Raw genomic sequence first — 71,699 nt, forward strand, 5'->3', positions numbered from 1 at the left:
ATCATGGTTCATCCAATGAGATCATCGAGGAGCATGTGGGAGCCAACATGGGTATCCAGATCCCGCTGTTGGTTATTGACCGGAGAGTCGTCTCGGTCATGTATGCGTGTATCCCGAACCCGTAGGGACTACACACTTAAGGTTCGGTGACGCTAGGGTTGTTGAGATATTAGTATATGGTAACCCGAAAGTTGTTCGGAGTCCCGGATGAGATCCCGGACGTCACGAGGAGTTTTGGAATGGTCCGGAGGTGAAGATTTATATATAGGAAGTCAAGTTTCGGCCATCAGGAAAGTTTCGGGGGTAATCGGTATTGTACCGGGACCACCGGAAGGGTCCCGGGGGTCCACCGGGTGGGGCCACCTATCCCGGAGGGCCCCATGGGCTGAAGTGTGAGGGGAACCAGCCCCTAGTGGGCTAGTGCGCCCCCCATGGGACTCCCCTGCGCCTAGGGTTGGAAACCCTAGGGGTGGGGGGCGCCCCATTTGCCTTGGGGGGCAAGCCACCCCCTTGGCCGCCCGCCCCCTTGGAGATGGCATCTCCTAGGGCCGGCGCCCCCCTAGGGGTCCTATAAATAGTGGGGGGGAGGGAGGGCAGCCGCACCCTAGCCCTTGGCCTCTCCCTCTCCCTCCCGTGACACTCCTCCGTCTCCCTGTGCATGGCGAAGCCCTGCCGAGATCACCGTTGCTTCCACCACCACACCGTCGTGCTGTTGGATCTTCATCAACCTCTCCTTCCCCCTTGCTGGATCAAGTTGGAGGAGACGTCTTCCCAACCGTACGTGTGTTGAACATGGAGGTGCCGTCCGTTCAGCGCTAGGTCATCGGTGATTTGGATCACGACGAGTACGACTCCATCAACCCCGTTCTCTTGAACGCTTCCGCGCGCGATCTACAAGGGTATGTAGATGCACTCCTTTCTCCCTAGTTGCTAGATGACTCCATAGATTGATCTTGGTGATGCGTAGAAAATTTTAAAATTCTGCTACGTTCCCCAACGGTGGTATCATAGCTAGGTCTATGCGTAGTTTCTATGTACGAGTAGAACACAAAGCAGTTGTGGGCGTGTATATTGTCAATTTGCTTGCCGTTACTAGTCTTATCTTGATTCGGTGGCATCGTGGGATGAAGCGGCCTGGACCGACCTTACACGTACGCTTACGTGAGACTGGTTCCACCGATTGACATCCACTAGTTGCATAAGGTGGCTGGCGGGTGTCTGTCTCTCCCACTTTAGTCGGATCGGATTCGATGAAAAGGGTCCTTATGAAGGGTAAATAGAAATTGGCGTATCATGTTGTGGTTTTGGCGTAGGTAAGAAACGTTCTTGCTAGAAACCTATAGCAGCCATGTAAAAACTTGCAACAGCAATTAGAGGACATCTAACTTGTTTTTGCAGCATGTGTCGTGTGATGTGATATGGCCAAAAGGATGTGATGAATGATATATGTGATGTATGAGATTGATCATGTTCTTGTAATAGGAATCACGACTTGCATGTCGATGAGTATGACAACCGGCAGGAGCCATAGGAGTTGTCTTTATTTATTTATGACCTGCGTGTCAACATAAACGTCATGTAATTACTTTACTTTATTGCTAAAGCGTTAGCCCTAGTAGTAGAAGTAATAGATGACGAGACAACTTCAAGAAGACACGATGATGGAGATCATGATGATGGAGATCATGGTGTCATGCCGGTGACATCGATGATCATGAAGGCCTGAAGATGGAGATCAAAAGGAGCAAATGATATTGGCCATATCATGTCACTATTTGATTGCATGTGATGTTTATCATGTTTTACATCTTATTTGCTTAGAACGACGGTAGCTTAAATAAGATGATCCCTCGTAACAATTTCAAGAAAGTGTTCCCCCTAACTGTGCACCGTTGCGAAGGTTCGTTGTTTCGAAGCACCACGTGATGATCGGGTGTGATAGATTCTAACGTTCGAATACAACGGGTGTAAGCCAGATTTACACACACAATACACTTAGGTTGACTTGACGAGCCTAGCATGTACAGACATGGCCTCGGAACGCGGAAGACCGAAAGGTCGAGCATGAGTCGTATAGAAGATACGGTCAAGATGAAGATGTTCACCGATGTTGACTAGTCCGTCTCACGTGATGATCGGACACGGCCTAGTTGACTCGGATCATGTTTCACTTAGATGACTAGAGGGATGTCTATCTGAGTGGGAGTTCATTGAGTAATTTGATTAGATGAACTTAATTATCATGAACTTAGTCTAAAATCTTTACAATATGTCTTGTAGATCAAATGGCCCACATTGTCCTCAACTTCAACACGTTCCTAGAGAAAACCAAGCTGAAAGATGATGGCAGCAACTATACAGACTGGGTCCGGAACCTGAGGATCATCCTCATAGCTGCCAGGAAAGATTATGTCCTAGAAGCACCGCTAGGTGACGCACCCATCCCAGAGAACCAAGACGTTATGAACGCTTGGCAGTCACGTGCTGATGATTACTCCCTCGTTCAGTGCGGCATGCTTTACAGCTTTGAACCGGGGCTCCAAAAGCGTTTTGAGAGACACAGAGCATATTAGATGTTCGAAGAGCTGAAAATGGTTTTCCAAGCTCATGCCCGGGTCGAGAGATATGAAGTCTCCGACAAGTTATTCAGTTGTAAGATGGAGGAAAATAGTTCTGTCAGTGAGCACATACTCAAAATGTCTGGGTTGCATAACCGCTTGACTCAGCTAGGAGTTTATCTCCTAGATGACGCAGTCATTGACAGACCTTCAGTCGCTTCCACCAAGCTACAAGAGCTTTGTGATGAACTTCAATATGCAGGGGATGGAAAAGACCATTCCTGAGGTATATTCAATGCTGAAATCAGTAGAGGTGGAAATCAAAAAGGAACATCAAGTGTTGATGGTGAATAAAACCACTAAGTTCAAGAAAGGCAAGGGTAAGAAGAACTTCAAGAAGGACGGCAAGGGAGTTGCCACGCCCGGTAAGCAAGCTGCCGGGAAGAAGCCAAAGAATGGACCCAAGCCTGAGACTGAGTGTTTTTATTGCAAGGGAAGTGGTCACTGGAAGCGCCAAATACTTAGCGGACAAGAAGGCCGGCAACACTAAAGGTATATGTGATATACATGTAATTGATGTGAACCTTACCAGTACTCGTAGTAGCTCCTGGGTATTTGATACCGGTGCAGTTGCTCACATTTGTAACTCAAAGCAGGAGCTGCAGAATAAACGGAGACTGGCGAAGGACGAGGTGACGATGCGCGTCGGGAATGGTTCCAAGGTCGATGTGATCGCCGTCGGCACGCTGCCTCTACATTTACCTACAGGATTAGTTTTAAACCTCAATAATTGTTATTTAGTGCCAGCTTTGAGCATGAACATTGTATCAGGATCTCGTTTAATTCGAGATGGCTACTCATTTAAATCCGAGAATAATGGTTGTTCTATTTATATGAGAGATATGTTTTATGGTCATGCTCCGTTGGTGAATGGTTTATTCTTAATGAATCTCGAGCATAATGTTACACATATTCACAGTGTGAATACCAAAAGATGTAGGGTTGATAATGATAGTCCCACATACTTGTGGCACTGCCGCCTTGGTCACATAGGTGTCAAACGCATGAAGAAGCTCCATGCAGATGGACTTTTGGAGTCTCTTGATTACGAATCATTTGACACGTGCGAGCCATGCCTCATGGGTAAAATGAACAAGACTCCGTTCTCAGGAACAATGGAGCGAGCAACCAACTTATTGGAAATCATACATACTGATGTGTGCGGTCCAATGAGTGTTGAGGCTCGCGGTGGCTATCGTTATGTTCTCACCCTCACTGATGACTTGAGTAGATATGGGTATGTCCACTTAATGAAACACAAGTCTGAGACCTTTGAAAAGTTCAAGGAATTTCAGGGTGAGGTTGAGAATCAACGTGACAGAAAAATCAAGTTCTTGCGATCAGATCGTGGGGGAGAATACTTGAGTCACGAATTTGGCACACACTTAAGAAAATGTGGAATAGTTTCACAACTCACGCCGCCTGGAACACTTCAGCGTAATGGTGTGTCTGAACATTGTAATCGCACTCTATTGGATATGGTGCGATCTATGATGTTTCTTACCGATTTACCGCTGTCATTTTGGGGCTATGCTTTAGAGACTGCCGCATTCACTTTAAATAGGGCTCCGTCGAAATCCGTTGAGACGACACCGTATGAATTATGGTTTGGGAAGAAACCTAAGTTGTCGTTTCTAAAAGTTTGGGGATGCGATGCTTATGTCAAGAAATTCAACCTGAAAAGCTCGAACCCAAATCGGAAAAATGCGTCTTCATAGGATACCCTAAAGAAACTATTGGGTATACCTTCTACCTTAGATCCGAAGGCAAGATATTTGTTGCCAAGAATGGGTCCTTTCTAGAGAAAGAGTTTCTCTCGAAAGAAATAAGTGGGAGGAAAGTAGAACTTGATGAAGTATTACCTCTTGAACCGGTAAGTGGCGCAGCTCAAGAAAATGTTCCTGAGGTGCCTACACCGACTAGAGAGGAAGTTAATGATGATGATCATGAAACTTTAGATCAAGTTGCTACTGAACTTCGTAGGTCCATGAGGACACGTTCCGCGCCAGAGTGGTACGGCAACCCTGTCTTGGAAATCATGTTGTTAGACAATGGTGAACCTTTGAACTATGAAGAAGCGATGGCGGGCCTGGATTCCGACAAATGGCTGGAAGCCATGAAATCCGAGATAGGATCCATGTATGAAAACAAAGTATGGACTATGACTGACTTGCCCGATGATCGGCGAGCCATAGAAAATAAATGGATCTTTAAGAAGAAGACAGACGCAGATGGTAACGTAACCATCTATAAAGCTCGGCTTGTCGCTAAGGGTTATCAACAAGTTCAAGGGGTTGACTACGATGAGACTTTCTCACCCGTAGCGAAGCTGAAGTTCGTCCGAATCATGTTAGCAATTGCCGCATTCTATGATTATGAGATATGGCAAATGGACGTCAAAACGGCATTCCTTAATGGTTTCCTTAAGGAAGAATTGTATATGATGCAGCTGGAAGGTTTTGTCTATCCTAAGAATGCTGACAAGGTGTGCAAGCTCCAACGCTCGATTTATGGGCTGGTGTAAGCATCTCGGAGTTGGAACATTTGTTTTGATGAGATGATCAAAGCGTTTGGGTTTACGCAGACTTATGGAGAAGCCTGCATTTACAAGAAAGTGAGTGGGAGCTCTGTAGCATTTCTCATATTGTATGTGGATGGCATACTGTTGATGGGAAATGATATAGAATTCTTGGAAACAATAAAGGCCTACTTGAACAAGTGTTTTTCAATGAAGGACCTTGGAGAAGATGCTTATATATTAGGCATCAAGATCTATAGAGATAGATCGAGACGCCTCATTGGTCTTTCATAGAGTACGTACCTTGACAAGATATTGAAGAAGATCAAAATGGATCAGTCAAAGAAGGGGTTCTTGCCTGTATTGCAAGGTACGAGATTGAGCACGGCTCAATGCCCGACCACGGCAGAAGATAGACAAAAGATGAGTGTCGTCCCCTATGCCTCGGCCATAAGGTCTATCATGTATGCTATGATGTGTACCATACCTGATGTAAACCTTGCTGTAAGTTTGGTAGGAAGGTACCAAAGTAATCCCGGCATGGAACACTGGACAGCGGTCAAGAATATCCTGAAGTACCTGAAAAGGACTAAGGATATGTTTCTCGTTTATGGAGGTGACGAAGAGCTCGTTGTAAAGGGTTATGTCGATGCTAGCTTCGACACAGATCTCGATGACTCTAAGTCACAAACCGGATACGTGTATATTTTGAATGGTGGGGCAGTAAGCTGGTGCAGTTGTAAGCAGAGCGTTGTGGCGGGATCTACATGTGAAGCGGAGTACATGGCAGCCTCAGAGGCAGCACAAGAAGCAGTCTGGGTGAAGGAGTTCATTACCGACCTAGGAGTCATACCCAATCCGTCGGGCCCGATGACTCTCTTCTGTGACAACACTGGAGCTATTGCCCTTGCCAAGGAGCCCAGGTTTCACAGGAAGACCAGGCATATCAAGCGTCGCTTCAACTCCATTCGTGAAAGTGTTCAAAATGGAGACATAGAGATTTGTAAACTACATACGGACCTGAATGTGGCAGATCCGTTGACTAAACCTTTCCCTAGAGCAAAACATGATCAACACCAGAACTGCATGGGTGTTCGATTCATCACAATGTAACTAGACTATTGACTCTAGTGCAAGTGGGAGACTGTTGGAAATATGCCCTAGAGGCAATAATAAAATGGTTATTATTATATTTCTTTGTTCATGATAATTGTTTATTATTCATGCTATAATTGTGTTATCCGGAAATCGTAATACATGTGTGAATACATAGACCACAACACGTCCCTAGTGAGCCTCTAGTTGACTAGCTCGTTGAAAGATAGTCATGGTTTCCTGACTATGGACATTGGATGGCATTGATAACGGGATCACATCATTAGGAGAATGATGTGATGGACAAGACCCAACCCTAAGCATAGCTCAAAGATCGTGTAGTTCGTTTGCTGTAGTTTTTCTGAATGTCAAGTATCATTTCCTTAGACCATGAGATTGTGCAACTCCCGGATACCGTAGGAGTGCTTTGGGTGTGCCAAACGTCACAACGTAACTGGGTGACTATAAAGGTACACTACAGGTATCTCCAAAAGTGTCTGTTGGGTTGGCACGAATCGAGACTGGGATTTGGCACTCCGTATGACGGAGAGGTATCTCTGGGCCCATTCGGTAATGCATCATCATAATGAGCTCAATGTGACCAAGTGGTTGATCATGGGATCATGCATTACGGCACGAGTAAAGTGACTTGCCGGTAACGAGATTGAAGGAGGTATTGGGATACCGACGATCGAGTCTCGGGCAAGTAACGTACCATTGACAAAGGGAATTGTATATGGATTAATTGAATCCTCGACGTCGTGGTTCATCCGATGAGATCATCGAGGAGCATGTGGGAGCCAACATGGGTATCCAGATCCTGTTGTTGGTTATTGACCGGAGAGTCGTCTCGGTCATGTCTGCATGTCTCCCGAACCCGTAGGGTCTTCACACTTAAGGTTCGGTGACGCTAGGGTTGTTGAGATATTAGTATACGGTAAACCGAAAGTTGTTCGGAGTCCCAGATGAGATCCTGGACGTCACGAGGAGTTCCGAAATGGTCCGGAGGTGAAGATTTATATATAGAAAGTCAAGTTTCGGCCATCGGGAAAGTTTCGGGGGTAATCGGTATTGTACCGGGACCACCGAAAGGGTCCCGGGGGTCCACCGGGTGGGGCCACCTATCCCGGAGGGCCCCATGGGCTAAAGTGGGAGGGGAACCAGTCCCTAGTGGGCTGGTGCGCCCCCCCATGGGCCTCCCCTGCGCCTAGGGTTGGAAACCCTAGGGGTGGCGGGCGCCCCACTTGCCTTGGGGGGCAAGCCACCTCCTTGGCCGCCCCCCCCCCATGGAGATGGCATCTCCTAGGGCCGGCGCCCCCCTAGGGGTCCTATAAATAGTGGGGGGAGGGAGGGCAGCCGCACCCTAGCCCCTGGCCTCTCCCTCTCCCTCCCGTGACACTCCTCCGTCTCCCTGTACTTGGCGCAGCCCTGCCGAGATCAACGTTGCTTCCACCACCACGTCGTCGTGCTATTGGATCTTCATCAACCTCTCCTTCCCCCTTGCTGGATCAAGTTGGAGGAGACGTCTTCCCAACCGTACGTGTGTTGAATGCGGAGGTGCCGTCCGTTCGGCGCTAGGTCATCGGTGATTTGGATCACGACGAGTACGACTCCATCAACCCCGTTCTCTTGAACGCTTCCGCGCGCGATCTACAAGGGTATGTTGATGCACTCCTTTCTCCCTCGTTGCTAGATGACTCCATAGATTGATCTTGGTGATGCGTAGAAAATTTTAAAATTCTGCTACGTTCCCCAACAGTGGTATTAGAGCTAGGTCTATGCGTAGTTTCTATGCACGAGTAGAACACAAAGCAGTTGTGGGCGTGGATATTGTCAATTGCTTGCCGTTACTAGTCTTATCTTGAGTCGGCGGCATCGTGGGATGAAGCGGCCCGGACCGACCTTACACGTACGCTTACGTGAGACTGGTTCCACCGATTGACATGCACTATTTGCATAAGGTGGCTGGCAGGTGTCTGTCTCTCCCACTTTAGTCGGATCGGATTCGATGAAAAGGGTCCTTATGAAGGGTAAATAGAAATTGGCATATCACGTTGTGGTTTTGGCGTAGGTAAGAAACGTTCTTGCTAGAAACCTATAGCAGCCATGTAAATACTTGCAACAACAATTAGAGGACGTCTAACTTGTTTTTGCAGCATGTGTCGTGCGATGTGATATGGCCAAAAGGATGTGATGAATGATATATGTGATGTATGAGATTGATCATGTTCTTGTAATAGGAATCACGACTTGCATGTCGATGAGTATGACAACCGGCAGGAGCCATAGGAGTTGTCTTTATTTATTTATGACCTGCGTGTCAACATAAACGTCATGTAATTACTTTACTTTATTGCTAAAGCATTAGCCCTAGTAGTAGAAGTAATAGATGACGAGACAACTTCAAGAAGACGCCGTCGGAGGTGGAGGCGGGGGAAGGGGTGGCAGGGTCTTTACCCTTGCCTTTGCCGGAGAAGAAACCCATCCTTGCAGGGGGAGGTGGGGGAGAGGGATGGCTAGGGTTGCTACCGACTAGGGAGCAGAGGGTGGCGAGATCGAGACGGGGAGGAGGGCTTCTGGAGCGGATGAGGACGGCCCCGCCGCATGCTCGGATTAAAAAAGGCCGGCCGTCGTTGCGGACACATGGGCCTAAGTTGGACGGCCGTAATAAATTAAGCTGACCGTGCTAGTTGGACGGCCGCCAGATGGGGACGCGGTGGACATCGAAAAGGCGCGTGAGGTGTCCGCTTTGCGTCCGTGCCGATGGATTTCTGCTGCAAATTTGGGCCGCAAATTGGTCGGCACAGACACGAAGCGGATGGATTTTGTGAATCGGTCGGCACGTTGGGCCTTAATTTTTGTCTGCGCTTATCCAAACGGACGACCACGGACGAAATGGATACCTCTAAGTTCGAGTTGCTCTAATACTACTCCCCACCGCCCCTCAAATATCTTTGGTCACTTCCCCACCTACCATGGTAGTCAGCTCCCTAACAATACTACACCCTCACAATTCTCCCCCATTCCGCATCCTGCCATGGTCGTCAGCTCCCTCTCTCCATCGCCGACTCTCCCCGCCACTCCCCTTCGTCCCCACTGCCGGCGCGAGGTCCGCAGCCCCTGCTCTTTCTCCTCTTCATGTTGAATTGCGGAAGTAGACGAGGAGGCCCTCGAGCTCGGCATGCTCGCGCGAGCAATCCAACGGTAGGTGCCGTCAGAGGCGGACGCGGAGGCACGGGGCTCGTACGCCCCTGCTCTACCCTGCTCTCTCTTCGAATCTGGTCGCCGAAGTGCTCGAGGAGGCGCTAGAGCTCGGCATGCTCGCTGGCGAAGCCGGCCGCTTCTCTCCTGATGCGAGGGAGGTCCCGCATCGCCTCCATAGACGACAAAGGTGCGGATGGAGGCGTACCAGAAAGTGCAGGAGTTCGACTTGTCCAGCGGTGCTGATTGGAAGACGACCGCCAACGTCGTCTTCACGGTGGCCCCCAAGCAAAAGGAGTTCGGGTGAGCATTAGGCAGTAAACTAATTTCTAGGGGACATGCGCCGGGACAGTCATTGTTCAGGGAAAGCTGAAGCGAATAGCACATCTCGTTGCAAATTTGATTGATATATGATATGTAATGGGATAGGAATAGACACTGCTTGAATGTTAAAATTCATAGGTAATCCTTTTTCTGTCACTGATGTTTCACTGGTAGAATCTATCAGTTGAGTTTGACATGGAACCCTGTTCGTGGAGCACAGATCATGGAAAATTATGGCGCGTTTTGTTCTATATTTTATTTGCCTAAGAACCATACCCTTCTGCCAGGAATTACCCACTAATTCTGTGAGAATCCTACTCCGCTAATTCCAATCCCTGAGAGGATTTTCTTTTCTCATACTGAGATATCAATAGCAGTTGATTTAAATCTTAGATGGGTGACTCTTATTTTGTTCATGTTCAACAAATCATGTCTGGACTGGAGCTAGGAAAGTTCCCCGTGTGTTCTAATAATAAGGTCATGGAAATACAAATGGCATATTTCCTCAGGATGAGAAGGCGAGACTAAGATCAATATCTGCTCGGGGGCCATGGCGTGTTCTGCACGGCGCTGCCTTCGCCGCCGCCGCCACCCGGCAGTGAGGGCATCGAGTTGTGTCTCATGCGTTGGTACCTGACGTCCACTCTAGGAGCCGGGCTTGGCGGCCAATGGGGCCGGGAAGGTCCAAGATTGGAGGTCCCTGCTTGCCAACTTGCAGTTAGTTTGCATGATACAGTTAGTGGAAGTTGTTCCTTAAGTAGAATGCGATTAATCACGTATGGCCATTAATACAATCAGATCGTTGGGGCATGCATAAATATACTTGAATTTTGAATTAGCGTGTCAAGAGGTTTAGTTAGTGCCGCTCCTTACTGTAATTATAGCTGGATATGTCGTTCCTGTACTTAAAACTTATCAATCAGATGTACAGAAATTTGGTAGATAAGCTGACGTTTGAAGTGGCAGTAAACATTAAACATTTCAGATGGTGATTGGGAATATCTGATATGTCCTCATTATGTGTTTCCTGTTGTAGATAAATCTGCTTGCAAGGCTCTCGATGATATATCCACTTTCATCAATTGCTAAAGGGTGTGGTCAGTTGGAGAAGACATTACTATGATTGTTTTTTTAGGTGATGAATTGTAACCTTATATCCTTTATTACTTGAAATTCAAAAACATTGGAAACAGTCCGTAATTACTTTGGAGATAATCCTTTATTATTTTCTGTCTTGTTCATTCTCAGCATAGGTTGTATATCATTAAAACCATCATGGTATATTATTGTTCATGTTCAGCATAGGATGTGCTTTATTATATGTTAGACAATTGCTGCCTATATGTTATTAGTATATAGACTGGAAATATTTTTCTAGATCGAAACTGCATGCCTGGATCGAAAAGAAGCTATTTATGGTATAGTTACCCAAGTATAACAGTTACAGTACTGAATCTCACCCTGAGATCAATCAGCAAAAGTTCCTAATTGCTGATATATTAGACGGACTGCTATTTCATAGAACTGGAAAAGAATATGTGTCCACTGTTCTCTCAAAGTTTCTCTTTGGCCAAGATCAATTGATATGTCTAAAGTTCCAAGTGAGATATGAAATAAATGCACATGAACAAATCTAGGGGGGTATTTTTAGCTGGGGGTGCTTTTTTCATGGGTAGGTATAAACTGAAATTTGTGCACTTAAAAATCCAGCATATGATCATTCTATTCACAACATAGTCTATTTGAACATTGATTTAGATAGAGGCATGAAGCGCACCATGTAACCATTATTGTCCGTGCTAATTAGGAGAACAAGAAGAAGAGATATCTACTACTACGTATTAAAATCTTGCCTGATGTTTTAGAGGATGTCGAAGGAGGTGCAGGGAGCCGACTGATAAGAAAATAGGCAGTTTTTCGATTAAATTAATCCATGAATAAATCATGAGCATGACATTGACAGCATTGATAACACACTGGTTACGATTTAACAGAGCATGTACTACGCATATAGTAGAAACATCTACGCATATCGCTAGTACTGCTACAACAGAAAGAAACATGAGAGGGATAAACGATGTATACCCTCCAATCGGCCATGTGGCGGCGGTGGCGGCAGCAGTAGCCGCGGCATCCTCGGCGGCCTTCTTGTCGGCCTCGGCCTTCTCAACGGCGGCACGGTCGGCATCGGTCGACATGGTGATGACGAAGGTGATGTGGACGTAGATAAACAGAAGCGAGCAGTCGCGTAGTCGCTACCCAAAAACATAATCGCCCCTCTCCCGTACAGGATCCGGAGAGGCGGGATTTCGGAGGCCTGCTCTCCCGTCAACCGTGTACGCGGTGAACGGGACGGAGTCGCCGGCGGCAGCAGCAGCAGAGGAACGACGCGGGCGTGGAGGCGGAGATGCGTTCTGTTTCGTGGCGGCTAGGGTTGGCAGCGCCCCACATATATATGTGCGGCTGCGCGTGGAGAGACGTGGGCTAAACCCACGTCCAAGTCGGTAGCCCACGATCCGACGTCTCAGATCGTGGCCCCACCTGTCAAAGACTCTCCGTTCCTGACCGGCAAAAAGAAGCACATAGGAGTGAGCTCGGCTCGGCTCAATCCCGCAACCCGCGGCGCGTCGTGACGAGGCGTGGCGAGTGGAGGAGGAGTGCGCGAGGGCCTCATCTCTTCTCAAGCTCCAATAGCATGAGGAAGAGAATCCCTTATAAACCACTCCAACTCTCCTTCCACTTCCGGGGTGAGACTAAACTTCCCACCACCTTGTCATGCCACCTACATGGGCCCTTAGAGATCAAATCTAAAATTGTCATATGGGCTCTAGGCCCATCTCATATTTCAACAATCCCCCACCAGATCTCAGGGGCCCAGTTTGTCCTTTGTTCCAAACGCTGCTTTGATATACCAGCATCTCAGTGGAGACCGATTAAGGTTGAGCTCCACCTAGACCAAGTAGTTACACTCCTTCACAACTGAACAATGGACTATACCTTGAATTGTCAGTTTGGCGTCAAGAAGTTTCACCACAAGTCTCACTGATACGAGGCTGCCGAAGGCCGACCCCTCGGGTGGAGCATATTAGTCACACTCCTGGCCTGTTCATGAGCTTGCTAGAGATCACCCTAATCTCATAGACTGTGACCAGCAGTCGGGCTCATATAGGTGTGTTCCTCCAAAGATCGCTATGTAGGATAGCATCTTGCTTATGCATATAAGCCTTGGAACACATTAAGACAGTAGTCATCCTTCCATACAGTTTCCGAGAGTATTGCATCTCCAACGGAGTGGGTTAGTAAAGTTACTCTCCTCAGTTCACCACTGGCTTGTTTTCCGAGGTCCTACTTCACGGGATCTCCGATCACATAGGTTGGGTTACTACCATGGCAACTCATGTGGGTCTCATACCCATCTCCCTTGATGTGTTATCTATCACAACACGTGATAGCCCTTTAGTAAAGGGATCTGCCAGATTCTTAGCCGTTTGAATATAATCCAACGCTATCACTCCGGAGTTCCTCAATTTTCTGACAGCTTTCAATCTCATTCTTATGTGTTTGTTGGACTTCATGTTGTCCTTTGAACTCTTCACCTTGACAATAACTGTTTGATTGTCACAGTTCATAAGGATGGCCGGAACCGGCTTCTCAACCACTGGCAAGTCCATCAACAGATCTCGAAGCCATTCTGCTTCGCCACCCGATGTGTCTAATGTTGTTAATTCTGCTTCCATTGTCGATCTTGTTAAGATCATTTGCTTGCAAGACTTCCAGGAAACAGCACCACCTCCAAGAGTAAATATATACCCAGTTGTGGCCTTCATCTCATCAGCATCAGAGATCCAATTTGCATCACTATACCCTTCAAGTACCGACGGGTATCCGGTATAGTGAAGTCCATAGTTCATAGTACCTTTCAGATAGCGCATAACTCTCTCAAGAGCACGCCAATGTACATCACCCGGTTTGGAAACAAATTGGCTCAGTTTGCTAATAGAAAATGCGATGTCAGGCCTCGTTGCGCTCGCTAGATACTGTAGTGAACCAACAATCTGAGAGTATCTCGATTGATCTATAGTTGTGCCTTTAGACTTTCGAATCAGCACACTAGAATCATATGGTGTTTGAGATGGTTTGCAGTCCGAATATCCAAAATGACTCAACACCTTCTCAACATAATGGGATTGCAAAAGTGTAATCCCACCCTCATCATCTCTCAATAGCTTGATGTTCAAGATAACATCAGCCACTCCAAGGTCCTTCATCTCAAAGTTCTGAGATAGGAAAGACTTAACCTCCTCGATCAACTTGAGATTAGTCCCAAATATCAGTATGTCATCAACATACAAACACAGTATAACTCCTTCGCCCCCACCATAGCGATAGTATACACATTTGTCAGCCTCATTAACAACAAAGCCAACAGATGTCAACGTTTCATTAAACTTGTCATGCCATTGCATAGGCTCTTGTCTCAGGCCATACAAAGATTTCACCAACTTACACACCTTTCCTTCCTGACCATCCATCACAAAGCCATCAGGCTGTTGCATATAGATTTCCTCCTTTAGCTCTCCGTTCAGGAAAGCCGTCTTAACATCCATCTGATGAATGAGAAGACCATGCGAGGCCTCCAACGAGAGTAATACTCGAATGGTGGTCAGTCTGGCCACAGGTGAATAAGTGTCGAAGAAATCTTCTTCTTCTTTCTGGGCATAGCCCTTGGCTAGAAGTCTAGCCTTGTACTTTTCTATCGTACCATCGGGCCTAAGCTTCTTCTTGAACACCCACTTGCATCCCAATGGTTTGCAACCATAAGGACGTTCAGTAAGCTCCCAAGTCCCGTTAGCCATGATGGAATCCATCTCGCTACGGACCGCATCCTTCCAGTAGTCAGCTTCTGGAGATGCATACGCTTCTGAAATAGAAGTGGGATTATCCTCCACGAGGTATATGAAGAAATCATCACCAAAGGTCTTTACAGTCCTTTGTCTCTTGCCCCTACCAAGGGATTCCTCATTATCCTCCTCAGGATTTCCATCATGTGTTTGATTATAATATTCCATCGGAATGGCAGGTTCAGGAGTCTCCTCAGATTCCTGTCTAGAAGTGCTTTGTACATCTCTCATGGGAAAAAAGTCCTCAAAGAATGTAGCATCTTTAGACTCCATAATTGTACCGACTTTCATGTCAGGTACCTTAGATTTCACTACTAGAAATCTATAGCCAACACTATTCATAGCGTAGCCCAAATTAATGCAGTCCACAGTGTTTGGTCCAAGCTTACGCTTTTTGGGGATCGGCACATTAACTTTCGCCAAGCAGCCCCAGGTACGTAAGTATGAGAGTGTTGTCCTTCTCTTGGTCCACTTCCCGTAAGGAGTGATCTCGTTATCCTTTGTCGGAACTTTATTCAGGACATGACAGGATGTCATTATAGCCTCCCCCCACCATGCCTTGGATAAACCCGACGTATCTAACATGGCGTTAACCAAATCAGTTAGAGTACGGTTTTTCCGCTCGGCAACCCCGTTTGACTGGGGTGAGTAGGGAGGCGTCCTCTCGTGAATAATGCCGTGTTCCGCACAAAAGGCATCAAACTCTTTCGAGAAGTACTCTCCACCACGATCTGACCGGACTCGTTTAATTTTCTTTTCAAATTGATTCTCAACTTCTGCCTTATAGATTTTGAAGTAGTGTAGAGCCTCATCTTTAGTATTTAACAGATACACATAGCAATATCTAGTGGAATCATCTATCAAAGTCATGAAATATTTCTTTCCACCTTTAGTCAACACACCATTCATCTCACAAAGATCAGAATGTATGAGTTCCAGTGGCGCCAAGTGTCTCTCCTCTGCTACCTTGTGAGGCTTGCGAGGTTGCTTAGATTGCACACACGAATGGCACTTAGAACCTTTGGCTAAAGTGAAACTCGGGATTAAATTCGATTTTGCTAGCCGCGTCATAACACCGAAACTAATGTGACAAAGACGTGAATGCCATACTTCAGATTCATTAACACTCAAATGAATATTGTTCACGACTTTATTACATAGATCTGCAAGAGAAAGGCGGAACATGCCTCCGCATTCATAACCCTTTCCAACAAATAGTCCATATTTCGTAACAACTAATTTATTAGACTCGAATACCAACTTAAACCCTTCTCTACATAGAAGGGAGCCACTGATGAGGTTCTTCTTGATGGCGGGGACATGTTGTACGTTCTTCAGCTGCACGATCCTTCCCGAAGTAAACTTCAGATCGACCGTGCCAACACCAAGAACAGAAGCACTCGCGCCATTCCCCATCAGTACGGACCCGTGACCTATGACCTGGTAAGAAGAAAACAATGAAATGTCAGCACACACATGAACACCTACACCTGTGTCGACCCACCAATCGGTGGACGGCCAAACTGAAAATACAGCAAATAAATTACCGTACCCAGATGCACCACCCTCATTGTTGCTCACAATCATATTGACAGACTTGGAGTCCTGCCCTTGCTTCTTATACTTGTTTGGGCACTTGTTGGCCCAATGTTCAATCGAACCACAAGTAAAGCAGCCCTCATCCTTCTTGTTCTTCTTGAAGGTCTTCTTACCCTTCTTCTTAAAGTCGGCACTCTGTTGGACACCGTTCTTTCCCTTGGGCTTGTGGGAATTGGAGTTCTTCTGATGCACCATGTTGGCCACAGAAGTTCCTTCGACCCCTTTTCCGTGCGAGTCCTTTGCCCTTGAATTCTGCTCAACACTCAGATGGCCAATGACATCCTCCACAGAAAATTCACGCCTCTGATGTTTCTGAGTGGTGGCAAAGTTCCTCCAGGAATTGGGAAGCTTAGCGATTATGCAGCCCGCGACAAACTTGCCCGGTAACTCGCACTTAAGAAGCTCAAGCTCCTTAACAATGCATATTATCTCATGAGCCTGCTCCAATACAGGACGGTTTTCAACCATCTTGTAATCATGGAACTGCTCTATAATATATATCTCGCTCCCTGCATCGGCAGCCCCGAACTTAGATTCGAGCGCCTCCCACAAGTCCTTGGCAGACCGCACATGCAGATATGCGTCAACCAGCTTATCTCTAATCACGCTCAGAACTGCCCCGAGGAACACGACAATGGCCTCCTTGAACGCCTTCTCCTGATCAGGAGCGATCGTTCCTGTGGGAGTCACACCGGCGACCCAGAACACGTTCATGGCAGTGATCCATAAGGTGGTTTTAGTCTGCCAACGCTTAAAGTACGTCCCCGTAAACGGCGACGGTTTCAGTGTAGCAGCAAAACCAGAATTCGAAAAACTCCTACACATATTAGGTTTTTGGATTGATAAGAAAATAGGCAGTTTTCCGATTAAATTAATCCATGAATAAATCATGAGCATGACATTGACAGCATTGATAACACACTGGTTATGATCTAACAGAGCATGTACTACGCATATAGTAGAAACATCTACGTATATCGCTAGTACTGCTACAACAGAAAGAAACATGAGAGGGATAAACGATGTATACCCTCCAATCGGCCATGCGGCGGCGGTGGCGGCAGCAGTAGCCGCGGCATCCTCGGCGGCCTTCTTGTCGGCCTCGGCCTTCTCAGCGGCGGCACGGTCGGCGTCGGTCGACATGGTGATGACGAAGGTGATGTGGACGTAGATGAACAGAAGCGAGCAGTCGCGTAATCGCTACCCAAAAATCTAATCGCCCCTCTCCCGTACAGGATCCGAAGAGGCGGGGTTTCAGAGGCCTGCCCTCCCACCCGCGTCGCGTCGTGACGAGGCGTGGCGAGCGGATGAGGAGGAGTGCGCGAGGGCCTCATCTCTTCTCAAGCTCCAATAGCATGAGGAAGAGAATCCCTTATAAACCACTCCAACTCTCCTTCCACTTCCGGGGTGGGACTGAACTTCCCACCACCTTGTCATGCCACCTACATGGGCCCTTAGAGATCAAATCTGAAATTGTCATATGGGCTCTAGGCCCATCTCATATTTCAACACGGACGGCATGTCCACGGTGAGTGGTGATGGAGGAACAGCTGCACACTTGATGGCTTGGTGCAGGGCGGTGAGGGCGCCGACCAGGAAGGCGATGCCGTTGCCAGGCGTCAAGGTCGTCGTCCCGAAAGCCGACGATGTTTCCATGCGGCGAGGGGATAAGCCTGGGGATTTGTTCCCTTTTTATGGGATATATGTTACGTTTTTTTTTGCATGGCCTGCATGGTGCGTGATTGTAGGGATTTTGGTCGCGTGGAGTCTGTATGATACGGTGGAGCGGTGAAGCATCGTCAGTCAACCTTAATTGTTAGGTGCACACAAGAGACATATGAGATAAAGGCTATCCGTTGGATTGAGATTAGTAGGTCTAATCATGTGATGGTAATGGGTCTGTACGGGGTGCGCTTAGTGAAATTCTTGTTGGATTGTTTAATAGTAGTGAAGATAAAATCGAAAACAAGCAGGCTATTTCAAGATAGCCAAAAATATCTCAAATCACACACATAAATTAGCCAAGGATGATGTTACCAATCAAAACATCCACTTGACAAATAACAATTCAGTTTCAGAAGTAATTGGTAGGTTTTTTCTTGCATAATACGAAGTCTAAAAAAAGACTAATACTAAGCAGTAATTCAATGAAACAGTGCCTAGCTAGATGCTTGTCATCTCTACTCAAAAGCTCACTGGTTCTCCCTGCGGATCTCAGCCTCCTCCTCAGGTGTGAAGTCATTCTTGATGTTGAAAGTCTTGCGGATCTCCTCAGGAGTCTTTCCCTTGATCATGTCGGCAACAGTCTGGCAAGTAAGGTCGAGCAATCCCTTGATGTTGAGGTAGTTTGCAGCGAGGATGAGGTCGAACAGGGTGGCCTGGTCGACCTTGACGAACTCGGTGTCAAAGCTCTTGAGGTCCTCGGCGGGGGTGGGGGGTGGGGGCTGCAGTAGAGGTGGAGGAGCTGGCGTCGGCCGGTTTGGGGTTGGCCTGGACGTGCTTCTTGCAGTACTCAATGACCTTGGAGAGGATCTTGGACTCGACGTTGGGGAGCGGGATGCCGTTGTCGGCGCAGTCGTCCTCGATCATGTGGCGGATGGTCTGCGACTCCATGGCGACCGCCTCCTCGACCTGAAATTCCTCACCGTCCGAGCTCTTGAGTGTGATCATCTTCTTCTCGCCTTCCTCGGCCGCCATCGATCGATCGGGGTATTGGGAGGCGAAACGAAACCCTAGTTAGTAGCAAAAAGACGCGGCGGCGGAAGACACAGGAGCTTCTTTGCGTACGTGTTGGGGTAGGGTGGGAAGGGAACCGGGGGATTTATTGGGTGAGGCGGTGCCTAGGGTGGACTCGGGGTCGTACTCGTGTTGTATTCATCTTCGCTAGGGAGTAATCACTCGAGTTGGGCCCGGTCTCCTCTTGTAGTTTCCGTTTCCATCTTGGCTAGGGAGTATATCACGGAGTCAGCCCGTCGGACGGAGCTGCGTGGTCACGGTCACGGCCAAGTGCCGCCGCGCGTCATACTCATGTCTGGAGCGCATCGCGGATGCCCGCTCCGTCCCCCCGCGTGTGGAGGAGGCGAGGCAGTCCGCGGCAGCCGTACGAGGAGGACCTTATTCTTCTTTGATTTCTTCCTTTTCCTCTTGTTGAAGAGAAGAAGCAGTTTTTATGCACCTACTTCTTGTCTACTGTATTTCTGTAGAGGAACTGTCAACCGTCACAACAGTTTAATAAGCTCCAATTCTACTGACCTTGCAGGCTAGCTAACGACCAGCTGCTGCGGACGAATATCACAGGAACTTACACTAGTGCAGTCAGTTGCGGATGCCAAACTGATCATATTAAAGGAACAATATGAGTGATTGCACTCTCTCTGTGTTTTGTTCCTCAGGTAATCGTCTTGGAGGTTTGTGAGAGAGTTTTCCACCAAAATCCCACATGATCACGTTGTGTGAACATGAGGAAGGACACATACATTCGCAAGGTTCAGCTGCTTTGCCACAAACTGCAAACATCTGGTTGCTCCAGGATGCATCAGAGTTAAACACGCTATCTCTCTCTGTTTCCTTCTAATTATGAATGGAGCTCCACGTTACAATTCAGACAAAACCACTGGAGCAAACGGTACTAGAGAATTTTCCATGGAGTAATAAATGAAATTGTGATCCATTACAGAGTAGGGCGTCAGGTGGCAATGCTGCTCGCAGCGACGGCCAGTCGGATGGCGTGCACCTGCCACGCTCTCTGTTTCTTCTGAATCTGAAATCTGAATTATGCTCGACGTTACAATTCAGATAGAAGTTATGAAGTTAATCTTATCCGAGAGAGTAAATTCTCAGAATAGCCCTTCCAGATTCCAGTCATGAGTTCTCCCTTTTTTTCCACCCAAATCCCTCACTCTTATATCTAAATGTAAATCCAATTTCGAACTTAAGTCGTATTTATACTCTGCCTCCAGTAGAGTAAAGAAGTCCAACTGCAATACTTTGAACTGTGCTTTGGTACTTGAAGTTAGAAGATCTACTTTTCCGAGGGTAAATAACACATCAGATGATCGGTAAAGCACTCAAGTCTGACATCACCCCAGAATACGGGCGATGCCATGTTGGCTAGTTAAAGCAAAGAGTGAATTCCAGTTTTTACCCCTAAGTTTAACATTTTTGACGCTAATTACCCCATTTAAGAGAATTTCATCCGGCATACCCCATTTAACAAAAGTGTTGCCACAAATTACCCTTTTCTATTTTTGTGAGTGTTCTGATCTATGGGCCCCGATTACCAGGTCCACGTGGCGTGCCACGTCGTCGGTTTTTTCCTTGGCGACTTTTCTACAGACTGAACCGATTCGCCAGCTTCTGCCGACCGGACCGGGCCGATGGCAAGCACACGCAGAGGCGGGTCCTCACCGATTTACAGGTCGCTTGAGTCTGATGCACCAGGATCCCATCCAATCCCGCCACACATATCTCGCTTGAGTCTGTTGCGCCACGATTGCCTCCAATCGCGGCACACATCGCTCACCTTCCTATCGCATGCACGATCGCCCAAGTCTAGCCCAGTCCGCTCGTCCTTCGTTCAGAGAGGGCAGGCCGAACGTAGGCAAGGAGCGGCAGGCGACACTTGTAGTTGATGTTGGTGATCGTCGGAGCAGGAAGCTACAACTGGTACGGTGATCTCCTCCCCTCTCATGCATGCTTGAATTCTCTGTTTTTCACACCCCGGTGGTTAGGCTTTTAGTTCTCTTGCAGTCCGTGATGCATCTTAGATGGGTTCGGGTCAGCTGTTTCTTGTTTTGAAGATCTGCGATGAGATGGCTGCACTTGACCACTGTGGCATATTATCACTGTGGAGAAGGTTTTCTGGATAAAATCCTGAAACCTGTATGTTTTTTCTTCAGTACTATCATAAAGCGACCTTAACTTTTTTCTTCAGTATTATCATAAACCGACAGTAAATTATGTATGCCTAGACGGATCGGATTAAAACATATGTATATATACGACTATGTGCTGAACTTGCAAACTCTGCATATGAGCATCTTCTTGTTGTGTGGCTTGTAAGACTGGATGCTATGGTTGCTATGCTGTAGTTAAGCTGAACATGCTGAACTGCTATGTTCTCTTCTGTGACAATGAGTCTTTTGTAAATTCTGAATTTGAATGTATATATAGTCTATACTGAACATAATGAGCTTCATGTTACACATTCTTAGAGTATGTTGATGCATCGCTAATTCATGATTTCATTTTCTTGCGCAAATCAGATGGCAACTGAGATGTGGAATGTTAGGTACATTTGTCATGTCCGTGGATACAGCAATCCAGAGCCAGAGATGATTGACAGGGATTTCATCAGTTATTTTGATATAAAGGAGAGGACAAAGGAGTTGGGTTTCAACAATTGGGACAACATTTATTATCAGAAGAAAGGGCCCAATGGAAACTCCATGGTTGAGTTAACAGACGATACAAGTGTTCTGAAGATGCTTGAGGAGGTTGAAGCTTATAAGGAGATTGATTTGCATGTTTTCAGGACCAAAACTCCATCTACACTTCCAGTTTCCAATAATGGTGCAGATTCTTACAAGCCAATAGTTGTGGTGCCCATTGAAGAGAATACTGAAGAGGAGGGTCAAAATGTGGAGTTACTTTCAGATGTGGAGTACAATGATCCAGCGGAATATTGGAAGGAGTTGAATGGGCAAGATTATGGAACTGACTCCAGTGATGAAGATTTTGATGTTGTTGCTGAAACAAACAAGTTGAGAGCCATGTATGCTAAGAAGAAGGAGAAGGAATTGGCAGAAAAAGGTGTATATTCAGAGGACGAATTTGAAGATTTATTTGATGTCACAGAAGGCTTAGATGGCATTGATCTTGATGCAATTGCTCTTCCTCAAACACAAATGGAGAAAGAGATGATTTTTGCAAAGGAAGAGGAAGCAAGAGAGAAAAAGGAAAAGGCAGATAAGAAGATGGCATTGGCAAAGAGAATGGAGCAGAAGAAAAAATTAGTTGATGATGACTTTGAGCTTTCAGATCCTCCGAGTTCAGATGGTGGAAATGATCCTTTAGGAGAAGATACTGATGAAAATGAAGATTCACGTTCGATGGTTTTATTACAAGGGAGAAAAAGGAGAAGGCCCAAGAGGTTGTTAGACCCGAGAATGCAATTTGATGATACTTACCTTAATGATGCTGACAAGATGCCGGAACAACTTGTCAAAGGGATGTGTTTCAAAGATGTCAAAGAGTTTAGGGCAGCACTTAAGTCATTTCATATATTGCAAGGAAGAAGCTTTGCTTTTCTGAAGAACAAGATGGAAAAGGTGAAGGTGCGTTGCACAGAGCCAAATTGCACCTTTTATCTTTTTGCATCAAGGATAGCTGGTGATCCCACTTTTATGATCAGAGAGGATGTCGAGCCACACTCATGTGGAATTAATAGAGAGGACGCTAGGCTGAATTCCAGATGGATAGCTTCTCATTATGAGGCTCAGTTCAGAGTTGATCCCAATTGGAAGCTTGATGCTTTCATGGGAGCTGTTAAGAGAGATTTTAATTTTGAAATAACAAAGAGGATGGCATATAGGGCTAAATCTTATGCCCAAAAGAAGGTTCTTGGGGATGAAGACAAGCAGTATCTTAGAATTAGAGACTACTTGCAGACATTGTTGAACAAAAATCCTGGAAGCGTCGCTATAGTTACCACTGAGCCAAATCTCGAGCCACATATCAATCCTAATCCTATGTTCAGTGGGCTGTTTGTGAGCTTTCATGCACAGATTCAAGGGTTTCTCTCCGGTTGTAGGCCATTTATTGGATTAGATGGTTGTTTTGTCAAGCTAGCTAATGGTGCGCAAGTTTTAGCTGCTTCTGCAAGAGATGGCAACAACAACATGTTTCCTCTAGCTTTTGGAGTGGTTAACATAGAGGACACTGACAATTGGACATGGTTTTTGCAAACACTGGAGTCAGCAATTGGACAGGGCGAGCAACATGGTGGATGGACAATCATGTCAGATAGGCAGAAGGTAATAACATATTTCTTATCTTTGTCATTTATATGTTAAATTTAGTTTGCGTGTTGTAACTGACAACTCTGCCATTTATTTGTCATAGGGATTACTTTCAGCAGTCACAAAGAATTTTCCACATTGCGAACATAGATTTTGCAAAAAACATGTCCTTGCAAACTTCTCCAGAGCTGGATTCAGAGATGAAATCTACAAGGAATACTTTGATAAGGTTGTTTATGCATGCACTTTGAGCGAATACAATATTTCCATGGACAACTTGAAGGCTTATGATGTAGAAGCTTGGAAGTGGGTTAGAGCAATACCCAAGGAGCACATTAGTAGGCATGCATTCAGAATAAGATCCAAGACTGATCTTGTTGTGAACAACCTCAGTGAGGTTTTCAACAAATACATCCTTGACTATAGAGACAAGCCAATTCGTACCATGATGGAGCTCATCAGGACTAGAGTTATGACTAGATTTTGTTTGAAAAGAAAAGGATGTGAGTCAGTGGGCTGGGATATCACACCTGTCATGAGTGAGAAATTAGAATCAGCTAAGAGCAAAGCAAGGTATTGCACAGCTCATCAATTTGGTGTTGGGCTTTGGCAAGTAAACTACACCGACAAGACCTATGAAATAAACCTGCTTAACAAGACTTGTGGTTGTTTCAGATTTCAGTTGTGTGGTGTTCCTTGTGAACATGCTTGTGCAGCTATATTTAGGGCTAAGGAAAGGCCTGAGAATTATGTTGATGATTTCTTCAAGTTGGAAACTTACGAGAAAGCATATGAACACATGATATACCCTGTTCCACATGAATCTGAGTGGATTAAGACATCAAGTCCAGACATTGAACCACCAGGTTACACTGTTCAACCAGGAAGGCCAAAGAAAAATAGAATAAAAGGGCCTGAGGAGAGTGGTCCTGCTTATGCAAGAGCAAGAAAAGGAACAGTGCAGTGCGGAAATTGCAAGGAACTTGGTCACAATGTCAAGGGCTGCGACAAGCCACTAAGAGCATATCTTGCTCTTAGGGTTAGAAAACATGTGGTAAGCGCTCTCCCTTCCTTTGGAAGCAATTACGCCGCCGGTACTAGATGCAATTATGTTACTAAATTGATGCAATATGTTACCAAATAACCGCCTTTTTTACTGTCTACAACGCAAGCCTTTGGCAACAAGAACACAGGGGAGCAATGCCTATCCACCACCTGCACCTAATCCAGAACCTAGAGGTACTCCAACAGCGGGTGCAACAACAACTAGTAGCGTGAGAGGAAAAGTAGCTGCAAAGAAGCCTAGAAGTTCAGCACCGGCAGCACGTACGACTACTCCCACTGCTGCTCCAACAGAATCTAGTAGGGGGAGAGGAAGAGGAGCATCCAAAGCATCTAAAGGTACTCCTAAAACATCAACTGGTAAGGGGAGAGGAAGAGGAGCACCTAAAGCATCTGCAGCTAAATTCCAGGTAAAATAATCACTTCTGGAATAAATGTAGCTAGCAGTAATTTTATTGTTATTTACATCACCTCATAATTTTCAGGTCCAAGAATCACAGGCATCATCATCAAGTGTTGCTGCAGTTGGGAGAGGAAGAGGGTCGGCTGGAAGTGGAAGGGCGGCTGCAGTTCAACCTGGTTATGTACAAAACAGAGCTTACGGAAGAAGTTCAAGTGGCAGAATGCACTCCTAGTTCACCATTGGTGCTAGTGCAGCTGCTAGAGATGATGGTGCTAGAGAGGAATAGCAATTATCTCATTTTCTAGCTTATATAGTTGAAAACTCATGTCTCATGTTTTGCTTTTGAACTCCCGCCATGTTTTGCTTTTTATCTCTGTGTCGTGTTGAACTCATGTGTCATGTTATCATGTTCCAAGAACTCATGTGTCATGGTGAACTCATATGCAGAGTTGAAATTGATGATGTTTACCTTTGTGTAATGGATCAGGAAAATGAATGTGGACAAAAGGCGTGGGTTCTGACAAAAATATTCTTCCTATTTATGCACAAGATCATGCTTTCAAAACTGATTATTTTATATGGTAGCTTACATCAGACTTATGCACATCGTTATGTCAAAACGGATTGCTATACATTGCTATTAAAACTGTCATTACAATGTACAGAAATACTAGTGAGGAAGCTCTCACTTCCTGCAGCTCTTACATACATGGTTTGACGAACAGAGGAATACATAAGCAACAGTACTAGTTTGAATTTCTTTCATCACATTGATATTTGTTCAATTTTTTTACATACTAGCATCACTAGGTCAATACAAACATCACTGGTTCCCTACTTTACATGTAACCACACTCCAGGCTCCGCCATCACCAACAGACTCGAAAGGCGCATAAAGTGGATGTAGCTACATTCAGTCATGCACTTGTTGTCGAAGTACGTCGCATCAGCAGCAACAGTTGCAAACAGAAGCACGGCAACTAAAATGGCAAGCTCATTTTCCTTATGCACCAAGCTGAGCAACTTCAGAGTGCGCACCTCCTGCTCTGCTTGCAGCTCATCATTCTTTACGGCACTGGCTTCTATGTGATACATCAAACCAACCATCACAGAATCACTAGAGGAGTTAACTGCACCCTGCATCAAGCGAGAACTATTCACACATACAGTAGGCCAACCATGTATGTACAGGGAGTCTAGTTCCATGGAGAAACAATTCAGAGGAAGGAAGAAATACCTGAACTTGCTGACAGTGACGGCCGGAGCAGGATAACGCGCCAGCATGGGACTACACGCTCGAGGCACGGCAGCCGCAAGCCGTTGTCGTCGCCGCCCTTCAACACCCTCCGCCACCGTTGCGGCCCTTCAGCACCGTCGCCACCGTCGCGGCCCTTAGGCACCCGTTGTCTCCGTCGCCGCCATTGAGCACCCCCAGTTGCCGTCGATGTCATTCAGCACCTGCAGCTGCCGTCGTTTCCCTTCAGCACCCGCTGCCGCCGTCGCCGCCGCCGCCGCCGCCGCCGTAATTGAATCCCTAACCCTAGGCGCGAGCGAGAGCGGTGCGTGCGGTAAGAAGCAGGCCGACCGGTGCGTGCGCTAGGCTAGACGTGAACGCGGTGCGGCCCTGGTCGAGGCGTCGAGCGTCGGTCGCGACGGTGCGTGCGGTTCAGCAATCCGGTCGAGCTCAGCAGCGCGGACTGGTTTCACATGAGGAAAAAACCCAGAAAACCGACGACATGGCATGCCACGTGGACCTGGTAATCGGGACCCATGAATCAAAATGCTCACAAAAAATAGAAGAGGGTAAACCCTGGCAACACTTTTGTTAAATGGGGTATGCCGGATGAAATTCTTTTAAATGGGGTAATTAGCGTCAAAAATGTTAAACTTAGGGGTAAAAACTGGAATTCACTCTAAAGCAAATGCCAACTGGTTCTTGTAGGACAAATAAAAAAAATGAAGTGATTTCTTTGAATATCCTATAGATCAAGAACGTAGGACAAACAGATGAAACATCATGGGGTTTCAATTATTCTTTCAGAGCTTTCTCGATTCCTTTTTTTTCTAGAATACTTCTGAATTTATATTTGAAGGATTTCATATTTCTAACATTCCCATGTTCTGTAGAAGGTACACGAGTTCAAAGGACACTGCTACCACTGTTCACCTTGGGTTTGTTTCACCTTAATTATTGTAGTCAAGCGGGATTATCTTGTCCACATTTCTTTTGATAGATATAAGCAGGGGGACAAGACTTACGTGGTAAAATTTCAATTCCCGCAACACGAAGCTATAATTGTTTTATGGCTCCTAAGTTCCTTTATGATTCATCTCTTTATTATGCAGCTCTTATCTAGCTATGTTTTCCAACTTGTATTACGAATGAAAATGAGCTCATAAAGCAAGTGTTTGTTGTTATATATCTCAAATTCCATTGAAGTGAATATTATAGATATGGAACTATGGCTAGAATCCTGAATATAGTTTTTAGGGTTAATGTCGCTGCTTTATTTAACTAGCTAACAAAGCTAGGAATGTAATCCGATATTACATCGAACAAAAAATCCAAGGGAACCCCCAACCAAACCTTACAAAGTTCATCCCCTACTCCTACCTTCGCAAATTTATGCACGGCAACATTAGCAGACCTACGAATCCAATCCACTCTGAAATCTGAGAAAGAACTCAACAAAGACTTAATCTCCTGAATCCAGGGGCCAACTGCATGAAAGCACTTTTATAAATCAAGAATTTGCAAAACTAAAAAAGCTAAAGATAAATTATTGAGAAATCCATTAAATCAACAATTTTGAACAAACACGATCAAACATCATGATAACTATCTATGAGCTTTCTCAGTTCCTTAGTTTTTCTAGAATACTTATCAATTATTTTTTCTTGATTTCTCATTTTTCCCATCTTTAGCATTCACGTGATTATTAAATATTCTATTAATATTTTTATTTTTATTGGTTTTTCTCCAATAGTTTTACTGTTCTATTTTTAAAATAAGTAACGTGTGTCTAATATTATTTGTTTGTACATAAACATCTTATGGTAATGGATTTATCCATTTTTAATGATTTTTGTACTGACTAGCTTAGTGCATGGGGATATTTTTTTATTCGAAAAGAGGGAATGACCTCGACTTGTTCTTGGTCCAACCGCGTTAAGTGGGGTGAGGGACCAAATCAATTCACTTCATAAGGCTAAGGTGTTTGTCCGGTTTTGAGTTTACGTTCAAATTTGTACTCGGCCAATGGTCCAATTATATGAATTAATGGTTTATGTAACTTACTGTAATTTCATGATATGTCATTTTCCTTTGCTCCAAAATGAAAGAAGAATAGGTGTGTGGTTAAGCAAAAGTTTGCTAGTGCAATGAGACTCGCATCGATCATGTGCAGTGATGATTCCAGTATGCCCCTTGTACATAAAAAGAGTGTGGTTTAGTTTGTGAAGATGATTATTAGCCAAACAGAATGCAACAACATTGTTCTGGTCCCATCGGTTTTGTGACTTCACATTCATTGCATTAGTTTCATAAAATATTTGGAATAGGAATAAAATTTTGTTGACTTACACAAGATTTTTGGTATAACATCCGAGTGGGAAATCAATCGCCACCAATATGTTTTGGATTTCACACAAGTGTAACTTCTTATAATAAACAGTAGGACACGTTCCTGTATTTTTTTTAATAAAAGCAAGAAATGTTTGTTGTTGCTCCACTATGCTTTGACTGCTTTGTCCTGCTTTGATAACAATATTTGGTGTATGGTTCCTCATAAGGCAGATGAGTGATTCACATAAGAACATCATCACTCACTGTTGAAATAAACGGCACCCACCGTAGAAATAAATGGCCACAATATTTGGCATGTGAAGTTCAGAAGAGGAATAGTCACACTGACTCACACAGTACGTGCATTCACTGGCCATCTATAGTAACTAGTTTGACGTGCATCAGTCATGTGTAGTTGCTAGAGGGAGAATGGCCAAGTGTTGGAGCAGAGCAAAAATGATGAGGACAATGGGTGTCTCCGGTGGTCCGATGGTGCGACATCCGAGGAATGAGATGCATTGGGAATTCGATTCGGAGAAACAATCAGGGTTCATGTGTAGAGTCATGCTCTAGAGGTAGAATGAGCGTGTACACCGGCTCCATGCATTTGAGTTGGTGCGACTTGTTCTAGAGAGTGTCGAGTTAGAGATTCTCTACATGTGGCGGTTTATGACTTCAACCAAGTATATTCCTGGTGAGCGGTGCCTTGCTCGCTCTTTCCTCCGGGTGCACATCACACAGACGTTCTGCCAAAGAGCATAAATGTTGAAGGAGTCCTTGAAAACTGTCCAACATGCATACCTCTTTATCTAACCCTTCCATGGGATACACTACAGCAAAATCTCTCTCGCCAAGAAGCTGACTCCTTTGCCCAACGAGGAGCCCTTTAATAATGTCGCTCCTCCTGTTGTCACATCCCCAGTCTCCATGCGGCCACGCCGTACTAAACTTCCACTTCCATGCAACAATCTCATCTAATGAAACGATGCAACCAGCCTGTTTCCGTTTGGCCAAATTTGGTGTTTTGACTTCCACTTCCACTTCAAATTTCTTCGCCATACTCCGTCCATGGACGCCGAACATCTTTCTCAGGATGGCCCACCAGCAACCACTCCCATATCCAAATAAAGAGGATCCAGAAAAATCCACACATGTCGAACTTCTCTTTCATCCTTTGCGTTGCACCGTCTGGCTACAAACAACAATTGATGATCAGATACACAATTTAAAGCAGCATACATACGTTTCTAAATGAATATTGAGATATTTCTGTTACCGAACGGTATAGGTACGCGAGTCCGGCGGACCTTTAGTTGTACATGGCATCCCAGTCAGTCAGAAAGTCAAAATACATTCATAGGTCAGTATCCCCTGGCATCCCAGTCAGTCAGGAAGTCGAGATACGTTCTGCGGATCGGCATCTTTCGGGCATATGCACCGGTTGTTCTGGATCCAGATGATTGGTACACTGATTGTTCGGTTGTCCTTCATGGGAGGGTAGTCGCCATTGAGAGCCATAACGCTCTCCCCAGTTGTTCCTCTCCTGTCATCCAGATTCATCGATGGAGTATCATCATGCGCATTTAGATTCATCGATGGACCACATGAGAAGACATCAAAGATCAACACACCGTCCTACGGGCCATTGTTAATTCATCTTCCTCACTCGGAGATGTACGCAAAGCCCCCGCAAACGCATTTAGATACATTGTAGTGTAGCTACATCTTGTGGATTCGCTGTTGCTTGTCAACAATTTACCCTACAATTCAAGACAGTATTTTAGGCAGGGAAAGGCATCTTTGGCTCTTTGCACTCAACGGTAATAATGGTATAATTGCATACTTGTATCCCAAGATGAAAGTGCAAAAGTCACCGCGCCTCCGCGAACGATTTCCTGCGTAATTTTTCCTATTAACATTCAATCTGCTCTTTGCGAAACAAATACCGGACCATGTCTTCCATGAGTACAGGTTGTAGAAGTATTTTTTATCCGCAATCACACATTTTTTTTTTGAGAAACAAATCACACGGAGTAAGGTTTACGTGGATATTCATAAAAAAAGGTTTACGTGGATAGATGGGCTTTGGATTGGGGACTCCGCTGTTTTATTCTTAAAAAGAAATTGACAGTGGGCCGGGCTTGTCCAGGCCAGGATTATAGGGTAGGCCTCACTGCACGCCTGCAGTTTGCTCCGCTCTGTCGTCCCTCCGCAGTCTCTCTCCACTGCAGTGGGAGGACGGAGGAGCGGCGGCGGCGCCGACCTCAATCGGCTCCGTCGGCGGCAGCCACCCTCGAATCGAGGTCAGTCCGCCCCTTCTCCTTGCTCCCCTTTTCCATCTCGTACTGATTTCTTCTGTTTTCTCCTCTTCCCTAGCTCGTCGGCGGCGGTGTCCGATCGGAAGGAGACGGGAACAACCTGCCGCCATCTCCCTCTGCAGCGGGTCACCGGCCAGGTAATGGCCGCCCTCCTCCCTCCCGCCCGCCCCCGCGCTGGTCACGGGCCGAACCAATCTCCCTTCTCTTCATAATTCCCTTCTCAGTTCCCCCCTTTTCGTAGTTCCTCATCTCAATTTCGTCATATCCGAACAAGGTTGCCAAGTTAGCTTTACATTTGCAGTGCCTGTCATTAAGTTTGTTGCAGATTGATTATAAGTAAGACCAGATGTGGATTTGAAATTGGCAATACCTTCCACATTGCCTTGTGTTGTAGCACTACACTTCCTCTCGGTCAACAATTGATGCCTACTATCTTTTTATTTGTCGTTTGAGTTGCAGAACCGTCAAGCTCAGACAAGAAAAGTAGGAACTAAAGTTACATGCATGCCTAATCTGCATATAGGTATAGGCCAATTCTCTTGTGTTTATGTGTAATACGAGGGAAATTATTAGTGGACCAGTCTAATATGGGGGAAATGATTAAAGGCAAGGTAATACGGGACAAAAGATAAATAGATCAATCTAATATGTGGAAATTGATCAATAGACCAAATGTAATATTGGGGCAAACGATTAATAGATACAAAGTAATATGGCAAATGATCAAGTGTCCAAGTAATAAGTGTTAATATATGATCACAGCCACTGAAGATTTGAGGTCGGGTCACCCCTTCTCCTTCCTCTCCTACTCCATCTCCTTGTAATTTTTTTGATTTCTCTTCTTTCTGAGTGAAAAACTTAGCTTGATTCCCACTCATAAGCCTTAACGTTTCATTGTTTCGACAGCTGAGAGAAAGAGACGAGAGGTTGCTCTGACAGATAGGATGGATCCTGTGGAGATTGCCCAAGGGTAGGAGCTCTAGTTTCTCCCTTCACTTTGTATATTGGGCTGGTCTGCCACATGTATGTAAAATTCTATATGCGTCCGCGTTGATTGAAGAATCGGCCCACTGATTCGATTTGTTGTGGCTGTTGCTGCATTTCAGGGTTGATGCCAGGCCCGAGTGTTCTTTGACACCAACTGACCCTGTGTCCAAGGTGCTCAATGATGATGACCTCGTAATCGAGATCCTCCTCCGCCTCACTCCGAAGCCATCCTCCCTCCGCAACGTCTCCCTCGTCTACAAGCGATGGCGCCGCATCCTCTTCGACCCTCAATTCCTCGGGCGCTTCCGCAAGCACCATTGGAAGCTCCTCGGCTTCTTCTACCAACAGTTTAATGAAGCCCCCAACTTCACTCCAATTTCGGACCAGTTGGACCTCATTGCAGCAGCGTTGCCGGAGAACCTGTTTCATCCTTATTCTGGAGGAGGCGTCTTCCTTGGCTGCTGTGATGGCATCGCCCTCGTCCTCCACCGTGCGCGCCATGAAGCCATCATTTGGGAACCCACCACCGGGGGCAAAAACCACTTGGCTTTTCCACCGGCCGTGAGTGATGGCTTCGAAACCTCTGTTATGAGCGCGGCGGTGATGTGCTCTGCCCGCGACATTCATCAGCACTTGCACAACGAGAACTGCTTGAGCACATTCAAACTGGTACTGGTGTGCCAGGAAGATTTCGCTAACCAAAAAAAGGTATCTGTTTGCCTCTACGACTCCAAGTCTAATACATGGGGAGATATTATATCCATAACGGATACATGCAAGATTGCTAATGTGGCAAGGCCCAGCGTCATGGTTGGGAATGCACTTTACTGGTTGCTCTCTGGAGCCAACATCCTTGAGTTTGATTTTGAAAGGCAGACCCATGTTGTGATTGAGAAGCCGACAACATATGCCCATGTTACTGGTTCTAGCGTCGACACGTTCTTTCAGATCTTACGAGGAGAGGATAATTGCCCTGGCCTTGCGGTTCTTTCAAAGTTAAAACTGAGCATTGAGTTATGGGGGAGGAAGTCAAACGGTGATGGTATTGTCTCATGGGTGCTGCAGAAATGTGTTCAACTTGACGAGCTCTTTTCAAGACCCGCGCGCAGGAAAAATGTCATCCTGTTGGCGGGGTATGATGAGGACACAAATGCGATATTTCTGTCTTCGGATTCTCATGATTTCATCCTCCAGCTTGAGTCGGTGCAGTTCAGATATATTGGAAGGAGAGAATGCACACACTTCAGAATGTATTATCCGTATACAAATTTCTACATTGCAGGTAATACATCGTTGAGTAATTTCTTCTGTTGAATTCATTACATTACTTATGGTACATGTTTGATGTGATATCATTGGCTCATTGGTCTGCTTAAAGGCTGACAAGATATTTGTGAGTAAATTGATTTAGGCATACCAGAACAAGGTTACCAACTTTGCTTTACATTTGCAGTCCCAGATTTGTCATTATATTAAGTTTGGTGCAGTTTGATTATAAGTAAGACCAGATTTGGATTTGAAATTGGCACTACCACAGTGCCTTGTTGTAGCACTACACTTACTCTCGGTCAACAATTGATGCCTACTGTTTTATAATTGTCGTTTGGGTTGCAGAACCATGAGTTTGATCCTTTTGCTAAGGATCAATCAGAGACAAGAAAAGTAGGAATTAAGTTATATGCATACCTAATCTGCATATAGGTGTAGGCCAATTCTCTTGTGTGTATGTGCAATATGAGGCAAATGATCAGTAGAATAGTCTAATATTGGGGAAATGATTAAAGACAAGGTAATACGGTACAAAAGATCAATAGATCAATCTAATATGTGGAAATTGATTAATGGGGTAGGGGGGTAATATAGGGCAAATGATCAATCGACCAATCTAATATTGGGGCAAATGATTAATAGATACAAAGTAATATGGCAAATGATCAAGTATGCAAGTAATAAGGGTTATCTATATATGATCACAGACACTGAACATTTGAGGTCAGGACACCCCTTCTCCATCTCCTCGTAACTTTTTCGTTTTCTGTTTTGTCCTAGTGGAAAACCTAGCTTGATTCCCGCTCATAAGCCTTACATTTCATTGTTTTGACAGCTGTGGGAAAGAGAGGAGAGGGTGCTGCGACAGATAGGATGGAACCTGTTGAGATTCCCCAAGGGTAAGACCTCTAATTTCTCCCTTCACTTTCTGTATATTAGGCTGGTCCGCCAGATGCATGTAAAGTTATATATGCATCCGTATTTATTGATTTGTTGTGGCTGTTGCTGCATTTCAGGGTTGATGCCAGGCCCGAGTGTTCTTTGACACCAACTGACTCTGTGTCCAAGGTGCTCAGTGATGATGACCTCCTAATTGAGATCCTCCTCCGCCTCACTCCGAAGCCATCCTCCCTCCGCAACACCTCCCTCATCTACAAGCGATGGCGCCGCATCCTCTTCGACCCCCAATTCCTCGGGCGCTTCCGCAAACACCATTGGAAGCTCCTCGGCTTCTTCTACCAACAATTTAATGAAGCCCCCATCTTCACTCCAATTTCGGACCAGTTGGACCTCATTGCAGCAGCGTTGCCGGAGAACCTGTCTGATCCTTATTCTCTAGGTGGCGTCTTCCTTGGCTGCCGCAATGGCATCACCCTCGTCCTCGACTGCGCGCGCCATAAGGCCATCATTTGGGAACCCACCACCGGGGGCAAAAACCACGTGGCTTTTCCACCAGCAGTCAGTCATGGCTTTGAAACCTCTGTTGTGAGCGCAGCGGTGATGTGCTCTGCCCGCGACGTTCATCAGCACTTGCACAACGAGAACTGCTTGAGCACATTCGAACTGGTACTGGTGTGCCAGGAAGATTTCGCTAACCAAACAAAGGTATCTGTTTGCCTCTACGACTCCAAGTCTAATACATGGGGAGATATTATATCCATGACGGATACATGCAAGATTGCTAATGCGGCAAGGCCCAGCGTCATGGTTGGGAATGCACTTTACTGGTTGCTCTCTGGAGCCAACATCCTTGAGTTTGATTTTGAAAGGCAAACCCTTGTTGTGATTGAGAAGCCGACAACATATGCCCATGTTACTGGTTCTAGCGTCGACATGTCCTTTCAGATCTTACGAGGAGAGGATAATTGCCTTGGCCTTGCGGTTCTTTCAAAGTTAAAACTGAGCATTGAGTTATGGGGGAGGAAGTCAAACGGTGATGGTATTGTCTCATGGGTGCTGCAGAAATGTGTTCAACTGGACGAGCTCTTTTCAAAACCCGCGCGCAGGAAAAATGTCATCCTGTTGGCGGGGTATGATGAGGACACAAATGCGATATTTCTATCTTCGGATTCTCATGATTTCATCCTCCAGCTCGAGTCGGCGCAGTTCAGATATATTGGAAGGCGAGAATGCACACACTTCAGAATGTATTATCCATATACAAATTTCTACATTGCAGGTAATACATCGTAGAGTAATTTCTTCCGTTGAATTCATTACATTTACTTATGGTAAATGCTTGATTTGATATCATTGGTGTGCTTCAAGGTTGGCAAGATATTTGTCAGAATGGTCAGAATTGATATGCTCGAGTCGGTGTCAGAGTAAATTGAGTTTTTCTGTTTTGTCAGAATGGTCATGTTAGGGCAATGCAAGTCGAGGGGGGTTCCATTTCCATTCCTTGGCCACTACCCTTATGAGAGCTTAAACTATATCATTATTTATTATTGAAATAGACTGAATCTATATCAGAAGTATAATAAAAGTTATTGCTGCTTGGTAATCACTATGTGTGTAAACAAAATGCTATCAGTCTGTGCTTGTATCGATCTAAATGGATCGATGCATACTCTACCGAGATATCAAGTGCAAGGTGCTGTTTAAAGTGTATGAGTTGACAGGAAATGAGCCACGCATCTATAATAGTATCTGCCAATTTAGGATGATCTGGCCTCCCAGATTTCCCGCACTCAAGGATGATCCTGGAAAGTTTGCCTTTTGTCTCTGGTTGATGCAGCAATGGATAAGAGAAATTAGAACGACAGGGGATATCCTTTGAACCATGATCCTCAAGATATGATGCCTTGGATTGTTAATCATTAGTGTTTCCTGAATGTTTGTATACAACGGAATCAACTTCCATGTCTGTATGTTGAAGTATGTTATCTCTCACATGGATTTCAATTATGAATATGTGACAATACATTTTTCCTGTACTTATGAAAAGTGCAAAGTGCAACCTAGCTAAAAACATGTAGGGTAGTTGGGTGATGTTCATCTTGCCTTCTTCTATGACCAATTGGTATGTTTTAGTGGGTGAACTGTAAATAAATCTGTTTGGGTGTCAATATTTGTATCATATTGACTTAGTACCGGCTAATATTTGATTTCCATTGTACAGCTGATTGGCTTCTAAATTGTCCAGATCTTGTTATGCTTAATTACATCTCTGTCCTGATCTATGTTCTGTTTTTCTTGGAGCAGAGAGGCCACCTCAGTCTTGGATCAAAGAAGAGTGAGCTGCATTTCTCTCGTGGCAACTGGGTCCGTCGACATAAAATCTGTCTTAGAGAAGCAAGTGTAGTGGTATCCACAAGCTGTGTTTTCAGTCGGTTGTTTATTGCGTACTGAATTAGGATGTTCTATTTAACTGGATCAGGTGCTCCTATATTTGCTAGGAAATCCTAACTGTTTCCAAGAATCTTTGTACCGTTATGTTTGGAAATACCTGCTACCAACCTGTATTGCATGCCAACACAGTCCAGTATGTGCCTATTTGTTATGTTGTTTGTACCTGCAAACTGTGTTCTAATTAGCAGTGTGTAGTCTAGCAAGTTTAATTTTGAGGACCTATCAGGTGGTGAGATAAGAGCTTTGAATTTCTGCTACTGCTATTGAGTCTTGAATTTGGATCAGGCAGGTTCTGAGTATCCTAGCACTGTATAGATTGTAATCGTCATTGCATAACTAACAAGTACTTGAGGCAGATTTTTTTTACTCATTTAGTTATTTATCTTTCTTCTGATGTATAATATGTTTCTTCTTAGAGAAGTGAGTACAGTATCCTTTAGCTGTGTTTTGAGCTGGTCACAGGTTAACTTGGCGCTTGATTTGGATGCTATATACTCCCTCCGTAAAGAAATATTAGAGCGTTTAGATCACTAAAGTAGTGATTTAAAAGCTCCTACATTTGTTTACAGAGGGAGTATCTGTAACTGGATCAGGTGCTCATTTATACTCCTTTGATGTTATATCTAGAAATACTAGATATGGATGCCCTTTATTGCTGTTGTTTTTAATTAGTGTACTTGTGTCCCAGTGTTAACACTGGATTTTCCAGTGATAAAGGTAGCTAGTGATCTGACTGCAGTGCGAGGACTACAAGAACCTGATGAGCCTGCAGGCTGGAACAATTGTAGCATTTGACTTTGAGTGCCGCGTAATATTTGACCTTCATCACGCAACTACTTTTCAGTTGTCTAACTCTTGAGATGCTTAATTACCTCCACTGCTGTCTACACCATGGAATCGGGATACCGACATGTCCCGTGGTGTCAACAAACAACATAGTTTCACGCCGCGCCCTCATGGAGCCGCGTAGGCTGATATGAACGTGCATGACCGGATTTTATCTAATCCAGATATCCTTATGCAAGATCTCTGGCAGCAGTTCCGGAACACGTCAACGGCCAGATCGAGGACGACCGATCATACAGATCGTTGTCGTGATGCAAGAAGAGTACTAGGATTGCTACCACACCGCTGCCTCCACCATGCCGACGCCATCATCGCCACGGCGGAGGACACCGGTCTGTGCTGCCCACAGCCGTGTCTGATCGGAAGGAGAGGGGACAGACGCCCCGTACGCCTGTTACCTTGGATTGGTCTTTCATTATTGGGATGGTTCCTTTCAACTTGCGGCACTGCCTCATTAGCTCCTGACAGTTGCCAAAGCGGACATCTAACCTTTGTAGGGAATTTGGGAGGCCACCATCGGGCAGTGATTTCAGAGCATGACAATGTGACATCGTCAAGTCTTGCAGCGAACTTGGGAGGCCACCACCGGGCAGTGATTTCAGAGCACATTGAGATATCGTCAAGTCGTGCAGCAAACTTGGGAGGCCACCATCAGGCAGTGATTTCAGGGTATCACAAAGACCAATGCTTGAGAACTGCAGTGAATTGGGAGGCTATCCTTGGGCAGCAATTCCGAGGAAGGGCAGGTAGAGATCGATAATAATTGAAGAGAACTTGGGAGGCTGTCATTGGACAGCGATTTGAAGGCACCATAAACGTTGATTGAAATGTCGCAGAGAAGTTGGGACGCCGTCCTTGCGCGGTGATTGGAAGGCTGGGAAGTCTTTGTAGCCCTGCAGGGAGGCACTGCAGCTTGTCGCAATCATGAAATTCGAACATCTGGAGGGAGGTCAGGAGCTGAAGGGCATCCTCGAGCTCCTTACTGAAGCACTCGAACTCATGAACGCCAGAAAAGCGCAAGCTACTGATGGAGGAGGACAGGAGGCTGCAAACGGGCATAAAAAAGCATAAGCTGGTGATGGTGGAGGAAGGTGGCCAAAGTTGCTGCCCAGAACCATACCAGGAGACCCTGGTAACCTAAAATTTCGATTTGGATTTGGAGTAGGAGGTGGAGGAGTAGGACCTGCAGAACCATGTGCATTCGACAGTGTCATCCCATTTGCATGACAAACCTGGTTTCCGCTACCAGGTGTGACTGCATCTCGAGGCTCGGATTTGTTGCATCACAAAGATCAAGTGGCCTGTAACAGATAGACAACACCACAAAGATAAAATAAAAAATTAAATAGCATATCAGATAGAAAAATCTTTGCCAATTTCCTACAAGTGAGATCAAACAAGAGTTCAGTGTGAGAATCACATACATCAAAATACCCCCAGATGAGTTGTTTGGGCATGCTTGTGGAAGTGCAACAACATGAGAACTATGTGGTAGTACGATCGGCTTCAGCTCTCGGCTATTAACCTAAGGCACAAGAAAAGCATGAAGATAAGCAACACTGACAAATAACAGTATGATAAGAGCAGCAAAGCAAAGGTATGAGAATGTATTTCACAGATCAAAAAGATTATTCAAACTATTGTAAAAATACTAGTGCATTGAAAGAGCCGGTGAAAATTGGGCCCTTGGGGGCGTGACTGGGACGATTTTTTGGCGCCGGCGGCCGAAAAGTCGCCTGGGGGGCCTTGTTGGGGGCGCGGCTGGAGATGCTCTTAGCTTCAGAGCTGGCATAATGTCATAGTTGCCAGTTTGTAACTCCCATTCTTTACTCTCCAGAACTCTTGTCCAATGGTAGAATGTAAGCCGGCTTCGTAGTAATCGACTTACAATTTTTGCTGCAAGAGGGAAACCCTTCAATTTGACCACTATTTCTCTTCCAACGTCAAGCAATTCAGGATAATCTTTCCATGACCATTGGTGACCAAATACATATGCTTCAAATAAATATGGAAGGATGCTTTTATGAATGCTTTCCTTGGCTCCAGCATTCATAAAAGATTGAAGTCGTTTACCCAATGCAAACACTTGTATCTCTGTCGTTTTCTTAGGAGCATCAAACTACTCCACACTCACAGTACATAATTTGACGTGTATCTAAATAACCTAAACTGGAATCTATCCCACAAAAATCACGAACCCGAAACTATCAACTCACAACTAATTTTCAATAGCAATTGGATTTCCTACCCGAGAAATCGACAACTAAATATCGAATTGAGAAACAGATTCAGCCAACCAACATTAACGGTGGTGGCATACTTACTTGATAGTTGCTGATCGGCAGGCACATTTCCATCCACTGTTAGACAATATCACTAGTAGAAAAAGGGTAAAATGTTTAGCTCATTAATCCCGGTTTGTATTTAAGCTGGCACTAATGTGACCAATAGTGCCGGTTCCAACGACTAGGCGGGCGGCGCTCATTAGTACCAGTTTGTGATGAACCTTTAGTACCGGTTCGTACCACGAACCGGTACTAAAGATGTGGTGGCCTTTAGTACGGGTTGGTGGCTCCAACCGATACTAAAGAACCCCCCCCCCCTTTAGTACCGGTTGGAGCCACCAACCGGTACTAAAGTTGGCAGCCTTTAGTACGGGTTGGTGGCTCCAACCGGTGCTAAAGACCCTCCCCCCCTTTAGTACCGGTTGGAGCCACCAACCGGTATTAAAGGTGGTGCGCTGCCACCCGCAGTGCATAATGTTTAGTCCCACCTCGCTAGTTGAGAGGAGCTCGCATCGGTTTATAAGCCCCGCCGCGGCTACCGTGTCGAGCTCCTCTCTAAGCAGGCCTTTGTGGGCCTATTGCAAGTCTTCTGCCCTGTGGGGCCTACTGGGCCGTACGGAGCTGCATCTTGGCCCAACTAGAGGTTGGGTTTCTAGTCATATGCAGGCCGTGCCGGCCCAGTAGACGGGCTGTTTTTGCTTTATTTCAAAAATAAATCAGAAAAAACCGGTACTAAAGGTCCCCAGACCACGGCGCGCCTCGTGCCACGTGGTGGGCCTTTGGTCCCGGTTCGTGTTGAACCGGGACTAAAGGGGGGACCTTTAGTCTCCACTCTTTAGTGCCGGTTCCAGAACCGGTACTAAAGGTCCTTACGAACCTGTACTAAAAGTCGTCTTTCTACTAGTGTATATGGAAGAAAAGAACCGTCCACACACATATTTTGATCTTCTTCAGATATATGAGATGCTTAGTAGATAAATCAAGTTTTTACTTAATAACCAATGCTGATTGGTAGAACATATATGCTTAAATTACTCAGCTCTGCTATAGTAAATAAGCATTGGTGCATAGTATGCAACCTTTTATTAGATATAAAAAGATGCAAGAAAAATCAACCCACAACAACATAAAAAAAGAAGTACGTTATTTTTATTGGCAAGGGAAAGTTCGTATTAGGATGATTAATTTTATAGTTGTTTGGAACAAGTTAGCCGTTGTTCGACAATTGTTGGTCCAGTCATGGATTGCACTGTATTCATATTATTTTTCATTTTTATTGTGTAATTGAAGGAAAGGTCGAAGAGGAACAGTAAAAATGTACAATTTTCATTCCAGAAGAGGCAGAATTTATGATCCCTTTACCATGAGTTATATGCTTGGATTTCAAACAAAATTTAGACTAAGTTAGTCTATAAAAATGTAATCCTCCTCAAACATTTCCATGACTGGATTGTACATTGTCGAACATATAACTCTTAGTCTATAAAAATGTAATATTTTTTTTTATCAAAATACAAGCTTGACCATGAGTTATATGCTTGGATTTCAAATTTCTTCATGCAAATGGTATAATTTTTATTCCAGAAGAGGCAGAATTTATGATCCCTCTATAGTCTCTTCACTATAAATACTTTTATTTCCTGGCACATAACAAACTTAATGATATATCCTTATTGAACGTACGGAGAGATAAATTAAACTAGTTAGTGTTTATGTTTTTCATAGACTTCTAATGTACTTTTGATTGAATTTATATCAACAGAGACGTGCATTGCATGTGCAACATTGCCATGTGAAAAAAGCTCTAATGGACATTATTTTCGAATTTGGAGAGGATTTATATGCAGCAAACGTGGAAGTGTTGCAGCTCAAAGACAAACATGAAAAATTTCTCGAGGATAAGAGGTGCACATCACCCTCCCCCACCCACACACAAAAGAAGCACATGGTGATGGGGGTATATAAACAACCTACATTAATTAAGAATTTGAAATCCGATCTTTTTATGCATTGGCATTCCATTATACTTTGACCTAATTTGCATGCATATCTGGTGGTGCCATCCACTAATCCACATGCAATGGGTGTGTTTTACATAGATATATTACACTAATCCACATGTAATGGGTGTGCTTTACATAGATATATTTGAAATTATAAGTGACCCTCTTCTAAGTTTACTAAGATTCCACTACTACTTTGTTTCTTACTTGTGTTGCATTTTTTGTATATACTTCATAGTAATTGATGATATATAGGAACCTGAAGCATGGGGTCTTATTACATCTGCTTTTCCAAGAGGAGGAGTTGCATGTCTGCTACCACGCAAGCAACTGCAAGTGTTGCCTCGGACTGTAAGTACATGTCTTCAAGGCGGCTGCAACTCTATGGTGTTTTATCGAGGGGAGGGGGCAGTTGCATGTCCGGCATTAAGCACACAATTGCTAAATTGTTACTGTCGGCCATGACTACAGTTGTATGTCTTCAACGCAACTGCAATTCTGATGTTTTGTTGAGGAGAGGGGTAGTAGCATGTCTATTACTAGGCATGCAACTGCAACTACCATACCTGACTGATTTTATACGTCTTCAGTGCAACTGCAAACTTGGTGGTGTTTTGTCAGGGGAGGAGGATAGTTGCACATCTGCGACTAGGCACGCAACTGCAAATGTGGCCCGACCACAACTGCACGACTTCAACGCGACAACAATAAAGTGGTGTTTTCTCGCGGTATGGGAGGGGCGGGGAGTTGCATGTTCACCACTGTTTTTTTTAGTTTTTTCTCTTTTTGAGATAGTGGTGTTTTTAAAACGCCATCTAGTTGCACGTAGCCCCCATGTGCAAAGGCTTATGTTTTAGCTTGCATGCAATTGTAAGTGACACCAGCCGGTAAATATTTGGCATTGATTAGTCGTCGTCAATGTTTGATTTTCATCTTGGTGAAAAGAATGAGGATGAGCCTCCGTGGTCTTTCTTACCTTAAAAAAAAGAAGAGGATGGCCTGTGGTGGTTAAAGAAAAAGGCTAACTTAATTAGAATTATCCAAAGTGAGTTAGAGGCGTTCCATTCTTTTTATCTACTTGAGATTTCGGCTCATTTGGGGTTGCTTAATTTTGTTGTCCTAAACTTAATCTATAATCAATAAATTATTATATGAAATAGCCAAGAAATTAAGAAAAAGTTAGTAAAACAAATGATAGACTAGACAATAACTGGTATATATGACAACTGAGATTATCATAATCACCACCCATATCGCAGCTTATATTATGAAAATGTTTAAACGGTAAATCTAATTATATAATTTTTAAGAATCTGGCGGCATGAATTCTAGGATGTCAAGTGCGTTGAAAAAAACCTTGCAATATTTTCCTAGTTTAACACACGAAAATCCAGCTGATTTTATGTATATTGAAATGTGTAATATTAACAATTATGCTCGAATAAACAAAAACGTAGTTGCAGCAGAAGACACTATGGACATAGTGGAGATCCGAATGCACATTGCAGGGTGGATGGTGTAGGAGGACATCCCCTAATGGGAAAAAAAAATCATTGCCACAAGACACACACTAGCCGGTACATTCTCACCCCTCCAATAAATAACGATTGATCACATATATTTTGGAGGAAGCAAGAGGGGTACAACACTAGCTAGCTAGCTAGTTTCCCAAATGCGCAGTGAGCACTGACCAAACTAAAGTGCTATGCAACCGCATCAGATCTTTTCCAAAGGGAAAGAAAGATGAGAGATACATCACTGTTTGCCCAAAGACATAAAATGTGTGAATCTGAGCAAGCCAGAGAAAAAGCAACATTGTCACAAAAAGAAAAGAGAGAAAAGGCTAACATTGTCACAAAAAGATAAGGAAGAAAACCCACTAGCTAATACTCCATCCATTCCAAATTGTAGTGCGTGTATTTTTTTGGCTGGGATTCCAAATTGTAGTGCGCATTTGCAGCCACATGCATGTTTGGACGAAACTAACCCTGGTTAGAATCTTCTCTCCATAGTGCGTAGGACAGGCTGCTGCAGCGAGGCTGCTTTCATCCATACTACAACATCCATGTCATGCATTGGTATTGGAGCTAGAATGTATGCGCACTATAGAGGAAGGTAGTACTTAGTTTAAACATGAGCATCTATAGATGAATAGGGAGTACTTAGTTTAAACATGAGCATAGGTGCATTCCCGGTTGAGCTTTGATTATATAAGGCATACTCATCAGTGAGAAGTGAATACTTGTCGATCAGTCGGGAGAAGAAGCTAGGCATGTCGACGGATGCAGGGAAGAAGGTGACATTTCGAAGCCATCAAGTTCCACACCGCCTCGGGCAAAGCAAAGCTCGCCGGCGTCGCGCTCTGTGTCGCCGGGGTCCTCGTCATCGCCCTCTATGCCGGCCCGCCGCTCAACCCCCTCAACCACCACCGCGCCTTCGCTGCCGCCATGGCCGGCGGGAAGCAAGGGGATTGGATGAAAGGCACGTTCCTGATGCTCCTGGCCAACCTGACGTGGTCGCTCTGGATCGTCCTCCAAGCGCGCCTCCTCACGGAGTACCCCAACAAGTTGCTGGCCACGACACTGCAATGCCTGCTCAGCACGGCACAGTCCCTCGCCCTGGCGGCTGCGATGACCGCTTTCGGGAAGGACATGTCCGTCGTGTGGAGGCTACGGCTGGATGTGGGGCTCGTCGCCGTGGCCTACTCCGGGTTCGTGGTGACGGGGGTGTCCTTCTACCTGCAGGCGTGGTGCATCGAGAGGCGAGGCCCGGTGTTTCTGGCCATGACTAATCCGGTAGGGCTCGTGCTCACCATGTTCTGCTCCTCCTTCTTCCTCGGTGAGGTCGTTCACCTCGGCAGCGTCCTTGGCGGGGCGCTGCTGGTCGCCGGGCTGTACAGCGTGCTCTTGGGGAAGAGCAAGGAGCAGCAACAGCCACCGCCACCGCCACCGCCACCGCCACCTAGTCTAGCTCCTGCATCAGCAGCATCCACCGTGAAACAAGGATGCTGCAGTAGTAACGCTCGTAATGGTGACAAGGAGGATAAGATAAAGTTGGAGGAGAAGAATATCAAGATGGCTTCACAGGTGTAGCTGCGAAATACAGGGTTCTCTTACGGGCATGCATCAAGCAGGTCGGCCACGAGGAGTTGTTAGTTTGACAGAGACTCTTGAGTGAAATGTATAATAGTTCACCCATCTGAGCACAAGCAATGTATTATTGGAAACTTTATTAACGAACATCTAGTAACAAACTAACGAACGACCTACGTTCTGCCCCTTTAATTAGGAGTAGCTAGAGAAGATCTTTGTGGTTTAGTGTGGGTAAGAGAACTCACAAAACAGATACATGCTATGTAATGAGAATTTTGTGTAGCTCAACAACAAGGGACGTGGAGTTTGTGTGCACCAGCACAAATGGACTCCATATCTGGACAGTTCGTTGTAGTGGTGGGATCTGTGCGATATTATTTTGTGCCTCAATACAGAGCAGCAGATTTTAACTTTTAGTGGAATCTTTGACTTCTAGATTTTCTTGTTATTATTCACTGGCACCTCGGAATGCATAAGCGCACGGTACATCGAGTCTACTGTGTAAGACCCTGATGTTGTGAGTTTCCAGTGAAACACATCCCGACCTTGTGTCAGATTAATCGAATCCAGACGGGATAAAATATTATGCCATGACAAAAGTCGGGGGCCAATCAAATCCCGCCTGAACGAAATATTCGGCGGGGATGAACTAAGCACTTGCGCAATAGTATTACTCTTATCGCGAGCAATGGCGTATAAAGCTGGGTATTCCTCTCGAAGACTGGCATTGCCTAGCCATATACTTAGTAAATGGTTTTACTAGCTTGTTACCGAGGATCGTGTATGGCTAACCATCTTGCACAAAAAGTATTTAGTCCGGAAAGCTACGTCTCAAGCAAGTTGGAAGCCTGGGGATCACATTTTTGGGCATGACCCTTGGCGGCAAAGACAGATCTTTTTCATTTTCGTTCGCTCATGGTCGAGGATAATTCCGATATTTTCTTCTGGGGGAGAAGTTATTGGGAAATTCTACTATCTGGAACACTATCCAACATCGTACTAAATTGCTTGCAATAAGGATGATACTATTGTGCAAGTTCTAAGCTCCTCCGCATCGGATATATCTTTTTGGTAGGATTTTCTTGGCCGCCGTCTTCTGCCATGGCACAATCTTCTAGTCCATTTGGATTCGATGCACCTGAAGCAAGGACTGAATGAACCTAAAGCGAAATGGGTCTTTCACAGTCGACACAATGTATAAGGCGCTTTTGCACTTGGAGACTCGAGTGGAAAATATAGATCACTAATGTTAAGATTTTTATGTGGTACCATCGTTGTGGAATTGTACTAACAAAGGAGAACCTCATGCACCATAATTGGTTGGAAAGCCAGAAGTATTGTTTTTGTGCTCATGATGAGACAAACTAATTCTCTTCTTCTAGTGCAATTTTCACGCGTTCAACATTGTAAACCATTCAAATAGCATCCAATTTGTATCCATCAATTTGCGACTATATATGATCACTGGCTCGATGGTATAGCTAACAAGTTTAGTACACTAATAAGGGTGGGAGCGTTTCTCTTACTATCACTAGTAGAAAAAGGGTCAAATGTGAAGCACATTAGTGCCGGTTTGTAACAGAACCGACACTAATGTGATCAATAGTACCGGTTCGTGGCGGCGATCAATAGTACCGGTTCATGGCTAACCTTTAGTACCGGTTCATGCCACGAACCGGTACTAAAGAGCCTGTGGCAGCCTGCGGTCAGGCTATGGCCCCACCATCACCATTTAGTGTTGGTTCGTACCACGAACCGGTACTAATGAGGTTATGGCAAGCTGTTTTTAGTCCCACCTCGCTCCCCTAACAAGGTTTTTACCACCTTCAATATGTTACTTCTCAAACTATCACAAGCACTTGGTCTTCATTGAACTCTATGTGTAGAATTTGTGGCCGCAATATGAGTCTTCACCGGTTTACAAATCGTTGAGAACTCATATTGACAATTTAGATTGTACACAAAAAGATCATTGATGATCAAAGTATTTTTGATGTATAAGATCATATTGACAATTCAGACTGTAAACAAATATAAGATCATGATCTAAATGCTCTTATATTTTTTGCGTTCTGTATGCACCATTCAAAGCGACGTCATCAATTTTCACCCGCATAGCATGACCCTGAAATTGAAAAGCACTACAAATGAACTCTGAAAAAGTCGAACCTTGGCATGGTATCATCATTTCAACCACATAGCATGTGCAGAAAAGTACAGAGGGTTACGGAAAAAACTGGATGCACTTCGTTTACAAACTGGACAATCTCTTTCGAAGTATCCGGGTTTCTGACGAAAACTCATTTATTACAAAGGCATTTCATTTTTTTAAACTTATTACAACTCCAGACTTTTTGTGCATTCAGTATGCACCATTCAAAGCGACATCATCAACTTTCAACCATTTCTGCCTTCATTTGCTATTTTTCATGCATTTAATGATTTGTTTTGAGCTAAATGACCCTGAAATTGAATAGCACTACAAAATGAGACACATTAGTCCCTGTTTGAATTTGAGCCGGCACTAATGTGTCCATTAGTGCCAGTTCCAACGGCTAGGCGGGAGGAGCTCTTTAGTACCGGTTCGTGGCGAACCTTTAGCACCGGTTCGCGCCACGAACTGGTACTAATGAGGTTGTGTCAGGTCAGGCTGGGCCCCACGAGCATCTTTAGTACCGGTTCATGGCATGAACCAGTACTAGAGTTTCTTAGCAAGCTGTTTTTTAGTCCCACCTCGCGAAGAGAGACGCAGTAGGAGCGGTTTTATAAGTCCTGAGTGCAGAGACGATGAAGAGGAGGCTCAATGCTCACCTGCACGTTGCTTAGCTTCAAACCTTAAGGAATAGGGTAGACTGCACGGAGCTATGTGTAGTGCAGTTTACACTATTCCGAAAGGCTTGAAGCTAATCAACGAGCATTGCACCTCTTTTTTATTTTTAATAACTTATTACAACTCCGGACTTCTTCTGTTACGGCAAAAACTGGATGCGCTTGGTGTACAAACTAGACAATCTCTTTCAAAGTATCAGGGCCGGTTTCAGATGAAAACTCATGTGTTACACCGGCACTTCAATTTTTTAAACTTATTATAACTTCAGACTTTTTGTGCATTCAGTATGCACCATTCAAAGCCACGCCATCAACTTTCAACCATCAACTTGGCATGGTATATAAAAATAAATGAATAGAAGAAAATAAATAAAGCAGAAAAGAAAAAAGTAGAAAAGAAAAAAGCAGAAAAGAAAAAAACAATAGTAGAAAAGAAAAAAACTATATAAAAAAACTACTCAGAAATAAATAGAAGAAGATAAATATAGCAGAAAAGAAAAAACTATATAAAAAACTACTCAGAAATAAATAGAAAAAAATAAAGTAGAAAAGAAAAAAACTATATAAAAAATTTGGGGCGCTGCCCTATTGGCCTGCTAGACCACGGGCGTGCAATTTCAGGCCCACAAGGCCGAGCAGGCTCACAGGGTAGCGTGCCGTAGTTAGGCCCAGAAGCCTGCTTTATAAAGGAGTTCCAAAGGGCAACCGCGGCTGGGTTTATAAACCAGTGCGGCTGCCCTTCGCCCGGCGAGGTGGGACTATACTTTGTGCAGCAGCGCACCACCTTTAGTATCGGTTGGTGGCTCCAACCGGTACTAAAGGGTGGTCTTTAGTATCGGTTGGAGCCACCAACCGGTACTAATGGCCTACTCTTCCCGCCTCTTGGCCTGGCAAAAGTTGGCCTTTAGTACCGGTTGGTGGCTCCAACCGGTACTAAAGGCCTCTCCTATATATATAATACTTATGAAAATTTTCAGTTAGTTCCTGTTTGTCTTCGTCGCCGCCCCCGCCCCGCTCTGTATCGTGCCCCGTCCCCGTCCCCCTCGCCGTCGTGGCGCCCCGGCCGTCCCCGGCCCCGTCGTCGCGCGAGCCCCAGCCTTCCCCGTCCCCATCGTCGCGTGCCCCGGCCGTCCCCGTCCCCGTCGTCACGTGCCCCGGCCGTCCCCATCGTCGCGCGCCCCGGCCGTCCCCGTCATCGAGGTCGCCGTCCCCGTCATCGAGGTCGCCGCCCCCGTCGCGCCGTCCCCGTCGTCGCCATCTCGCGCCGCCGCCCGTACGCCGCCGCCCCCGCTGGTACGTACACACACACACACACACACTTATTTTACTTATTTTCTGTTTTCTGTTTTTTAGATTAATGTATGTCAAATTGTTAATTAGATGAATTAACTAGATAAAAATGTTAGATTAATGTCGAATGTTAGATATGAATTAGATAGAAAAGTTAAATATTAATGTCAATTGTTAGATGAATTAGCCAGATATTAATTAGGTATATGAGATTTGAACTAGTTGAATTAATATAACTAGTTTATTTTTAGTAAATGCTTAGTTGAATTAGTTGAATTAATAGAACTAGTTGAATTAGTTGAAATAATAGAACTAGTAATGTTTCACCTATATATAGAACTTAACTAGCTAGATGTTAATGTTAATGATTTTTTCTGTTTTTTTTATTTTTATATATATTTTTAGTTTATATAAATGTTAGATGAATTAGATAGAAATATATGTTAGATATTAATGTCAAATGTTAGATGAATATTAGAATTAGCTAGATATTAATTAACGTTAGATAGTAAGTGTTTAATGTTTCACCTATATGAACATAGGAAATGTCGTCTGACGATAAAAAAGATTTCATTATGTGCGAACACTGTGAAGACCAATACGGCCTGTGCGACAGAAATTTTCTTGTTAATAATAGGCGCTTCAGCATCAAGCTGGATGAGACATTCGAAGTGGATACAGTAAGTCACAACGGCAAGTATTTTTTCGTAATAAAGCATGACTTATGCTTCATTTGCTTCAACTTATAATTTTATATTTTCACTATTCTACTAGCGCATTCCCTGCCATGCAAGAATTTTTTCTTGGATAAGATAGGTTTCAGTGCGAGGAATGATATGAAGGTAAAGAGAGTTTACTTGAAGACCGAGTATGGGTATACTTTCAACGTCAAATTATACAATGCAGACACATACACCCATTTTGAATGCAAAACTTGGCAAGCACTATGCAAGGCTTATGCATTTGAGCCTGATATGGTTATCACCTTTGATATTCGTCCAGAAGATGATATTGAAGGTAATAGCGACATCTGGGTCGATGTGCAGACGCCTCTAGTTCTACCATTATGTGAGTTTTTCTCAACCATGTTTATGTCTTTGATATAGTTTATTCAAAAATAGTTGACAACTAATTTCTATTGTCAGCTTATTTCGGTTCAAGCAAACATGTCCGGCGCTTGGTAGAGAGGACCTACTACTGTCCCGGGGCTGAACTAAACTGCGAGGAGATAAGTCATTATGTTTCATGGCTTGAGGATCTTCATACTGTCAAGAAAATTTTTCTTCCCGCACTTAGAAATGTTAGTACTCAAAACGTGCGACCAATAGTGATCGTATTGAACTACGGTCACATCTATAATGGAAAGATGATAAGATTTTTACTATTTGTCCTTAGTGCATCTTTTGCATACATTATTTTTGAAGGTAAGCTTTCATTGCTAAGTATATTAATTACTATACGATGTTCTTCAACAGGGACTCCCGATGACAGTTGTGCCTCAGTGGATCGAGAGAAAAGGTCGCATATCAATGGTTAGCTTACGACCAAGATATCCTACATTGCACATGAGTGCATTCAGGATTTCTGAAAGCGATGAATGCTTAATAGTGAAAGATTGGAGCAAAATTGTTAACGATCCCAGAGAAGTACTAGGGGGCAGCAAGGAGAAGCGCATCCCACGATTAGGAGACAGATTCATCTGCATGCTCCAGTATGATGAATCAGGAGAGCTATACATGTTCTATGCTATTTTACCTGAGAGGGAGCAGCAGGAGTGATTTAGCTAGTTCATGCTCTTAGTACTTGTCCTCTCATGTCCGTATTCTTCGTCCTGAACTTAATCTCAAAGAGTGATTTGCTTGTTATGAACGCCTATAATATCATGACCATGTTGAACTCGATGATATCTTTGCTTTTGGTACAAGTGAATGTTTCTTCTTTAAGCTAGTGTTGGTGGTGATTAGATATCGGTAATGACTATGATGATTAAATAGTGGTAATGACGACTACGATGATTTTTAGCTAGCTAGTATACTGTTGTTGGTGATGATATGATGCAAGAGTTTATATATTAATATGTCATGATGGTGATGATGATGAGTTATTATATATATCATTTATGAAAGAAACCGCAAATTAGTTTGAACTGGATGGATCCTAGCTAAGTGATCAAGTATATTGTTGGGTTTCGTAGTAATTTCAAAATTCCCTACGCACACGCATGATCATGGTGATGCATAGCAACGAGAGGAGAGTGTGATCCACGTACCCTTTGTAGATCTACAACGGAAGCGTTTGGTTGATGTAGTCGTACGTCTTCACAATCTGACCGATCCAAGCACCGTTATTCCGGCACCTCCGAGTTCTTGGCACACGTTCAACTCGATGACGATCCCCGGGCTCCGATCCAGCAAAGCGTCGGGGAGGAGTTCCGTCAGCACGATGGCGTGGTGACGATCTTGATGTTCTACTGTCGCAGGGTTTCGCCTAAGCACCGCTACAATATGACCAAGGTGAAATATGGTGGAGGGGGGCACCGCACACGGCTAAGGAACGATCACGAAGATCAACTTGTGTTCATGGGGTGCCCCTTGCCTCAGTATATAAAGGATGGAGGAGGAGGAGGCCGGCCAAAGGCACTTGGTGCGGCCAGGATGTGGAGTCCTACTAGGACTCCAAGTCCTAGTAGGAGTCCACCAAGGGGGAGGAAGGGAGAAGGAAGTGGAGGAGAAGGAAAGGTGGCCGGCCCCCTTTTCCCTAGTCCAATTCGGACTAGAGGGGAGGGGGGCGCAGCAGCCCCTTGCCCTTTCTCCTCTTCCCACTAAAGCCCATCAAGGCCCATTGCTTCTCCCGTAACTACCCGGTACTCCGAAAAATACCCGAATCACTCGGAACCTTTCCGATGTCCGAATATAGTCGTCCAATATATCGATCTTTACGTCTCGACCATTTCGAGACTCCTTGTCATGTCCCCGATCTCATCCGGGACTCCGAACTCCTTCGGTACATCAAAACTCATAAACTCATAATATAACTGTCATCGAAACCTTAAGCGTGCGGACCCTACGGTTCGAGAACAATGTAGACATGACCGAGACACGTCTCCGGTCAATAACCAATAGCGGGACCTGGATGCCCATATTGGCTCCTACATATTCTACGAAGATCTTTATCGGTCAGACCGCATAACAACATACGTTGTTCCCTTTGTCATCGGTATGTTACTTGCCCGCGATTCGATCGTCGGTATCTTAATACCTAGTTCAATCTCGTTACCGGCAAGTCTCTTTACTCGTTCCGTAATACATCATCTCACAACTAACTCATTAGTTGCAATGCTTGCAAGGCTTAGGTTATGTGCATTACCGAGAGGGCCCAGAGATACCTCTCCGACAATCGGAGTGACAAATCCTAATCTCGAAATACGCCAACCCAACATGTACCTTTGGAGACACCTGTAGAGCTCCTTTATAATCACCCAGTTATGTTGTGACGTTTGGTAGCACACAAAGTGTTCCTCCGGCAAACGGGAGTTGCATAATCTCATAGTCATAGGAACATGTATAAGTCATGAAGAAAGCAATAGCAACATACTAAACGATCGGGTGCTAAGCTAATGGAATGGGTCATGTCAATCACATCATTCTCCTAATGATGTGATCCCGTTAATCAAATAACAACTCTTTTGTTTATGGTTAGGAAACATAACCATCTTCGATTAACGAGCTAGTCAAGTAGAGGCATACTAGTGACACTTTGTTTGTCTATGTATTCACACAAGTATTATGTTTCCGGTTAATACAATTCTAGCATGAATAATAAACATTTATCATGATATAAGGAAATAAATAATAACTTTATTATTGCCTCTAGGGAATATTTCCTTCAGTCTCTCACTTGCACTAGAGTCAATAATCTAGTTCACATCGCCATGTGATTTAACAGCAATAGTTCACATCACCATGTGATTAACACCCATAGTTCACATCGATATGTGATCAACACCCAAAGGGTTTACTAGAGTCAGTAATCTAGTTCACATCTCTATGTGATTAACACCCAAAGAGTACTAAGGTGTGATCATGTTTTGCTTGTGAGATAATTTTAGTCAACGGGTCTATTGCATTCAGATCCGTAAGTATTTTGCGAATTTGTATGTCAACAATGCTCTGCATGGAGCTACTCTAGCTTATTGCTCCCACTTTCAATATGTATCTAGATCGAGACTTAGAGTCATCCAGATCTGTGTCAAAACTTGCATCGACGTAACTTTTTACGACAAACCTTTTTGTCACCTCCATAATTGAGAAATATTTCCTTATTCCACTAAGGATAATTTTGACTGCTGTCCAGTGATCTACTCTTAGATCACTATTGTACTCCCTTGCTTAACACAGTGTAGGGTATACAATAGATCTGGTACACAACATGGCATACTTTATAGAACCTATGGCCAAGGCATAGGGAATGACTTTCATTCTCTTTCTATCTTCTGTCGTGGTCGGGCTTTGAGTCTTACTCAACTTCACACCTTGTAATACAGGCAAGAACTCTTTCTTTGACTGCTCCATTTTGAACTACTTCAAAATCTTGTCAAGGTATGTACTCATTGAAAAAACTTATCAAGCGTCTTGATCTATCTCTATAGATCTTGAAGCTCAATATGTAAGCAGCTTTACCGAAGTCTTTCTTTGAAAAACACTTATTCAAGTATCCCTTTATGCTATCCAGAAATTCTACATCATTTCCAATTAGTAATATGTCATCCACATATAATATCAGAAATGCTACAGAGCTCCCACTCACTTTCTTGTAAATACAGGCTTCTCCAAAAGTCTGTATAAAACCAAATGCTTTGATCACACTATCAAAACGTTTATTCCAACTCCGAGAGGCTTGCACCAGTCCATAAATGGATCGCTGGAGCTTGTATATTTTGTTAGCACCTTTAGGATTAACAAAATCTTCTTGTTGCATCACATACAACTCTTCTTTAATAAATCTATTAAGGAATGCAGTTTTGTTTATCCATTTTCCAGATTTCATAAAATGCGGCAATTGCTAACATGATTCGGACAGACTTAAGCATAGATACGAGTGAGAAACTCTCATCATAGTCAACTCCTTGAACTTGTCGAAAACCTTTTGCGACAATTCTAGCTTTGTAGATAGTAACACTACTATCAGCGTCCGTCTTCCTCTTGAAGATCCATTTATTTTCTATGGCTTGCCGATCATCGGGCAAATCCATCAAAGTCCATACTTTGTTCTCATACATGGATCATATCTCAGATTTCATGGCCTCAAACCATTTCGCGGAATCTGGGCTCATCATCGCTTCCTCATAGTTCGCAAGTTCGTCATGGTCTAGTAACATGACTTCCAGAACAGGATTACCGTACCACTCTGGTGCAGATCTCACTCTGGTTTACCTACGAGATTTGGTAGTAACTTGATCTGAAGTGACATGATCATCATCATTAGCTTCCTCACTAATTGGTGTAGTAGTCACAGGAACAGATTTCTGTGATGAACTACTTTCCAATAAGGGAGCAGGTACAGTTACCTCATCAAGTTCTACTTTCCTCCCACTCACTTCTTTCGAGAGAAACTCCTTCTCTAGAAAAACTCCGAATTTAGCAACAAAAGTCTTGCCTTCGGATTTGTGATAGAAGGTGTACCCAACAGTCTCCTTTGGGTATCCTATGAAGACATAATTCTCCGATTTGGGTTCGAGCTTATCATGTTGAAACTTTTTCACATAAGCATCACAGTCCCAAACTTTAAGAAACGACAACTTTGGTTTCTTGCCAAACCACAGTTCAGATTGTGTCGTCTCAACGGACTTTAGATGGTGCCCTATTTAATGTGAATGCAGCTGTCTCTAATGCATAACCCCAAAACGATAGTGGTAGATCGGTAAGAGACATCATAGATTGCACTATATCCAATAAAGTACGGTTATGATGTTCGGACACACCATTATGCTGTGGTGTTCCATGTGGCATGAGTTTGTGAAACTATTCCACATTGTTTTAATTGAAGACCAAACTCGTAACTCAAATATTTGTCTCCGCGATCAGATCGTAGAAACTTTATTTTCTTGTCACGATGATTTTCCACTTCACTCTGAAATTCTTTGAACTTTTCAAATGTTTCAGACTTATGTTTCATCAAGTAGATATACCCATATCTGCTCAAATCATCTGTGAAGTTCAGAAAATAACGATACTTGCCGTGAGCCTTAACACTCATCGTACCGCATACATCAGTATGTATTATTTCCAATAAGTCAGTTGCTCGCTCCGGAGAACGGAGTCTTAGTCATCTTGCCCATGAGGCATGGTTCGCAAGCATCAAGTGATTCATAATCAAGTGATTCCAAAATCCCATCAGCATGGAGTTTCTTCATGCGCTTTACACCAATATGACCTAAACGGCAGTGCTACAAATAAGTTGCACTATCATTATTAACTTTGCATCTTTTGGTTTCAATATTATGATTATGTGTATCACTACGATTGAGATCCAACGAACTATTTTCATTGGGTGTGTAACCATATAAGGTTTTATTCATGTAAACAGAACAACAATTTATTCTCTTACTTAAATGAATAACCGTATTACAATAAACATGATCAAATCATATTCATGCTTAACGCAAACACCAAATAACACTTATTCAGGTTCAACACTAATCCCGAAAGTATAGGGAGTGTGCGATGATGATCATATCTATCTTGGAACCACTTCCAACACACATCGTCACTTCACCCTTAACTAGTCTCTGTTTATTCTGCAACTCCTGTTTCGAGTTACTAATCTTAGCAACTGAACTAGTATCAAATACTGAGGGGTTGCTATAAACACTAGTAAAGTACACATCAATAACATGTATATCAAATATACTTATGTTCACTTTGCCATCCTTCTTATCTGCCAATCACTTGGGGTAGTTCCGCTTCCAGTGACCAGTCCCTTTGCAGTAGAAACACTTAGTCTCAGGCTTAGGACCAGACTTGGGCTTCTTCACTTGAGCAGCAACTTGCTTGCTGTTCTTCTTGAAGTTCCCCTTCTTCCCTCTGCCCTTTTCTTGAAACCAGTGGTCTTGTCTACCATCAACACTTGATGTTTTTCTCGATTTTTACCTTCGTCAATTTCCGCATTACGAAGAGCTTGGGAATCGTTTCCGTTATCCCTTGCATATCATAGTTCATCACGAAGTTCTACTAACTTGGTGATGGTGACTAGAGAATTCTGTCAATCACTATCTTATCTGGAAGATTAACTCCCACTTGATTCAAGCGATTGTAGTACTCAGACAATCTGGGCACATGCTCACTAGTTGAGTGATTCTCCTCCATCTTTTAGCTATAGAACTTGTTGGAGACTTCATATCTCTCAACTCGGGTATTTTCTTGAAATATTAACTTCAACTCCTGGAACATCTCATATGCTCCATGACGTTCAAAACGTCTTTGAAGTCCCGATTCTAAGCCATTAAGCATGGTGCACTAAACTATCAAGTAGTCATCATATTGAGCTAGCCAAACGTTCATAACGTCTGCATCTGCTCCTGCAATATGTCAGTCACCTAGCGGTGCATCAAGGACATAATTCTTCTGTGCAGCAATGAGGATAACCTCAGATCACGGATCCAATCCGCATCATTGCTACTAACATCTTTCAACATAATTTTCTCTAGGAACATATCAAAATAAACACAGGGAAGCAACAACGCGAGCTATTGATCTACAACATAATTTGCAAAATACTACCAGGACTAAGTTCATGATAAATTTAAGTTCAATTAATCATATTACTTAAGAACTCCCACTTAGATAGACATCCATCTAATCCTCTAAGTGATTACGTGATCCAAATCAACTAAACCATGTCCGATCATCACGTGAGATGGAGTAGTTTCATTGGTGAACATCACTATGTTGATCATATCTACTATATGATTCACGCTTGACCTTTCGGTCTCCGTGTTCCGAGGCCATATCTGTATATGCTTGGCTCGTCAAGTATAACCTGAGTATTCCGCGTGTGCAACTGTTTTGCACCCGTTGTATTTGAACGTAGAGCCTATCACACCCGATCATCACGTGGTGTCTCAGCACGAAGAACTTTCGCAACGGTGCATACTCAGGAAGAACACTTCTTGATAATTTAGTGAGAGATCATCTTATAATGCTACCGTCAATCAAAGCAAGATAAGATGCATAAAAGATAAACATCACATGCATTCAATATAAGTGATATGATATGGCCATCATCATCTTGTGCTTGTGATCTCCATCTCCGAAGCACCGTCGTGATCACCATCGTCACCGGCGTGACACCTTGATCTCCATCGTAGCATCGTTTTCGTCTCGCCAAGCTTGTGCTTCCACGACTATCGCTACCGTTTAGTGATAAAGTAAAGCATTACATCGCGATTGCATTGCATACAATAAAGCGATAACCATATGGTTCCTGCCAGTTGCCGATAACTCGGTTACAAAACATGATCATCTCATACAATAAAATTCAGCATCATGTCTTGACCATATCACATCACAACATGCCCTGCAAAAACAAGTTAGACGTCCTCTACTTTGTTGTTGCAAGTTTTACGTGGCTGCTACGGGCTTAAGCAAGAACCAATCTTACCTACGCATCAAAACCACAACGATAGTTTGTCAAGTTGGTGCTGTTTTAACCTTCGCAAGGACCGGGTGTAGCCACACTCGGTTCAACTAAAGTTGGAGAAACTGTCACCCGCTAGCCACCTTTGTGCAAAGCACGTCGGGAGAACCGGTCTCGCGTAAGCGTACGCGTAATGTCGGTCCGGGCCGCTTCGTCCAACAATACCGCCGAACCAAAGTATGACATGCTGGTAAGCAGTATGACTTATATCGCCCACAACTCACTTGTGTTCTACTCGTGCATATAACATCAACACATAAAACCTAGGCTCGGATGCCACTGTTGGGTTTCGTAGTAATTTCAAAATTTCCTACGCACACGCAAGATCATGGTGATGCATAGCAACGAGAGGAGAGTGTGATCCACGTACCCTTTGTAGATCTACAACGGAAGCGTTTGGTTGATGTAGTCGTACGTCTTCACGATCCGACCGATCCAAGCACCATTACTCCGGCACCTCCGAGTTCTTGGCACACGTTCAGCTCGATGACGATCCCCGGGCTCCGATCCAGCAAAGCGTCGGGGAGGAGTTCCGTCAGCACGACGGCATGGTGACGATCTTGATGTTCTACTGTCGCAGGGCTTCGCCTAAGCACCGCTACAATATGACCGAGGTGGAATATGGTGGAGGGGGGCACCGCACACGGCTAAGGAACGATCACGAAGATCAACTTGTGTGTCCATGGGGTGCCCCTTGCCTCAGTATATAAAGGATGGAGGAGGAGGAGGCCGGCCAAAGGCACTTGGTGCGGCCAGGATGTGGAGTCCTACTAGGACTCCAAGTCCTAGTAGGAGTCCACCACGAGGGGAGGAAGGGAGAAGGAAGTGGAGGAGAAGGAAAGGTGGCCGGCCCCCTTTTCCCTAGTCCAATTCGGACTAGAGGGGAGGGGGGGAGCAGCAGCCCCTTGGCCCTTTCTCCTCTTCCCACTAAAGCCCATCAAGGCCCATTGCTTCTCCCGTAACTACCCGGTACTCCGAAAAATACCCGAATCACTCGGAATATTTCCGATGTCTGAATATAATCGTCCAATATATCGATCTTTACGTCTCAACCATTTCGAGACTCCTCGTCATGTCCCCGATCTCATCCGGGACTCCGAACTCCTTCGGTACATCAAAACTCATAAACTCATAATATAACTGTCATCGAAACCTTAAGCGTGCGGACCCTACGGTTCGAGAACAATGTAGACATGACCGAGATACGTCTCCGGTCAATAACCAATAGCGGGACCTGGATGCCCATATTGGCTCCTACATATTCTACGAAGATCTTTATCGGTTAGACCGCATAACAATTTCGTTGTTCCCTTTGTCATCGGTATGTTACTTGCCCGAGATTCGATCGTCGGTATCTTAATACCTAGTTCAATCTCGTTACCGGAAAGTCTCTTTACTTGTTCCGTAATACATCATCTCACAACTAACTCATTAGTTGCAATGCTTGCAAGGCTTATGTGATGTGCATTACCGAGAGGGCCCAGAGATACCTCTCCGACAATCGGAGTGACAAATCCTAATCTTGAAATACGCCAACCCAACATGTACCTTTGGAGACACCTGTAGAGCTCCTTTATAATCACCCAGTTACGTTGTGACGTTTGGTAGCACACAAAGTGTTCCTCCGGCAAACGGGAGTTGCATAATCTCATAGTCATAGGAACATGTATAAGTCATGAAGAAAGCAATAGCAACATACTAAACGATCGGGTGCTAAGCTAATGGAATGGGTCATGTCAATCACATCATTCTCCTAATGATGTGATCCCGTTAATCAAATAACAACTCTTTTGTTTATGGTTAGGAAACATAACCATCTTCGATTAATGAGCTAGTCAAGTAGAGGCATACTAGTGACACTTTGTTTGTCTATGTATTCACACAAGTATTATGTTTCCGGTTAATACAATTCTAGCATGAATAATAAACATTTATCATGATATAAGGAAATAAATAATAACTTTATTATTGCCTCTAGGGCATATTTCCTTCATATATGCCATATCCATATTACTTGATCACCTAAGTGATCAAGTAATATGGATATATGCCATATCCATATTACTTGATCACCTAAGTGATCAAGTAATATGGATATATGGCATATACTTGATCACTCAGCTAGCTAGGATCCACATGCATCCAGTCAAAACTAATCTACGGTAGTTTCACCGAATGATTTAACAACTCATTATAACGTAAAACAATCCTAAATTAAATTGATAACAAAAATTTAAAGGAAAAATAAAAATAAAACCAAAACCCACAAACATTTAGTACCGATTGGTGTTACCAACCGGTACTAATGATCTACCGCACCCGTGGCCTGGCTCGTGCCACGTGGTGGCACTTTAGCGCCGGTTCGTGCCGAACCGGTACTAAAGGGGGGGGGGCTTTAGTGCCCACCCTTTAGTGCCGGTTATGGAACCGGCACTAAAGGCCTTTACGAACCGGGACTAAAGCCCAGTTTTGCACTAGTGTATGGTCGCTTTTGCTATGTTAAAATGATATATTTTTAATAGTAAAACTTCATCTCCCTTATAGGTTATCTACTGTTGTAAGCTTTGGCTTTGTATGTTGTCTATGCTACATATAATGGAGTATTGATCGATGTTCATGGCAATGCGTACCTGGTTAGAGCAGATAGCTAGAGAGATTCTTACCGAACATGGGTGGCGGCATAGTCTAGAAATAGGACTTCCACCCTCAACATAAGCATTTGCCATGTTTTCTTTTTATATTGTGCGTTTTTCATGTTGGTTGTATAAAGAAAACGTGTGTACACTTATTTTGCGTTGTAACCACTTGATGACACATTATTAGTTGATGAGTGTGCCCTTTATAGGAAGAAAGGTATGTACGCTTAATAGCTTGGTTGATTTTTGCATCCAACCGCTCGTTACATTAACCCATTGGTACTCTTATTTGTGGTGATAGTTACCTAGCAACAAAGGAGATGGTCATGCATATTTAAATTAGTCCTCCCTGCTAGACTGAGAATCCAACTTTTTGGACTATGCTTCATCAAAATTCACCTAACAATTTGTACATTATATATTTTTTCCATTTTAAGTGTTGTAGTTTTTTTTGGAAGGGGAATATATTAATATCACGAAAATACCAATTACACCCGGCCTCTGCACCAACAAGATGTCACAAAGATATCCAGGATGCACACAGCCAAAGGAGAAAATTAAAAGAAAGGAAAAAAAAGATCCCGCCACAGCGACCGACTCCTCTCAACAGCAGCACACATACCACCACCTAATACAACACCCGAAAAACATAAAAAGGTATCCAAAAGCAACGCCTCCAAGAAGGGAACAGTGCATAAGCGCCGTCGTTGCCCGATCCAAAATCTTAGGTTTTCACCCTGAAGAAAGTACGCACTCTCAAAACAATTCCTTCAACAAGGCAATCGTCAGACACAACCAATGAAGGTCAGACCTTAGGTTTTCACCCTGAAAATCATGACTCGGTACTCAAGGAGTACCACCAAAAATGAAATCCGCCAGTGTTGCCGCCCCCACTTATCACTGCTGCTCTTGAGACTTATCTGACACCTGGCTGACTCTATCGCCACCAAGGCTCCGTCCGTCTAGGTGATCCTCCGATCTCGGCCACCATGACCTTCTCCATCGTTGTCTCCACCGTGGAAACCGAGAAGCCGACATGTCCCAAGGTGTCATCAACCAATAGAGCTTCGCGCCACGCCCTCAGAACCTCGTAGGCTGATATGGACGTGCACAACCGAATTCTGTCCGATCCAGATAGCCTGGGCAAGATCTCCAGCAGCAGTTCTGGAACACGTCGATGACTAAATCGAGGAGGACCGGTCTTGCAGGACGTTTCCGTGAAGCAAAAAGAGCATGAGGACCACCACCATAAGCATCACGGTAGCAGGCCCCCACGCCGCCCCGATCCAGCCCGCCGCCGCCTAGCCAGCCGCCGGCACCATCATGGTGTCTAGTAGCATGCAGCACACCTGCACGCTGACTCGTACGGGCCAAGATCTGAACTAGCACGGCCGCAGGACCTGCGCCGACCGCGCTGCAACACCACGCAGTAACGAGCGACCAACTTGCTGCCAACCAGGAGCAGCCCCGCCGAAGGACGAGGAAGATGCCGTCAGGATTCCACGGAGCTGCCCAAATCTGAGACACCGCTGTGAGATGAGATGCCCTGCCGCCACCGTCATAGGATCCCGCGCGAGCTTTGCCGATGGTCCCCTCAGGCAGCGGCAAGACGAGGGGAAGGAGAGGTGGTCTCGGGAGTCACCGGCGGTGGCGTTTCCCCCATGTCGCCAGATCGGGGTGACGCGGGGGCGCATGACGCTACTAGACACACCAAGTGTTGTAGTTCCCAGAGAAGAAGCATCGAGATGTTCCATTATGCATTTTACATATGTGGGGTGTTGTTATGTCCTCTCTAGAAGTGGGACCCAAGGTGAGGCTGCTTTTTCTTAAGGAGAACGCATGCACATGTTCATTTCATTAGTGAAAAGGAGAGTAGAGTCTAGCGAGTGGGCCAGGCAACCTAAAAGTTTAAAAGAAACAACTAAATATGAAAACATAGATCAAACTGTACAAACAACGACATTGCTACCTAGCAAATAACACTAGTCTACATTATGTCTTCACTAGTAATTTTGTACGTGCACGAACATCCAGTTTGATAGCATCCAAGATTAACCGCAATTAATGTTGATTCAAAGATTTATTGTTCTTAATGCAATTAATATCATTTTCAATTATGATTAATGTAATTAACGGGTGTCAAAATTATTGATGTTGTGATGAATACACCATTGGTGTAGCGTGAGACGTTATAGGTGGTTGGATGACTCAGATCATTTGGATTCACCAAACACGTGTTTTTATAAGTAGTACTCCCCTAGTCCAAAATATAAGCTCTATTACTTTCTGAAAAGTCAAACTTCTGCATATTTGTCCAATTTTTTAAAAAGTATTAATATCTATAATACCACATTTTTATAATTAGACCTGTTATGAAATGTATTTTTATATAATTTTTTTGCGGATCTTCACATTTTATTCTAGAATCCTCATCAAACATACATATGTTTGACTTTTGCAGAAATTTATCCACCTTAGATTCTGGTCAATAGTAAGTCTAGCTGTTCAATGAATGTAAATCATATGGTTACACACATGTGCACCAGTTTGATTATTAGATAGACTGTCATTAAATTATCTTCATGATATCATTCCCACCTTTGTTATTGTTTTTTCACTGGGTACGAAGCTTCCATCAGGATGCCACACAAGCCCTGCTTGGAGGGACCGGCTCTGCGCGCCATGCGGATGTAGCCGTTTTCACCCCATTTTGCGCCCCACGAGTTCTTTATGATCCAGTATTGCATGTGTCTATTGGGGTCATGATCATGGGTGGTGCCATAGCCGACCACCGTCATTGTATGGGTCCGATTCGTCCCACACGGACCCACAAAGACGCCTCCTCCATAGCGCTGGAAGGCCTTCGGGTCGACAGCCACGATGACAGGTTGGGCTGCCACCGCCTGCATCAACGCCACCTCATCATTTGGCGGCACCTCCTTAAAGCCATCGATGGTGACGACATGTTTCTGCTTCGGCATCAAGCAGTAGTCATGCTCATGGGCGACGTATGGGTAGTTAGCAGCCGTGGCGATGCCGCGGTGTTTGATCATGTACTTGAAGGCCGATGCCACGTAGCCACCACGACAGCCGAAACTTCCCTTGTCGCAGTCTATCAGCTGTTGCACAGACAATGACACCAGGTTCCTAGTCCTGATGTAGTTGATGCCCTCCACTGCTGCTGTCGCCGCAAAGGCCCAACAAGCCCCACACTCTCCTTGCATCTTCACATTTGTCACCGCCGGTGGCCGTTGGTCGTAGCCTCTCATGCGCCAGTCCACATGCAGTGGGATGTTTCCAGGCACAGTAACGTCTCCGTGTGTGAACCAGTCTTGGCGTCGTTTCCCGCTGTCTGACCTAAGGTTGGAGCAGCTACCATACATGTGGTCGACCTCCTCATCGGTCATGTCACCAAAGAGGTTGAGGCTCATCTTGTAGGGTGTGTCACCTTGGTTGAATTGATGGATCATGCGAGCGTTCTCCTTGAACACTTTGAAGCGCCGGGCCATGTCACTGAGGTTGCGTCCCACATTGTGATGCTCGCACCAGCGCTCGTATAGTGCCCATAGGGACTCCTCTGACGCCAAGTCCCTATCTGTGATGTCCATGGTGCTTGTCCTAGGTGTAGTGGCAGCAAGCACGATGGCCATGAGTAATATTGTTGCCATTGCTCTTGCCATTGTATGTTCTAAATGGTTGCTTTGAGTGTCTTAGGTAGCTATCAGGCTAGTGTGGAGTGTGCTATGTAGCTTTGCTCCTCCTTATATAGCAGAATTCTCGTGCTGCATGGGGAATTTTTTGTGTATACCCGGTTAACTCGGAAATGCTGAAGTAGTAGACCGAACCACAGGCAAGGTGGCCACTAGAAGATTTGGAGCTACATGGTCATGGTGAATTTAGAAGTAACTGTTTGAGATATTTGTTCATATCTAGCACACATCGAATCTTTCTATCTGTATCTCCATCTCCATCTCTATCTATCTATCTATCTATCTATCTATCTATCTATCTACATATCTATCTATCTACAACACACGCATAAGGTACCGATATCCTCAACTCGCGTTCCTAAGAGTTGCAGAATAAATTGTAATGCCCATAGGCTTTTCCTAAATTAACTATTCATTTCCTTAATTAAATAATTAACTTGAATATTTTATTTTTCCATTTTATTAGATGATGAATAAATAAACCTCTTCTCTGTTGCTCTATTCTGGATCGAGACTTAACCTCGAACCATCGGAAACGACTTCATTGTGAGATTTGGGAGGCACCCAAATCATTTGCAACGTCTACACAAGCCTAACTATAACACCGTAATGCAAACTCTCCATTTACTAAATCAATGAAGATATTTTATAAGTACTAGCAAGCATGCCCGTGCGTTGCAAAGGGAGAGTAATTCACTGTAGTCTCTTCTTTGAAGCTTTTGTTTACCTTCATCATCTGCGCTAATTTTGCTAGCAAACATGCATGTGCGTTGCAATGTGACAAGAAAAATATCAGATAACCTTAGCTCAGTGGGCATGACTCAAGACGGACCCGACGCCCTCCCCCATTGCAACAATGGTACCCAAATCGTGTTTTAACTTACTGCCCTGGCAGCTAGTGGCCTCCAGATCGAGTGCTACTCGCGGCTAAGCCTAGCCACTGGCTCAACCTTGCTAGAGCATCCGCGTCGTGAGACAGCTAGCTCGGCGACGTATTCACCCTGCGAGCTTTTCCTTAAACCTCCTCGGGTAGTTCAGGTGGCTCCTTATTCTTGTTCCGAATAATACATAATTAGAATCTATATGCTGCTGCAATTATTATTTATTTGGAGTGTTTTTTATCGAATATGAACTTGAAAATGATGTAAATGTCATTTAAAAATTCATAATAAATTTATGCGATAATTAATTTTATGCCCCTAGTCGGGTCACACTCAGCCGTTCTTCCCAAGCCACTTCACTCCTCTTATGCTTTTGCCCTTTGACCGTCACTTCAAACACTTCATAACAAATTCATACAAACTCAGAAAAATGCAAATAATATATCAACATGTTCAGAAAAACATCGCCTATCTATGCATGTCATTTTCATTCATGACAAAAGTGTTGTAAAGTCCCCATCTCAGCTGAGCTTATATGATCTCAGCATGAATAGTAAAGTCAGAAAAAAAAATTCTATAAGTTTTTGGTGGCAAACATTGACCATGTTTTAAGTTTTTGCCAAGTTTCATCAGGGAACAAAATTCATGGAAGTCATGTCCAAAAATAATTTGATCCTCCAAAACAAAAGCATTTTAGAGTGCTGATTATGTTTCTTTACCACGACTTCCACGAGTTTTATTCCCAGGTGAAACTTTGCAAGAACTCAAAATATTTGTCAGTGTTTCCCACAAGAAAAAAATATATATAAAATAGTTTTCATTTTTTTTCAGATTTTACTGTTCATGGTGAGATCATATGAGCTCAAACTGAGATGGGGGTTTTCCAACACTTCTGTCTTGATGAAAATGGCATGCACATATAGGTGATCTTTAAAAAAAATTGATATCTTGTTTGCTTTTCTCTGTGTTAGTATGAATTTTTTATCAAGTTTTTGAAGTGATGGTCAAAGGGAAAAATCATAAGAGGAGCAAAATGGCTTAGGCAGAACCGAAGTTTTTTGAAAATTAGGTGTAAAACTGCCGAGTGTGACCCTAGTTGGGGCATAAAATTAATTGTCCCTAAAATTAAATCAGATAATTCCTCCACCATATAAACCATAAAAATATTTTAAATTTCCACTATAATAGATTAAATGAAAGCATGAAGTATATGCAAGTCACCTTAAATTAATTCAGAATATAGTTTTGAAACTCAAGTAGATTCTAATATGTTTTGGAACAACAATAGCTTAATTTTGAGTTTAAATATGTAAGATTTGTTTTTAGTATTTTGGATAATTTGTGTGCCTCTGGCTGCTAATTTACACTGTGATGATTCATGAGATGTACCATGTACGATATATTACTACACACACATATATCTTGGATGTTTCCTGTGGAAGGAATAGAGATGGAGATTGGTGGAATCGTTGTTGTTTTGCTTGAGCCTTGTGGGCATGTATATAGAGACTACATGATCATCTTGAAGTACAAGAAAAGTTAGAACAAATCCAAGCATATCATATGTTTCCTAAATAATCATGATACTCAACACCCCCCCCCCCCCCCCCCCCCCGCGGTCACAACGATAGAGACATAGACGATGGGACTGGAGAAGAATTCGAAGATAAGCCAATGGACACCCCCCTCCCCCACAGTCGTAACGATTGATGCGCCACGAAAATCGCGTGTGGAGTGGAAACCGATGAGATTTTTCAAACAAGGTGGTAGCCCTTTGTGCCTTTGTCGAGGTAGCTGACATCGTAGGGTGGTATAGCCGTGGTCGAGGTAGCTATGCGAGGGACGCCCCATGTCGTGGATTTGTCACGACATATGTTCTTAGTGTGAGGACTTCAGTCGTGAGGCCAACACATCTATGTGGTAGCTTGAGAGGGGTTGAGTGGGATGAGAGACGCTAGGTTTTTTACCAAGGTTCGGCCCCTCACGGTGGAGGTAAAAGCCTACATCATCCTTCATTGATATTGATGATCATGATCATGATTATAAGGGTGCTCTATCTCTAGGGCCATAGACTTGTCTGTCTAACCCTAACTTGTTCAACTCGTGAAAAACTCTCCCTCTTGGGGTGCCCTTCCCCTCCTTATATAAGTTGGAGGGGCGGCTTACATATGGAGTTCTACTAGGATTAGGACTAGTCTATCTTCTATTACAAGCCGGATACAAGTCCGGGTCTTGCTTTCTTGTAAGGGAAATGTTCCTCGTGCCTTTCCTCTTAAGACGACCCACCATAATATGAGCCGGCCTTCCCATGAGCCGCCTTCTGGGCCGTTGGGTCTTGTCGATCGTCTGAACCACCGGCCGGGTCACCAATGAGTCACCAAGGCCCGGCCGGGTCATCAGTGAGTCTCCAGTCTTCGGACGGGTCACTTTGTGAGTCGCCAAGTTAGGGCGGGTCATTAGTGAATCGCCAAGTCAGGCCGGGTCATACTTCCGGCCGAGTCATACCGTAGGGTATATCCCCGACATTAGCCCCCAGTTTAATTTGGATTTATCCATGTTAAACTGATGCTGCAAAATAAACACAAGAACAAATTTTTACAGGTTGTGCTCTGGGTTAAAAATTCTTGTAAGCCGGTACCTGATCGTCCTTAAATCCTTGTCATTTCCTTCTTCTAGAAAGTCCGGGTCAATAGGCCAGCTTCATAATCAATTTGCTCACATTAGTTTCTCACAGAAAAATATTGTGAAGAATAATTCATTTGATTCAGCTCCCAATTCTTAACAAAAATATTGGTCTTGAAATACTAATCGGATTTTCAGCCGGCTTGAAGATGTAGAACTTGCCGGTTTATCATTGCCAAAATTGCCGTTTTGTAAATATTGATGGCACCCGGTCATAATTGTTGCTAACATCAAGCTTGAAAACGTACCTCCCTTATATGCATATCACTTGTAGCCCCAAATTCTTAAGAAGGGAGTGAAGCAACAGCTTAAGACTTGCTTCAATACAAATACCGCAGCTAAGAAATCCGGGTTGTTTATGTCAGTCACTAGTCATAAACTGAATATTCCACATATGTAGCCGCCAAGTGCCGGGTTGTCATGCTTGCAGCAACCTGGAACATGTAATTGCCTTATGCTTATAAAAACTACAACCGGTGTAGCCCCCAAGGGCCGGGTCATTATGCAATAATGAGCAGGGACTTTGTAGATATGATCATGTAGATTTGAGCAGTAATTAATAACACCAATTGATGTAGCTCCGAAGTTTCGGGTTACCTTTGACAGGAGCAATTAGTAGCCCCCAAAGGCCGGCTCATCACAATGTGACGGGTCGGGTCTTCAATAAGGCATGTTAAAAATGACCTGGCATTAACCCCCAAGTGTCATCACTACTAGGAAAAGGGCTATAGATGATACGGCCACTAATGGCGCACCAGACATGTGGTGCGCCATTACTATATTCTAATGGCGCACCATGTGTTGGTGCGCCATTAGTAGTTTTGAAAAAAAAACGTTTTGTTACTAATGGCGCATCGTGGTATAGTGCGCCATTACTAGTTGACATAGTGATGGCGCAGCACACCCATCGTGCGCCATTAGTAGTTTTGAAAAAATATAAAAAAAATTTGTTAGTAATGCCGAGCCCCACCTCCCTCGCCCCGTCGCCCCCTCCCCTCGCCACCCCCTTGCCCCACCTCCCCTCGCCCCGTCGCCCCACCGTCCCAACCACCTGCCGCCGCCGCCCCTGCCACCGCCCCTCGCCCCGTCGCCCCCACCACCCGCCACCGCCCCGACGCCGCCGCCCCGACCCCCGCCAGACTCCACCCCCGCCGCGCCCACGCCCCCGTGCCCCCACCCCCGCCGCCCGACCCCTGCCGGACTCCTCAACGTCTTCGCCTTCCTCCTCGTCGTCGGCGCCGAGCAGCGACGCAGCACTGTACGCCCCCGACCCTCCTCCTCCCCTTGCCCCTCCTCCTCCCCTTGCCCCCCGCTTGTGCCGGGGCTGACGGCCCCTTCTCTGTCTCGCAGGGCAAGGTCTCCGGCGCCTCTACGACACCGACGCCTCCACCGTCTACGGCGTCTGCGCCTTCTTCCACCTCCGGCCACCGCGGCCTCACCGTCGATCTGCGTCACCTCGTCAACCCCGGCCCCGCACGAGCTCGCCATCGTCTTCCTCTCGGTGAGCTGCACCGGTTCCCCTCCCCCCTTCGATTTCGTCGCCGTAGAGTGTCGCACCACCGCGCCCCAGCTCCTGGTTGCCGCCCCCCGTGGCCGTGCTCCCCTCGGCCCCTGGCCGCGCCCTGGCCCCGCCCAGGCGCGCTCACCGCACCGCGACCGCGCCTCCACTACTCTCGGGCCGCGCCTCCACTATGTATTTAGTCCAGCCATTGTTTTTAGTGCAAATTTCTCGTGTATGTGTGTGTGATCGATTCTATTCTTCTTAACCTTGTGTCTTGTGTGATCGATTCTATTATGCATAAGTGGATGGAGCATCTGTAGATGCAGGTGCTTGGTTAGCGTAAATTGCAGGGTGCAAGGGGAGGTAGTTAGTACTGATTATGGTAGGATTATGGTAGGATGAGTGTCGTAAAACTTAAACATGCTGCCAATCTTGTGGGTTCCTTGGTACCTTGAGATCGTTCCTTGTTGGCAAAATGCAGTTTCCGTAAGACAAAGATCTCTCCTTCGTAGCGGCCTTACAAATGTGTGTAAATCTAACCGGTGGAATGCATAACACGTAGCTAAGCAGCCTGAAAGCAGACGCAGTGCAGCAAGTATCAGTGGTAATTTTTTCTCTTTCTTGGAAAGGTGCACACCAGGATCTCTTGGCATTAGTTAGGGATGATAACCCATTCATGAGTTGGGTGACCTGGCTGTCTGGCTTAAGTTGGAGGCTGCAATGGAAGAGTTCATTCAGAAAAAAATACAGGCTTTAAAGATGTTTGTGAGTTTCTAGTTCCAAGATATCAAGAGGAAGACAAGTCTTCTAGAATTGTTAAATCTAGTGATGTGATTACAGATGACATTGCTGCTGAACCTAGTGACACCGAAATAGCTGATGTGTCTAACGGTAATTAGTCTCTGAATTTTGACAGTGCAGACTACTTCTTTTCATACCTATGCAGCTTTATCTTGCCTCATAATTTGAGTTTATTTGTTTTACTGATGCTATTTGTAAAATTGTAATTGCGCTTACGGATAATGCCCCTTGATTTTGCTTTCTGCCTAGACTAACTCTGTCTACAACCTCTTGCATGTATTTTTCCCCGATGTTTATCTAAACTGGTTTTTGTCCTTTTATTTATAAATAACCAAACAAGTTTCTTCTACTTATAAAGAGTGCTGGAGCTCATGGCCTTGCCTAAGAAAAACCATCTATAATTGCTAAGTTTAGAATAATAGGTGAGCAACTTTGTCTCGCGTATACAATGCAAACTTCCAGACCATAAGCTAGATACACTATTCAGCAAAAAAGATTGTCGCACTGATGTCCCATTCTGAAGTCTCAGTCCATGTATACTGACCGAGCCATCATACTGCTAGCTAGTTTTTTCTTTTCTTTAGATGAATGTTTTTATACTGCTAGCTAGTTGCCTACTTTGCATTTTTTGACGACTAGTGGTACTAATAAATTCAACTAGAGCCATCATATGTCCACAAGTGCATTGGTGTAGTTGATTATCTTCTGCTCAAAATTTATGCTGCTATAATGTTGTATGATAATGTTGTAAGGGTACTAATTGGTCTCTTCTGCTACTTATCAGAGATGGGGGGAAGCAGCCACCGCCGCTCTGCCTCACCGGAGTATGAGTTGGATGCTTTCGAGTTCTTCAGTATCATACTTGGGACTTCAGTATCAGCCACGAGGCAGGTATATAAAATGAGAGATCTCCCCTTCACCCATCTCATTATGATAACTCTGTTGTTTGCTACATCACTCCTTGTCCCAAATTGCAGAGGCTGCCTGACACTTTTATGAACATGCTGGGTGAAGATCCGCCAGATAATGTGAAGCTCCGACAGGCCGGCAGCGGGGTTCATAGGCTGTGGGACGTGGAGTTGGTGATCGAGGAGGGCCACATGTACCTGTGCCGTGGCTGGGAGAAGTTCTACAGTGCCTACGACCTGCGGACCGGGTACTTTCTTCTCTTCAGGTACGACGATGACGCCACAATGCTCATCGTGAAGGTTTTCAACGCCACTATGTGTCGCATGCGCTACGCTGACGACGAAGATGCCAGTGCGTTCTGCCTCTTCTTATTCCTCTACATTTGGCTTTGTCTCACATCGATTGTTAACGGTCATTGTTGCATTTGGACAGGCAATGGGAGCAGTAGCAGCGACACTGGCTACAGCGAAAGCAGCAACGATTATGGCTGTAGCAAAAGCAACAACGATTCTGGCTTTAACGAAAGCAGCAGCGATTCTGACAACAAGAAGGATGATCCGGACTGGAGTGGGGGAGAAGAGGAGCAGAGTGGGGATGAGGAGCTGCAGGATGACGATGGGCATCAGGCTGAGGATGACCTAGCGCTGGTGGTGGCTGACCAAGGGCAAGAGATGGTGGTAGCTGACCATGGGCAAGAGATGGTGGTGGCTGACCATGGGCAAGAGATGGTGGTGGCTGAGGATGACCTAGCGATGGTCGTGCCTATCCTGCCTGAAGGTGGCCTCACGATGGTGGTGGTGCCTGACAATGACCACGCACCGGTGGTGACGCCGGCGATCCCACAGCTGGGCGACATGACCACGCCAATTGTGGTAGAAGACTACATCCCACAGCTACCTCCACCGCCTCGCCGCTCTTGGCGCATCAGGCTGAGGAAGGAGAAGGAGAAGAACAATGAGAACTGAACTATGTCAGGTATGTCAGATCTCCAAAATGATATATATATATACTTAGTTACCTATGTTATCTCTAATATGCTTAGTTTCCTACAGGTTAGCTCCAAAATTATTTATGTTAGCATGAAATGATCAAGTTTACATAATAAGCTTATAGTCTTCTTCTTATTCTTCTTCTTTTCCAAAATGACATATGTTAGCTTCATTTTACCTAAGTTGGCTCTAATATGCTAACTTAGAGCTTATATGCTTAGTTTCCTATAGGTTAGCTCCAAAATTACTTATGTTAGCACAAAATGATCAAGTTTACATAATAAGCTTATAGTCTTCTTCTTATTCTTCTTCTTTTCCAAA

The 71,699-nt window shown here is 44.5% G+C and overlaps 4 protein-coding genes, 1 long non-coding RNA gene and 3 pseudogenes across 5 annotated transcripts; 5 read left to right on the forward strand and 3 right to left on the reverse strand.

The window, feature by feature from the left end:
• Window positions 1-18,436: 18,436 nt before the first annotated feature.
• Window positions 18,437-18,953, reverse strand: LOC125515985 (SKP1-like protein 1 pseudogene; annotated as a pseudogene).
• Window positions 18,954-21,520: 2,567 nt separating this feature from the next.
• On the forward strand, window positions 21,521-24,972 carry LOC147963510 (uncharacterized). Its single transcript, XM_087529605.1, has 4 exons — window positions 21,521-23,290; window positions 23,379-23,848; window positions 23,951-24,329; window positions 24,823-24,972. Exons 1-4 carry the CDS (start codon window positions 21,521-21,523, stop codon window positions 24,970-24,972), a joined length of 2,769 nt encoding a protein of 922 aa, XP_087385731.1.
• A 498-nt stretch (window positions 24,973-25,470) lies between these two features.
• On the reverse strand, window positions 25,471-26,367 carry LOC125514942 (uncharacterized). Its single transcript, XR_007286683.2, has 2 exons — window positions 25,978-26,367; window positions 25,471-25,877 (listed from the first exon to the last, which is right to left on the reverse strand). It is a non-coding gene; the product is annotated as an uncharacterized LOC125514942 (long non-coding RNA).
• Window positions 26,368-26,476: 109 nt separating this feature from the next.
• On the forward strand, window positions 26,477-32,993 carry LOC147963511 (uncharacterized). Its single transcript, XM_087529606.1, has 6 exons — window positions 26,477-26,497; window positions 30,468-30,608; window positions 30,682-30,760; window positions 31,530-31,593; window positions 31,730-32,892; window positions 32,989-32,993. The coding sequence occupies exons 1-6, from the start codon at window positions 26,477-26,479 to the stop codon at window positions 32,991-32,993; spliced, it is 1,473 nt and encodes a 490-aa protein (XP_087385732.1).
• Window positions 32,994-33,717: 724 nt separating this feature from the next.
• Window positions 33,718-36,450, forward strand: LOC125513839 (uncharacterized). The gene is made up of 3 exons (XM_048679047.2): window positions 33,718-33,778; window positions 33,896-35,058; window positions 36,084-36,450. Exons 1-3 carry the CDS (start codon window positions 33,753-33,755, stop codon window positions 36,116-36,118), a joined length of 1,224 nt encoding a protein of 407 aa, XP_048535004.1. The 5' UTR covers window positions 33,718-33,752; the 3' UTR covers window positions 36,119-36,450.
• A 6,594-nt stretch (window positions 36,451-43,044) lies between these two features.
• Window positions 43,045-44,621, forward strand: LOC125516393 (WAT1-related protein At5g64700 pseudogene; annotated as a pseudogene).
• Window positions 44,622-62,414: 17,793 nt separating this feature from the next.
• On the reverse strand, window positions 62,415-63,680 carry LOC125517223 (vignain pseudogene; annotated as a pseudogene).
• A 6,795-nt stretch (window positions 63,681-70,475) lies between these two features.
• On the forward strand, window positions 70,476-71,354 carry LOC147963512 (uncharacterized). Its single transcript, XM_087526586.1, has 2 exons — window positions 70,476-70,740; window positions 70,822-71,354. The coding sequence occupies exons 1-2, from the start codon at window positions 70,476-70,478 to the stop codon at window positions 71,352-71,354; spliced, it is 798 nt and encodes a 265-aa protein (XP_087382712.1).
• The last annotated feature ends 345 nt before the right edge of the window (window positions 71,355-71,699 follow it).

This window comes from Triticum urartu, chromosome 6A (genome assembly GCF_056163025.1).
Source record: "Triticum urartu cultivar PI428250 chromosome 6A, HENAU_Tu73, whole genome shotgun sequence".
Taxonomy (NCBI): domain Eukaryota; kingdom Viridiplantae; phylum Streptophyta; class Magnoliopsida; order Poales; family Poaceae; genus Triticum; species Triticum urartu.

Coding starts and splice junctions, on each gene's coding strand:
- LOC147963510 (XM_087529605.1), top strand. CDS start 21,521: ATGGCAACTGAGATGTGGAATGTTAGGTACATTTGTCATGTCCGTGGA. Junction 23,291..23,378: donor TCATGTCAGATAGGCAGAAG/GTAATAACATAT, acceptor TATTTGTCATAG/GGATTACTTTCAGCAGTCAC. Junction 24,330..24,822: donor TTAGGGTTAGAAAACATGTG/GTAAGCGCTCTC, acceptor CATAATTTTCAG/GTCCAAGAATCACAGGCATC.
- LOC147963511 (XM_087529606.1), top strand. CDS start 26,477: ATGGCATGCCACGTGGACCTG. Junction 30,609..30,681: donor GCAGCCACCCTCGAATCGAG/GTCAGTCCGCCC, acceptor CCTCTTCCCTAG/CTCGTCGGCGGCGGTGTCCG. Junction 31,594..31,729: donor CCTGTGGAGATTGCCCAAGG/GTAGGAGCTCTA, acceptor GCTGCATTTCAG/GGTTGATGCCAGGCCCGAGT.
- LOC125513839 (XM_048679047.2), top strand. CDS start 33,753: ATGGAACCTGTTGAGATTCCCCAAGG. Junction 33,779..33,895: donor CCTGTTGAGATTCCCCAAGG/GTAAGACCTCTA, acceptor GCTGCATTTCAG/GGTTGATGCCAGGCCCGAGT. Junction 35,059..36,083: donor TACAAATTTCTACATTGCAG/GTAATACATCGT, acceptor TTCTTGGAGCAG/AGAGGCCACCTCAGTCTTGG.
- LOC147963512 (XM_087526586.1), top strand. CDS start 70,476: ATGAACATGCTGGGTGAAGATCCGCCAGATAATGTGAAGCTCCGACAG. Junction 70,741..70,821: donor CGCTGACGACGAAGATGCCA/GTGCGTTCTGCC, acceptor GCATTTGGACAG/GCAATGGGAGCAGTAGCAGC.